This window comes from Gymnogyps californianus, chromosome 3 (assembly GCF_018139145.2).
Source record: "Gymnogyps californianus isolate 813 chromosome 3, ASM1813914v2, whole genome shotgun sequence".
NCBI classification, from domain to species: Eukaryota; Metazoa; Chordata; class Aves; order Accipitriformes; family Cathartidae; genus Gymnogyps; species Gymnogyps californianus.
Window position 1 is genome coordinate 32,585,785 of NC_059473.1, and position 72,089 is coordinate 32,657,873.

The window sequence follows — 72,089 nt, forward strand, 5'->3', positions numbered from 1 at the left end:
CAGGTTATGAACAGTTTGACAGAGGAATCATTTTGGCTCTAAGATGGCTTTGACACAGAGATGCAAGCTTTCTGTATTTGAGATAAAACATGCTGCAAATACTTTGGGCTTGTATGTCACTGCAGCGATGATGTACCCAGTTCCAGAGGCAGCAACCAAACTTGTTTTGTTCTCAGGGCCTCTTGTACTGGAAGGCAGTAAAGCAATTCACAGATATTCCTATAAGCTCCATTGCTGATTTAGGGTGTGCCTTTCTGTTTGCCAGTTTCCGCTGTGGCTCTCCTCTGTCATTTTTCATTGCAGTGTCTGATGGTGTTCTTCAGCATGAGCTGTGGTCAAATGGAAGATATGATACTTGAGGGAAATATTTCCATATATCTGGTTAGGTTCAGTCTGGTTTTTGAACATGTTTGTGTCATCTCTGTATTCTGTGGCTCTTTACATTGTGCCAAACATGCATCTGTATCTCTGGAGATGAAGCTTTTCTTTAAATGTTGGAATTTCTTAGATTGTATTCATAGGCATTTTATATTCAGCACTTTTTCTGGAAAGACATTAGTATGCACTATTGCAGATGATCTTTAGTCTTCACCTTTCGCCAGAGAAAATTTGCATGTTCAGGCAAGGCGCATTGCTGCAATGAACCACATGCACTGAACCATCAAGCCAGGAAAGTTGGGACAAGCCAGAGAAACTGAACTGCCTACGCTTCATTTGTCTCCATGCCATAACAAAGCCTACTTTATCACTGTTCTCACTTTCCCTCCTTAGAGTGATGAGCACAAGTCTCCTTTCCTCCTCCCCCACCACCCATTGCACTCCCACTCCTACAATAGGCTTAGGAAGAAGTGAGGTGATGACTTCAATTTCTGCCACAATTTAGCTAAACTGAAAAAAAAAGAAAGAAAAAAAAATTAAAAATTGTGTAATTTAAGTTGATTTCCAACGTGGGCAATAATCTCAAAAGAGGGAGTCTAGGACACTTGCTTCCCTGACCATCATTTGGTTGCAATCATTCTCAGTCATTTTAACAAAGGATTGATTTCTAGCAATGGATTTACCATAATTTATCAACCAGTGCAATCTGACCCCCCTTTGTGTCTGGAATATTGATCCATGAAAGTTGACTCTTCTCAGCTCTGCCTGGTACCTGAGCCAGGAATACAAAGTGTGATGGATGGGGGAAATTGTTAGTTTGTGTTCTGGAGAGAGGTATTTGCTATAATAAGAGCCAGTTTGACAGAATCATCTTCACTAGAAATTAATTTCCTTATGAATAGAGTTCATTATTGTAGAATTCACTGGTCTAGTTACTTGTCTCCATTATGTTCAAAGTTGTGTGTGAGAGAGGTAATGTTGCAGACAGCGCAAGGGCAGAAGCTGTTCTGGCTCTGCACTGGGATCAGGAATGCCCTTTAGATAAGTAGCATAAAAACATGCAACTAGTTTACATCACAGAATAGTTGAGTTTGAAAGGCACCTCTGGAGATCATTTACTCCACCTGCCTGCTCAAAGCAGGGTCAACTAGGACAGGTTGGCCAGGACCGTCTCCAGTCAGGTTTTGAACGTATCCTAGGATGGAGACTCCTCAACTTCTCTGGGAAACCCATTCTGGTGTTCAACCGCCCTCACGGTAAAAAAGTTTTTCCTTATGTTTAAGTGAAATTTACTGTGTTTCAATTTGTGCCTGTTTCCTCTTGTCCTGTCACTGGGTACCACTGAGAAGACTCTGGCTTCATCTTCTTTATTCCCCCTCACGAGGTATTTGTACACATTGATAAGATCCCCCCTGAGCTTTCCCTTCTCCAGGCTGAACAGTCCCAGCTATCTCAGCCTTTCCTCATAGTAGAGATGCTCCAGCCCCTTAATGATCTTTGTGGCCCTTCTCTGAACTTGCTCCAGTATGTCCATGTGTCTTTTGCCCTGGGGAGCCCAGGACTGGACCCAGCACTCCAGAAGTGTCTCACCAGCGCTGAGTAGAGGGGAAGGAACGCCTCCCTCACCCTGCTGGCAACACTCTGCCTAATGCAGCCCAGGAGGCTGTTGGTGTTCTTTGCCACAAAGGCACATTTCAGACTCATGTTCAACTTGGTGTCCACCAGGACTCCCAAGTCCTTTTCTGCAAATCTGCTTTCCAGATGGTTGGCCCTCCATCGGCACAGCTCGGGGTTCAGGCTGTTGTCCCTGCAGAGTCTTGGAGAAGATCCAGTTGATCTCTGTCTCATAATTTCTGATGCTGTGCAGTCTGCTCACCTTCTCCTGCAGCTCCATTACCTGGTGATGCAGACCCTTCACCAGTATACACCTGTGGGCAAAGAGCCCATTTAGCCCCAGTCCCACCATGAGGTCCCAGGCACCTCTGCAGTCCCAGACGTGCAGAGCTGCATCCTCCCTTGGGAGCTTGGCCTGAGGTGAGGTCTCTGATGTACTAGGGAGAGTTGCTCCAGTGGGTTCTGGGGACTGTGCGCTGCCATGTGTCACCACCATTGCAGACCCCTCAGCAGAGTTTCTGGTCTCACTCTGTGCACTAACTGCTGTGTCTACTGCCTGCTTATGTTTACTGTGCTTGTGGTACGCACCAGCAAAAATGTGGCTTGCAGTTGAATTAACCATGTGAACGCTGACATGTATTTAACACTTCCTATTGTGCTGTCTTTTTTCTAGGTCCCAATATGTCATCATCAAAGTGTTATTAATCCCTTACATTGAACATTATTTTTCGCGTCTCAGTACTGTATACTGGGCAACATAATTTGCCTCTTCAGTTGTTGCAGAAAATAAAGCATAGAGGGGGATAGCAGCCAAAGAGAAGTTACAGCCTAAATTATCAGCAAAGGACATCAAGCATCCTAACCCTTAGCTCAGTGTCTGCATTACATTTCACTTTTATTTGCTCCAGTTTAGTAACTGTTTGCTCTTACCAAGGAAATGAGACTCCTTGGCATCTAGCACGCCCACAGTGCATCCTTACTATTGATGAATAGGAAAGGGAGTATAAGTATACTCCAGTGCATGTCAGAGATCCAAGAAAAAGCAAGCTATTGAAAAGAGAGAAAGTAAACAAGATTAACTGAATGAAATCAAGAAATGCCTTCAGAGGAGGTTTCACTGTTGTGATCGTTTAGGGCTCTTCAGCCAACTTAGAGATTTATGATGATTCTTTGGGCAAATAAGTGTCAAAAACTCACTGATGTCCTGCCAATGACACCCTGCAGAGGGCCTGCCACAAATGCTGTATTCACCATCCCTATTACTATTGTCAGCAGACACCACTGAGTCCCTCTGTACTGGCACTGAGTCCCTCTGTACTGGGAGAACAGAGATGTCCTTGTGACATAGCTCCCAGTTAACATGATAGTGTACATTGGACAGGGTTTTTTTGCCATTTTTTGGTGCCTTTTTCAAGGAGTCTGTGACTCAGAGGTCCATGTCTTGAAATCCTTATTCACATTTTACTTGGGCAAACCTCCCACAGGTTTTGAGAATGGAGACTTCAGAACTTAGTCCAGAAAAAAGGAGGGGACAGATCATCTCCAGAATTCAGACGAACAGAACATCCTCCATGAGCCAACAGGTGTGAGGCAGCATGAGTGGGAAAATATCAAGCAGGAACTGATCCCTGCAGGATGGACACTTCCCTCCCCCTTCCCATTTTGAGTAGTCATTACAAGGATGCACGTCTGTTTGCAGACCTTGCTGTGAGTGAACTCAGAAGTGGGAGAATGAGTTGAGTGTGTGTTGGGTAGATAAGTTTCATCAGAAAACTAGGTTGGGCTGGGGTGTTATAAAATATTTCTGAGACTGAAAGGTGTTACAATGTGAGTTGCTTTGTTGAGGTAAGAGATGCGCTTCTTGAGTCATTTAAACATACGTGGGAAAATCAATGGGAACTGTGAGATAGTAGGACAGATAATCCAAGAGTTATTTTTTATTTATTTCTGAATTATGATTATCTGATTGTTTTAATCTCTTCTTTTATATGAACATCCATCTCCTGGGAACAATTTCTGTGATTTCTCACACCATGTGGTTATAAGTATACAGTTAGCATAAGAGAGGTGAGAGTACTTTTCTCCAATATTTAAAATTAAAAACTCAACTCAAGCAAAAAAATCTTCCATCAACATGAAAGGCAACATCTTGTGATGGTCGTGGTGAGGAAGGAGGGACTGTCAAGATCTCTCTGGTTTTCAGCACCTCTCACATTAAAGTCCAGGAAGCCAGCACCTCTTCTCTCATGGTAGCAGATATGCCATCCCAGTTTTAGCCTTCTGCTTTGGGGAATGGACACTGTGGTCCTGAAGCAGCTCTGGTTTTATCCGGAGGCTCAGTTACCTTGACACTTTTCGGTCAGGGTCAAGCATAACGGTTGTGCTGATCTTATTCAGGCTGTTAGCTTTTGGCAGCAGGCAAGGATAACATGTTTGTGCTGGTCTACTTAGATTTGACATCATCCTTGGGTAGAACTGGACAAAGTGGATTGAAGCATCTGTAGATCCTGTCAAGCACAGAGCTGTATTTAATTAGCTCAGTTTAATTCAGAGAGACCTTTGCCACACCTCGTGCTCACTGAACACACACAGATCAGTGGCACAGTGCCATTACTGTGCAGTTGTCACTTAGCTCTGCGTCCTTCTCGATCTCCACTAACTGCAGACTCTATGGAAGCAATGAATAGCAGCAATCACCATGGATGTTTTTTCCCCTTTTTTTGGCTGGTATATTGCAGTTTTCCCTCCCTAGGATAAAAAATTGTATTTCAGTCTTCCATAACTTTTTCTGCTGCAGATAGGAAGCTTGTACTGCTCTACTGAAGAATGCAGCTGTTTGCTTGCTTATATAGGGGAGTCTTTCATGTATATCAGACTGGTATTTTATAAAGAGAGCTAGCTTCTACCCACTCTGGGTGCCATCAAGACAGCATGATTTGTTTTCTAAATGTTCTACAGGACTCTTGTTCTTTCTTGAAACCATACATCTGCCTTTCCACCACACAGCTTGAAACATCTTTCTGATTATTTCCTAAACGGTGGATGACAGGAGGAGAATTTAAGAAGGGAAAGTCCGATAGTGTTGGATGTTGTTTTCATAATAGCCCAACAGAAATTAAATATACAGACCTTTGGGATGTGTTGCAGTTTGCTGAAAAATGCAATCTATTCTTTGAGGATGCTTATGAATAGTGAAGCAAGTGTGTCTGTTGTAGTATGAGAATACCTCTAATTGTTTCTCTTTGATTTTGTGTTAATGCATCTAGACCTAAGGGCAGGGAAGAGTGTATTGTATCCACTGCAAATAAATCAGTGCAATTAACTGCTGATATATGCAAACTGACCTTGAGAGCTGATACATGGCTGCTTCTAATATCAGGAATCTAGTTTAGAACAGGCAGTACAGGGATCTGGCCCTGGATCAATGAAGGAAATGTCTTGAACAAATTGGGACCACAGAGGTCAGTCTTCTGAAAAACATAATTAGATTGGGCCTGAACTGGAAGACTCACACATCAAAGACCTGTAGTGATCAAATGATTAGGGGATGAAGGAAGGGGGGGGGCAGCAGAAAGGGAGAAAGGAGCAGCAAAGAGTGTATGAGACAGCAGCTTTAGAGATGGTGTTTGAGAAGCAGAGAGTGTTTAGAGGCATAAAAAAGGAAATTAAGTCAAAGGCAGGTTAAGTAAAAAAGCCAAAATGTTTGAAACAGATACCAGGATGTGTTGGCACACTAGAAAGCAAAGAGCATGTAAGGAGATGAAGAACAATAAAGCATGCAGAAAGACAATATTAGGAATACAACAAGAAAATCCTTGGGTAATGGAGCCTGTTGTTTGCAATATAAATTTAAATGCAGTGTATAACAGCTGGCCGCTCTTATCTGATAAAACTGTCATTCTGTGAGTAGTTGGTAAGCAGAAACTGCGAAGTGAAGCAGAATATATATTTGAAATATCTGAGGCTTATATGTTTTATTTTATCGCATGTTTTCCCTTCATTTTAATTTTAAGAGACTTGTTCTTTTTTGCTGACTTCGTGCCAGTGAAAGGTGCTATATGGAGAGCCTTTGGGATTGAGAGCTTTTGTTTCCTCATAAATAAACATAGCAAGTGTAGCAGAAAAGCAGCTATCCTCTCCTTGCCTTCCACTCACCTTCCTCTAGCCTCACCTGGAGGACTTCCCATCTTTCCTGGGACAAAGTCTCTGCAGACCAGTCAGAGTTTGACAGGAAAATAGCAGTACCTTGTATGGTTTCACATTCAAAACCTTCAGCCTCATCAGCATGACTGAAATGTCAGGATACACTTGTACTACTGTTATTTATAAAGTAATAGAGTAGGGGTGCTTTTTGTTTACCTTCCATTTGCTTTCATGGTGCTGTTTCCCTGTGTACTTGTTTGCACTAGTCAAGTTTTCTCCATAACCAGGAGAGTTAGAAACATACTCCACTATATACGAACTTAGTACTGTTGAAAGCTGAGACTCTGAGCTGTGGTTAAGTCATTAAAGTAGAAGAATGTGAGATGTCAGGAAAGCAGGCAAAGCTTCTTTAAGGGGCTTCTGTGCTGCAGGTACTCAGGGCAGCAGATAGGGCACTGGGGACTAGATTCACTTCAGCCATGCACAGATGTCCACAGCCTCTGCCTTCTGTTGACAGCAAGCCTTGGGATGATAATGAATCAGTGACTGAGCAAGGGAAAAGGCTGTAAAAGCTGTCTCTTATCTGTGATCTCCCTTCCTGTGCCATGACAGCAGACTTCCCCATAAACTGTCTTTGCACACACACACCGTCTCCAGGTACCTTGCAAACTATTGATTAGTAGAAGTCAATAGGTATATTTATCTTTATCTTACGGAGGAGAAAGAAAAGCTAAATGAAACTCATACAAGGTTGTGTATCAAGACAGTGGTAAAGTCATGCAGGAGTTAGCGTTAAGGCTAGATTTCTTCCCCAGAGACACAGGCACCACAATCTCTTCTTTCAATGTAATTATGCAAACACTATCCATGACACTAGATTTGTATTAACAAAATGTACAGTGACATGCCTTACATGCGGAAACATCACTGTGCAAAGAGAAGGTATGAGAGTTGAGAGAGCTGGGTTTTCCAGGAGGGACTTGGTGAATAATCTTGGGTAAGATATTTGAGGCAGGTTGTGCCTCTTCTTACCTGTAAAAATGAGGTAATAGTGGTCTCTTCTGTAAGGTGCATTAAGAACTTGATATGAAAGAACAGGTATTACTACCAAAAGTCCATGCCTCCTTTCTCTTTCTCGTCCAGTAACACAGCAGTTTGGAAATATGTAACTGTATAACCAGATGCGACATAGTCTACAACTTTGAGAACCCGCTGTTCACATGGTAGAAATAATGGGAGAAACAGTGAATTATCCTCCTGCTTGGGAATCGGAAAGTGAGAGTGACTAGAAAGAGAAATTTAAATGACAAATCTAGTTCCATCCAAACTAAGTGAAAAGGAAGAAAATACAGTAAAAAGTTTACCAGGCTGACGAAAGAGCCCGGAGGCTGTGGAGGCCATGTGTTGTGTCATGCAATGGCATAGCAGGGATCTCAGGTTTCCTTCTCAGACCTCTGCTAATTTCTTACCAAACCGTGAGCCAACCACAATGACAAACCATTGGGGTTGTATTCCCTGTAACAGGGGACCTCTGCTACCGAATGCCCATGCTAACATGCTTAGGAGTCCTAATCTGGGGCATTCAGCAAAAGTGATTTTTTTTTTAGTGTGGACTTCAGTTTGCCTTGCCCATGTTTCAAAGCATTTCCAAATCTTTGCATGTGACTTTCTGTGCCCAATTAAATTTATGAGAAACATCAGAAAAAGATCTTTTTGTATGTATGCCTTGTTTTTCCTACCAGTGCCTCTTTGCATGTAAGTTGTACATGAAGGGAAAACTGCAATCTGTATTGCAAATAAAGAATGCTTCCTAAGGAATACTGGACAGAGTTTGACTCTAGGGCTAAATGAAGGGTCAATTAAAAAAAAAGGTAACAAGCGCAGATAAAGAAGAGAAACCCAATTTTAATTATCCCCCTTTTCCTTTGATGTGGAAGGAAATAAGAATATAGAAAGGCTTTTATAAGAATTAAAGTAAGCTAGGGATAAAGAGCTACCTAAGGAGTTGCTGTTATGGCTCAGAGCTGAGGGGAATTTGGATTCAGATGATGAGAACAGGCCTTCAATTGTATTTGCAGAAAGCAGTAGGGTCTGTTGATGGACATTTATATTTCACACCATAGGCAATATCTCTGAGAGAGCTGCTCCTTAGTACCTTTGCAGCTTCCTATGTGTTCAAAATGAGTAAGAGACGGAATAACTGGTAACTTCTCTATTGTGCTGATAAAGCAAAATGCAGGATTGCTATAAAGAACCAGATAAATAAATGAACTGGATGGCTAAAAATAGCAAAGAGGCTCAGCTTAGCTGACTCATGAGTTTGTAGATGAAATCTGATGGAGACTGGCACATAGCATTAAAATAGGAAGCCAAGATAAATGTTGGGGGGCATTAAATGAACAAACAAAAATGAATGGACCTGCAAATGATCTGGGGGAAAAAATCAAACCAGCTCAAGCCATTTCTAATTAGTGCTGTTCTGCATTTCCTGTGTCCCTTTCTTTGGGAAATCACCATCCTCCACAGATGTGACTGCACTGGAAAGCTCTAGGAAACAGGTCAAATAGACCTGTTGTTGATGCAACACACCCCCATGCCTGGGGGAATGGATTATTTCTTCCCCTGGCCAGGAGCCACCAGGTAACTGCTCAGCTGCTTCGGGGCTTCTCTTACCCCCCACCTGCAGGTTCTCATCAGTTGGCTCAGGCAATTCAGGGACAGTGTCTTGTGCCTAAAGAAAAGCAACATTGCATGCAGCTGAAGCAAATACAGATGCACATGCACATATCAAGTGGTGTTACCTAAGTCTCTCTGTTTACCAAACATCTACACTTCGATTTTCTAAATGGTCTCTTTCTCTTCAGTTTGTTTTTGTATGCTTACAAGTAACTGTCTGCATGTTTAAATTCTGTGCATATTCAAAAACCAAGCAGGCAGCTAAGCAGTTTTTTGTCCCAACAAATCAGGCGGTTAAAGCCTGTGCTTTCCAGTCAGTGAAGGTAGATTAATGCAAGTGCAGCTATTTTCACAGGTAAAATCACACTAGTCAACAAAATCTGGCTATGATTATTAAGGTTATAATGTGCCACTCAGAAGTGCTGGCTAGAGCTAGATAATTTTTTCTATTTGGCCAGAAGTTTTACACATTGATATGTATCAGTCCATATTGACAAAACCTATTTGTGAGATTGTTCAGGTTTCATGAGGCCACTTTAGGAAAGGTATTAAATGAAGCATTCAAAATATTTGTTTCTAGTGTTTCTGAGATGTAATGTTTTCATTTTGAAATGATGTGTTTTGTGTAGGTATTTGCCTAAAGTAGCATGATTTTTAATGAATGAGTAAATCAAACATGCCTATTGGATTCACACTACAGGACTGAATTAATTTAGTTACTACAATCAGCATTCAGGAATTAAAAATTGAACCATAAGCTTCAGGACAGATACAAATGAAACTGACCTTGGCATTGAAGGTAAACATCATTCTAGAGTAAAAATTTCCATCTTCTGCAGCACAAGAAATTTAGGCTAATTGCTAAGTGGAATTTTAAGCCCATGGTTCTTTTGCTCTGTTCTCTGTGTGTGCGTGAAGGCTTTTCAGTCCAAGCTTCAAGGGGCATGATGCCAGATCAGACAAGGTCTGATTAGTTATAATGAAGTAGTGGCACCTGTACCCTTTGGGTGGAAACTCTTATTTTGTTAACTAGATCACTAAATAATACTCAGATTTGCACAGTGTGTTTACAGAAACAGCAGCCCCCACTATAACAGCAGTGTAGCTATTTTCACAGAACGGTGTTATCGTCTAGTGTCAGTTTTTTAAAAAACATCTTAGGTACATGGACCTTCAAGGCCTATTGAAGTGAACTGAAATGGGGCATCCAGGTTCCCTGAAGAGTTTTCCAGGTCTGCATCCTCATCAGCATTTACATCCCTGAGCTGTCTGGAATGCACTTTTCTGTGGAAACTAGTAGCAAATCTGGCTTCCAAAGGATGTGTGTCCCTGACTGACCTGCTCCTGACTTATATTAGGACTGCAGAGTGCGCTTACCTCTTATTAGACACCGATGAACCCGTACAGCTCAGAGCACTTTAACAGCAGAGTGAACTGCTTGTTGTCTAAAAAGGCTGAACTCAGGTTAAAAACTTTTCAGCAGCCAGGATATTAATAATGTCTCTCTTCCATGTGGATTCTCTGATGCCCAACAAGAGGTGGACTCGGGATGCATTATTTCCTTTGCAAAAGTCTAATAAATCTAATGAAGTCTCTCTCCTCTGCTTTCATGAATCTTACTCTATATTCTTGAAATGTGCGAGTAGTAAATATTTCTGATGCTTCTGCACTTCAGATTTTATCTGAAGTGATGAAAATGTCCCAAATGTATTGTGGGGAAGTGCCAGACAGGCAGATGCTCAGAAGTACACAGAACGTGTTCACTAAATTTTATTTTCTCACAAAATGAATCTCAAAAGCTTGACTAATTTTGCACATTTCTTGAAACTGAATGGCTTATAATGATGTCTTCATTTCAGCATAGTGCTAGTAAAAGTGAGGTGGGATCTAACAGACTTACACCTGGTTTCCTCTTGACTTAAGATCTCTTGCTGCATTTCCTAGGAACTAGGATGTAAGCACATGCTAGGATGTAAGTGCTCTAGGGTCATTAAGGCCATTAGACATGCATGCTGTCCAGCAGCCAGGGGTCCATATCTTTGGCAGAGAAGCTACAAATATATTATGTTTCTCCTGAATCAAAACCACTGTGAAAAATGAAAATCCTCATGTACACACATATGTGAGCACATACACTTTTCCATTAGTGCTCAAAATGCCCTTTCCAGATGATGTCTATATGCTGCAAGAAAGTGACTCTAGGAAGGGAATTTGTACCCTGTATTTCAAAAGCTCACCTAAGCAGCACTTGCTAGTAGTTTAACTATGTCAAACAGAAACAAGGTGCTGATATTTTTGACTGACTCTGAAATTTGTCTGATTAGATTTGGAGTTACTGTTGTCTTTCAAGTATTACAGATGTTAAACCTTTATAGAAGAGTCCAAGGTTCTTTTTTTGGCCTAAGTAACCTGAAATGTGAAGAAGTGACTAACTGCAGGGGTTAACTGTGGTGAAAAATTAGCATATGGATTTGTTCTTTTAGAGTGTATGGAAAGTACTGCTTTTAATGGAAGAAATGAGATGCCTTAGTAAACTAGGAGACATGAAAGGATGAAAACATTTATCTGCGTTAAAGCTGTGAGCCTCCTGTGCCAGACACCATCAGTGTTATAGCCCTGTACTTCAGCAGAAAAGCTACTGTGAGGTCAGAGCTTCCCTTACCAAAATCCTGTAGTGAATAGAGGTTTGCGGTGTGTGAAGTAATGTATGTTCCACCATGTTCATAGCCTGGTGATGCAAGGATGCTCAGGTTGTAAGTGAATTACATCTGACCTAGCTTTGCACCTGACTAGCTACACTGATATTTCGGGCTTTTGATAGATGCATTGCTTCAGTCTTAGGAATGGTAAAGGAATTGGGTAAAGTTAGTACTTAAAAAAAGAAATAAGATGACTAGTGTCAGGGAAAGATCAGGAAAGCATTATGAAAAACAAAGAAAAGCTTCCCAAAAATGCACACAAATAGACACAAATTTTGCCAATGAAAGACTGAGAGAGACCAATATCTTCCTGTGTGAGACAGCCCTGCCTAAGAAAATATTGGGTTATTTCCTTGGGAATCTGTTGGATGGATTAAATCAGCCTTCACAGAGTGAGCCCTCTTGAAAATTGCCTTTTATGGATTATCCTTACCTCTGTTCTGGATCCAGCTACAACCAGTTCTTTGAAGACTGCAACCGTGACAGAAACATTCTTACATGTAAGACCATCCTATGATTCAATTTCATTTGGAGGCATACACCTCTTTAGCCTGGCTTTTCCTAAATACTACCAAACTAGGACTGCTTCCAGGGCTGAGGAGCACAGAGCAGTCAGGATGGACCCCTAAGTGCTTGGAAAGGTGAAAACAAAAGAACAGGACTCAAATGAAGCAAACCGCATAAATGAACCTCATGATGGTACAGAGGTAGTAAAATATTTTTGGTTGCAACCTTGTTATGGCTGCAGTATTTGAGAAAAAGTTGTACAAAGGGCAATGAATTTGTAACATTTCACCTAGAGTTCCTTTTTTTCTGTTACTGTGGAAGCAATATCAGCCAAATTAATATGGGTGGAGCTTAGTAAAGACAGCCACAAATACCTGGAGAAATGTGTGCTTGTAAATGTTCCCCCTCTATGATTTATAAAATGTAAGGTGGCTGGAGAAAGCAAGCACTTCACATGTTAGAACTATTAATTCTTTTCAACAAAACTAGCTCCTAAAAAGGCCTAGCCAAAGTCCAAAATCTGAGTTGCACTGTACACATGCACACCTGATGACGAGCAGCTTTACCCCCAAGGAGTGCAGAAGCCTAGGCGAACACAAAAGACAAGAGCTAAACAGAAGTAATGTCAGTCATCCTGAGTTTAAGCCTGTAAGCACATAGGTACATAACTGACTTTAAACATCTGAATAGTCTCACAGATGCTCACAAACTTAGCAGTGGCTTAACACCCAACACATGTTTCAATGTATGTAGTACTGAGGACAGATTCAGATACAGAGACATTTACTTTCCTTACGGCCACTGTCATCGCTTGGTGAGTTAGGCATAAACTACCTGCATGGATCAGGGAAAGTACAAAACCTACCTTTCCCACAGTTTTTGGCAATGCAAAGGGATTAACGAGTAATTTTTGTCCTGACGTAGTCCCATCCGGTTTTACGTATTGTAGATTAAACTGCTTCAGAGAATATGCATGAAACTTCACCCACCACTGCAGTCCTTCAAGCTTTGCAGCTGGGGGGTAGATTTCCTGGTCACAGAGGTTCACTGAAAACAGACATAAGAGAAGGTTAAGAAAAAGAAAAAGGGCAGCTCCCAGAAAAGAAAATCCAATTCCTCCATAGCACCTACAAAGCTGAAGAAAAGCGTATTAACTCACCCACACAGTCCCTGGAAGTTGAGTCCCAGGGCACCTGGAGACAGTGGAATCAGAGCCACTATCCATCCACCTCTCCTTTCTTTTTGTCTTTCTTTTTTTTACCAGCCAGTATGCTGCAGCTATAGCTTATTTGTCTGACAGTTACCTTGTACTTGGTGCTGTGGTACGCAAAGGTTATTGGAATTTATATGCAAAGCTCAATGAATATAGAATTAAAAAATGCCTCAGAGACGTTCCTGAAATGAGATGCCAAATCTCAGAAGTTGTATCTTTATGAGGAGAATTTGAATACAAAACACCAAGGTTTATGACTCTTGCACATATTAATTCATACCAATCCATATTATAAGAGGACTAAAGGGGCTATTTTTCAACTTGGGCTGAGACAGGAACTCTGCCAGATTTACTGACTTGCTGTGAGAAATCTACTTTATCTGGCTGATAGATACCTTTAAAATGTAAATCAGAATGGTGAGCTTATCACAAAGCTACCATTAGCAGCCCATAAAATGCTTGGTGTTGCAGGTCACAAGAGATTTTGGGAACAAGGTGAGCAAACTGGTCAGCAAAAACAGACCCTAAATTTTAACACTTTATTTTCTGTCTTATATGAAAGTTATCAGAACTGAAATCAAAACAGTTTTTATTATACATCCATTCCCTTGGCAACTAGCAATTACCATGACTTTGTGGGAGAGTCCAGACTTTAGAAGATACTATTATAATTGTGCAGACTCAAGAATTCTTACTTCATCTGTGGCCCAGGTGCTTTGTCTGTCTGGAGAGAAAAAGGAAAACCAGCTGCCCTATGGAAACCTCAGATGTTCTCCTTAAGGAGCCCTGTCAACCTCTATTCTCTCCAATGTCCTATAGGTAGCCTTTTGGTTTTGTACCTTATTTGCTGTGTCGTGAACTGGTCACTTCAGGATTACATTGTAGAGAAACCCAAGGCTCAGAAGCTTGAAATACCAATGCTGGCAAAAGATCACAAAGGCTAGAAATTTCCTCTGCAGACGAACAATGTTTACATTAATACTTTCAAATGCATTCAATAACTAGAATGACAGCAGCCATGATATTTCCATCCTAGTATGGTTGTTACTGATTTGTCCTCCTGCTGGTAAAAGCACATATTGCACTCTCTGCGTCTTTTTCATGCACACATGCAAGCACACACAGGCAGATGATGCGCTTTCAAGCCATCCGCAGATGGTTCCCCCATCAGGGTTTACTTTGCCATTTAGACCTCCTGCTTCACAGCCTCCTCTCGGTGTTGCAGTCCCTATTTTCTGTAATTAACTTCTGTTCCTCCCCCCCTTTTTTTTTTTACAAATGCTTTTCATTCTGATGCTTAGAGTCAACCGTCTCCCCAAAGCACTGTAATATTTAACAGCATCCGGAAAAAATGTGGTTAGAGAATTGGGAGACTTAAAGGAGACACTGCTCTTGTGAGTGTGCATTCACATTTTTGAATAGATATTCAGAGGGTGGGAATGTAGATGAGGGAGAAGCTATGAAAGGGCTTATTACTAATTAACTGTATCTATTTCTCCTCCTTTTAAACTGCTTTTTGTTTATCATTTCAGCTGGTAGGGTAATACACTAAATTAAAGCTGCAGAACACAATTATAATTAAGATTCAAAAAGCCAATTGCCTGTTAGTAAACTACCAATTGATAATAATGTAAGGGATATTTATAGCTCTTTGCTAAGTATGCCACAGATTTGCATCAATAACATACTTGCTAATCTCCAAACATTTTATTCAGTGGCCTTTTATTTACTATTGAAGGTAAGATTACTCTTCTCAAGCCATCCTTTCTAAAAGTATCTCGCTTTCATCTTGTTTACAGAGTTCAGCAAACACAGATGCTTCAGTCCTTTCCTCTCCTATGAAATAGTAATAACAGTATATAGTTACTAACATCACACCATACAGAAAACATTGCCATAAAGAACATACTATATGTAATTCAGCACTTATAACATCTTGCATTTCTACAGTTCCTTCTTTCTGAGTCATCTCATATTCTATAGAGGAGAAACCAAACCACCTTACCCAGGAGAGGAATCGGCCACCTTTGAGCAGAGCCCCAAACACAGGGCTCTGGTTTTCATTCCTTTCACAGGGAGGTGGAGCAAGACCTGTTTAAAGAGTTAAAAAAAAAAGTTACTCAATTGATAGATTTTGGTTTGTGTTTGGTGTGTGTTACTGGGAGATTAATAACTAACTTTTATAATTTCTTTTAATTATAAAACATCTGCGTAACTGTCATTTCAGCTGTGTGATGAAGTGTAAATAATTGTGACATGCCTTTTTTGTGAAATGTGTTTCTTGCATCATATGTTTGCTAAAGTTTGAGTGGCCTCGTAGTACTAATTATTGGAGTCATTATGAGACACTGTGTATTATCCCATCATGTGTACAGCAGTAAGAGAACCAGCTTAGGCACAGGTGACTGCCATCCACTGCTTAGGCACTGGAGGGGCAATTGATGAAGCATGAGAGTGTCTCATCTCTTATTGTGCCATGACTGCTCTTGAAACACAAGTGCCAAAAAACTGCTAAGCGTATAAACATCTGTGTGATTGAGAAGTGATATGGCGTATACCATAGACCGAGGACAGTGATGCAAGGTTATATGGTGGGGTGATGTAGGTTAAATAGAGGCAAGATGGCCACGTTGGAAATTATAGCCTGAATTGTGCCTGTAGCTACTGCCACAAGTAGCAACAAGTGAGGGGCTTGGAGACTAGAGCACACCATCTTGGCAAAAAAGCCTGGGAGATCCCTTACAAAAAAATAGCTCTTTGTCAACCTGCCTCTTTCTTCAGAGGGAGAATGAGGGTTAGAAATGAATGATCTGCCCATTCCTCAGCCCTCCCTGATAGCAGGGTCTGGGCAAGGGAGAGACAGAAAGAAAACAAGTTTACCTACGTCCTGCACATGTGGGAAAAATGTCAGCAAATGTATGTAAGAAGATATTCCCAAACCTGAAGCAGGGCTACAACTTCTCCCAGCCACAACTGGCCCTCTGAGTCAGCCTGTAGATACATTTTGTTTATTCTTCAAAGCCACATACCTTACAGCTTAAGCTGGAAAAGCATGTGAAAGCTGAAAAAAAAAAAAGCGAGATAATGGTGCAAAGAGAAATGGGCAGGATGCAAGGGAGGGCCATGGATGCAGGCAAGAGCTTCGCTGTCACTACAACAGAAAGGGCTGCAGCGTGAGAGCATGAGGTCGTCAGAAAGCTTGCCAGGAACCTAAGGTAGCACAAGTTTCCCCTGCATCTCTTCTCTTCGGAGCCAGATGATGTCATCCTTCCCATAGGTTGGCTGAGCACAGGGTGAATCCAGGTGATGATTGTGCAAGTGATTTCTGCTTCCTATGCTGCCTATCATGAATTTTATTATGGGTGGGCAAGTGAACTGACTTGCCCCAGGACTGGCCAGATAATTACATGGTCATTACTAACCACATTACTGAAGGGTAAATATGCAGTTATTTTTATCCATAAAATCAGCTCTTTCAACCCTAAGACTAATTCCACATTATTATGCAGCAGTATGTAATTACTATAAGACAGCTTCTACCCTCAAAGAAGCAGGCACTATTCCAAATGAAATTTTTCAGGGTTTTAAGTTAGCCATGCAATCTGACGGCAGGATTTGTGCTCTACCAGCTACCCAATAAAAATTATAAAACTGTAACCAGAAAATAAGTAGTCACAAGACCCTATTACCAGGCATAAGCACTAACAATTCCTATCCTATTCAGATTTGTAACCAAAACCACTTTTTTTTTAGAAAGAAATGCATTATGTGGAGAATCATGTTGCTATAACACTTAATCTTCCCATCGCAGAGTGCTGATCGCTTTAGGTGTGACTCCTGAGAGGAGGCACTGCGAAGTCTCTCCGGAGGTAGATGTTACGTAAAACATAAGAGGAAAGGTAGTTATATCATAACTGCTGATGTTCCTTGTAACTCTTTTCATTTCTTGCAGGTACTGTTGCATGATTTACCATGGAAAAATTGCTCTGCAGCATCCTGGTGTTTGGAATGGCTGTCATGGTCAACGCTTGTCCCAAATATTGTGTCTGTCAGAACCTGTCTGAGTCACTGGGGACTTTGTGTCCCTCCAAGGGTCTCCTGTTTGTACCACTAGACATAGATCGAAGGACTGTTGAACTCCGACTTGGGGGCAACTTTATTATTAATATCAGCCGACAGGATTTTGCCAATATGTCTGGACTTGTTGACCTTACTTTGTCCAGAAACACCATCAGTTACATACAGCCCTACTCTTTCACTGACTTGGAGAGCCTTCGGTCTTTACATCTGGACAGCAACAGACTGCCTGATATTGGAGAGGATATTTTGAGAGGCTTAATTAACCTTCAGCATTTGATTTTAAACAACAACCAGCTAAACAGCATCTCTGATGAAGCCTTTGAGGATTTTTTGCTGACATTGGAAGACTTAGACCTTTCCTACAATAACCTCCGAAGCATTCCCTGGGAATCTATAAGGAAGATGATAAACTTGCACCAGCTCAGTTTAGATCATAATCTGATAGATTATATTACAGAGGGGACGTTTGCAGATCTTCAGAAATTGGCCAGATTGGATCTAACATCCAACAGACTTCAGAAGCTCCCCCCCGACCCTATATTTGCCAGATCTCAAGTAATTCCATTAGCCGTTACCCCCTTTTCTCCACCTTTATCTCTCAGCTTTGGGGGCAACCCGCTGCATTGCAACTGCGAGCTACTGTGGTTAAGGCGACTTGACAGAGATGATGATATGGAAACTTGTGCTTCTCCTCCAGGTCTAAAGGGAAGGTACTTCTGGTATGTACGGGAGGAAGAATTTGTTTGTGAGCCTCCTCTTATTACACAACATACTCACAAGTTGCTGGTTTTAGAAGGGCAAACTGCCACACTAAAATGCAAAGCCATTGGGGATCCCACCCCCATCATTCATTGGGTGGCCCCTGATGACCGTCTCATTGGGAACTCTTCAAGGACAGCTGTCTATGACAATGGTACCTTAGATATCCTCATCACCACCTCCAAGGATTACGGGACTTTCACATGCATAGCAGCCAACGCTGCTGGAGAGTCCACTGCAACGATTGAGCTCTCAATTGTTCAGCTCCCCCATCTCAGCAATGGCACAGGCCGAGCAGCCCCACCAAAATCCAGGCTCTCGGACATCACCAGCTCCAGCAAGTCAAATCGCGGGGAAACAAAAGGCCCACCAGAAAGGGCTGTCCTGGTGTCAGATGTGACCACTACCTCAGCTTTGGTCAAGTGGACGGTGAGCAAGTCAGCCCCTCGGGTAAAAATGTATCAGCTGCAGTATAATTGCTCGGATGATGAAGTCCTGATCTACAGGTAAATGTGATTGCTGTTTGGTCCTCTGATGATGGCAGGGGGCAGAAAGCAGGATACGAAGTCTTTTACTATTAGGTCACTGATTTGACTTTGAACTGAGGTAACACTGTGTTGTGGTTTAACCCCAGCCAGCAACTAAGTACCACGCAGCCACTTGCTCACTCCTCCCCGCTCCCAGTGGGATGGGGAGGAGAATAAAAAAAAATAAAACTCATGGGTTGAGATAAGAACAGTTTAATAACTAAACTAAAATAAAATGTAATAATAATAAAATATAATAACAATAATAATAATTGTAATGAAAAGGAACATAACAAGAAAAGAGAGAAATTAGACCCAAGAAAAGACAAGTGATGCACAATGCAGTTGCTCACCACCCGCTGACCGATGCCTGAGCAACAATCCGCCCCTCCTGGCCAACTCCCCCCAGTTTATATATTGGGCATGATGTTCTATGGTATGGAATATCCCTTTGGCTAGTTCGGGTCAGCTGCCCCGGCTATGCTCCCTCCCAGCTTCTTGTCCACCTGCTTGCTGGCAGAGCATGGGAAACTGAAAAGTCCTTAGCTTAAGATAAGCGCTACTTAGCAACAACTAAAACATCAGCGTGTTATCAACATTATTCTCACACGAAATCCAAAACACAGCACTGTACCAGCTACCAGGAAGAAAATTAACTCTATTCCAGCCGAAACCAGGACACACTGCACCAGTAGCATTAACGGCGTCTGATAAATTTGCATTGTGTCTGTCGGTTTATCTATTGGTCTGTTCATCGCTTTTCTGTCTAAGTCATACATTACAAATCTCTCTAGTATTTATTCTCTAACAACAGCTATTTTCAGTAAAATTTCCAATTTAGGAAATAATAGTACTGCAGTTGGTAGCCTCCTTACTAGGCTTAATAAAAAAAGAAAATCTTGACAGGCTAGAAGTCAGAAGTTTCCCTTTCCACCTCCTGTAGGTGGGATTGAAACATACTACTGAGAGAGGAAGCAACGTGGGAGGAAGTTTGTGCTGTCTACCCATAACACAGGCTCTAATTATTCTGGGATTCAAGATTCGGGGTTGTTAGCAAGAGATTTTTCACCTGTATGAGAGAGCTCGTTTCTTACTTCACTAACATCTGTTTTACACAACTGTAATGGCTGACAACTTTGGAGCATTTAATGTTTCATACCATATTAAATGCGAGAAGAGATAGAGATAATTTCAAAAGCAAGCCCTGAACGTTCATTATGCTCCTCCAGTTCTACAACTCCTCTGACTTTTAATGATGTAAAGCAAGAGTCACTCTTGCAGTGAAGAAGCAATAAATTTTAGGGATTAAAAACGGGTAGGAAGAGTACAGGAAAACAGTGTTACTGTTTTTCCTTATGTCTTGGAAGAATGATTGACATAGTATGTTCATGCTAGTGATGAATCCCTAGAAACCACGCTTTCCTGCCTTTTTATTGCAAAGGCAGCAATATCAGATGCATTGAGCTGAAGTCTCTCTGGCTATATGTGAGTTACCAGCAGAAGTCAGAATCTCATGGCAAAGTAGAACCAAACACATAAACTCCTGTAGCTTTATAAGCATCCTGAAGCCAGTGGAGAAAAATTGGATCTGGTAGAGGAATAATGGGATTTGGGTTTTGACTCTAATTTGTGAACAAACTCTGGCCAAAACATAGTCAAAGCCATTGATTTCCTCAGTAGGCTTGGGATGATTATCTGCTGGCCTGCAGACTACTCTGTCCTTCTACTGCCTGCAGTGAGAGCTGAGGCACTAGTCAAGTCACGGTACTTAGCCTCCAGATCCCAGAACAGACCTTGCTATTTTCTTCTTTACCATAGCGTAGTTTTCTTTAGACTGAGAAATTCAAAACTAGAGGTAGTAAATGTTCATGTGATGTTTTTCACTCACCTTTCTCCTACAAAGAAATCTAATTTTAAAGTTTTTTCAGAACTGAATGTTAAGTTGACATGGACAAAAGTTTGTGCCAGCAATACTTTTATCTCAATCAGTTGTAGAACAGAAATAATAAATTAATTTATTTAGCTACTCCAAACTCACTCTTTGCCAAAAGTAGGAATATTGACCAGCAAGTCCAAAGAACATTTTTTTTTAAAAAGAATATTTATTCAAATACTGAAATAACCTGAGGAAATTCAGTTCTGTTCACTTCCATTCCTCAATTATAAAAATATGTTGAAATAATCAAATCAATTAGCAGGTGGAAATTATTTGCCTTGCCCTGGCTAATGTACGGTGGAACTGGTGTGTTAGCTTTGGGACTTGCAACTATGTGGAGTTAAGTAGAATGAAACGATAAGATAAAACTAAGTAATGATAGAGTATTAGGAATAGAATGAAAGAAAATATGCTAGTGTCAGTTTTTCCTGAGGCAAAGCTTTTGGCAAAAACTCAGCAGTATTTAAGGTCTTGAGCCCTGTGGAAGTCTGAAAAACACTCTGAAGGATGTGTATAGTTATATGACACTGTATAGTGAATTTGGCCCAGTGAATAGGAATATCCCTGCAACCAGAAAGAGAAGTTTGCAGTTTGTCAGGTGTTGGAAGTGGTTGGATGTGTCGATTTGCTGAGGAGGAGGATGGGCAGGTGTTGTGGTTTAACCCCAGCCGGCAACTAAGCACCATGCAGCCTCTCACTCACTCCCCCCACCCAGTGGGATGGGGGAGAGAATCGGAAAAAAAAAACCCTCGTGGGTTGAGATAAAGACAGTTTAATAGGACAGAAAGGAATGAAAAATAATGATAATGATAATAATAGAATGACAATAGTAATACTAAAAGAATTAGACTATACAAAACAAGTGATGTACAATGCAATTGCTCACCACTCACCAACCGATGCCCAGTTAGTTCCCAAACCAAGATCCGCCCCTCCCAGCCAGCTCCCCCAGTTTATATACTGGGCATGACGTCATATGGTATGGAATATCCCTTTGGCCAGTTTGGGTCAGCTGTCCTGGCGGTGTCCCCTCCCAACTTCTTGTGCCCCTCCAGCCTTCTTGCTGGCTGGGCATGAGAAGCTGAAAAATCCTTGACTTAGTATAAAGACTACTTAGCAGCAACTAAAAACATCAGTGTGTTATCAACATTATTTTCCTACTAAATCCAAAACACTGCACTATACCAGCTACTAGGAAGAAAATTAACTCTGTCCTAGCCAAAACCAGGACACCAGGGTAAATAAAACAAACAATGCAGAAGCAAAGACATGCGATCTAGTAGCTGGAGGGGTGAGAATCAGGTGCCGTGGGCAGAAATGAGAGTAAGATGCCATCTTGCCAGCCTGGTCTGGAGGAACAAGTGGCTGTCAAGGTGTCAGGCAACCCTAAATTCTTATCCTGTCCCCACTGCTGCCTCTCAGTGAGGTTTTGGCCCTTTTTTGTTTTACTTGGTTGTGGCTCAGTTTTCCAGAAGCACAGTGAGGACAGTGCTATTCCCATAAATCCCCCATTGGGCCTTTTTGAGGATTCATTCATGATGCATAGCTCTTTTCATTTACAGCTCTCAAAAGCACTTCACCAAAGAAAACAAATCTTATTTCTACATTTTGCACCAGGGAAAAACGAAGCACAGAAAGATATAGTGAATTGTCCAGCATCTGAGAGTTAATCAGTGGCACTCATAATATCAAAACCAGCTCTTACGACTTTCAGTCAGGGAACCACTCAGTCCCTTAGAGTTAATTAACTAAAGCTGTTTTGCTTTAATTGGTCAGATGCATATCACTGCAATGAGCGTGTAGAAAAACCTAAGGGAAAAGGATTTCTACAGCACTCTGCTCTATAAAATGCTGTGTATGTGCTAAATGGGATGTGATACTGCTTAGCTGCTAAAATGATGGGCACTTAATATATGTTAAGATACGTCAGTATGCCAGGACTGAGGCACACTGGCTGTGCCCAGCTTGAAGGAATCCTGCCTCACTAGTAAGAAATGTATGCATAAAAGACAAAAGTTTGCTGCATTCTCTGCTAAGAATTTTTCATGAACATTGTACTTATAGCGAAAGAGTGAAAGCAGAAGTTTTTCCCTCCCCATTGATATTAACAACTCTCCCGATGCTTACGCAGGACACCAGTCCCATTCCCACTTCCATCCCAGCTGTGGTCTTCCACTTGCAGGAGCTGCAGATGGTGCAAAGGGGACCATGATGGGGTGCAATGGCCCCATGAAAATTCAAAGGTGTGGGAGATAGTGGCAAGTGTTGTCTGTTGGGCCTCCTGATTTCACTGAGCTGAAAAGGTATCAGAATCTGAAGTCTGGCTCTGGATACACCGGTGCCATCATAATGAGGATTAGCAGCAGGAGCACTGTTTGCCTGCTTCCCCCATCTGACCTTCCGTTGTATTTGCTGTCTGAGGGCCACTGCTGAAGCTAGCAGCAGGTTTTTATCCTTTTCAGTGGACTCAGGATGCATGTTTCTGATACTGATCTAATGAGCACGGTCCTGGATCGGCACTCTGTTCCACATGGCTTCCCAGAGAGAGAAGGAGAAGCTGGAGGGAAGGGAGTGATAGCTTGTGCAAACGTCTCAAAGAGGCAGCCTGGTCAATGTCAACTTGCAAAGACCACTGCTCTTAACATTGGCACAAAATCAATAACCTGAGGCTGCTCAGAGGTGACATGCTATATTATCTTTTCCACATCATTGGCAAAAGGGAAAGTTCCCTCTTTAATGGAGCGTGCACTTAACCCTTAATGGTAACTCAGAGCTTCCTTTTTGTACCTTGACCTATGCTCATATTGAAAAAGATCCTACAACAGGGGCTTGTGCTGGAGTTTGGTGTCACACACAGGTGAACACCATTGCTTTACTGATCTATGTGTGCTCTCAATGAGCCCTTTCTGTCTTTCTGACTTGTCCTTGCACTGGTTTTAGTAGTCCTGCTGTCAAGATAATGATATTGTTTCACCTGGAACAGAACTAGGATTCCTCTCTTTCTAGGCAGAGTGAGAGGAAAGCTTGTTTTGCTTTTTGGTTTGTTTTTTTTTTTTAACTTGCTTTTCATGGGTTTTTTTCTTGTTTTGTATTTTTTCCCTTTTCTGATTTATGTTGCTTATTCATTCTAACTTTTATTTCCTCTTCACTCTCCTTAACTGTCCTGTTCATCTTTGTGCCGTTCAAACTCGTGCTGCCCTGGATGGAGAAAATAAAAATTGTTGGTAACGTTATGAAGCCACATCATGGCCAGCAGGTGCCCCAGAGAGAATATAATAGATTGCTATCTGTGTCTTCTGTTCATATACACAGGTTATGAGAGCAGGCCCTTTTAAAGTGGAAATTAAAATTTCTCTGAGAACTGCAAGTAATTTTTTTAAACTACTGTCACATAATAAGGTCCCTCGGCTGGCACATGTAGCCATGTCATGTAGCCATGAACATGCTGCTCTGATCCAGCAAACTGGATATACATGGGCACTGATGGGATGCACCCACAAGTTGCTGAGGGATCTGGTTTAATGTCAGTGCGAGGCCATTAAGTTTGAACAATCATGGCACTTGGGAAGGATACCTGAGGACTGGAGGAAAGCAAATATCACTCCTAACTTCAAAACAGGTGAAAAGGGGGACCAAGGGAACCACAGGCCAGTCAGCCTCACGTCAATCCCTGGGAAGGTGATGGAGCAACTAGTCCTGGGAACCATTTCCATGAACATGATGGACAAGAAGGTGATTGGGAGTCATCAGCATGGATTCACAAAGTCATGTTTGACAAACCTGATAACCTTTTACAATGAAATAACTAGGTTGGTAGACAAGGCGAGAGCAGTAGATGACTACCTGGACCTCACTAAGGCTTTTGACACTGTCTCATAAGATCCTTGTAGAGAAGCTGATGAAGTATGGGCTGGATGAGCAGTGAGGTGGACTTAAAACTAGCCAAATGGCTGAGCCAGGAGGGTTGTGATCATGAAGTGGCATGAAGTCTAGTTGGAGACCAGTAACTAGCAGTATACCCCGAGAGTCAATACTGGTCCACAACCTATTTAACATCCAATCCTATTTAATATCTTGACCTGTATGATGGTGCAGAGTGTACCCTCAGCAATTTTGCTGATGACACAAAACTGTGAGGAGTGGCTGATAGACCAGTGTCATGCTGTCATCCAGAGGGACCTCAACAGGCTGGACAAATGGGCTGAGAGGAACCCCATGATATTCAACAAAAGGAAATCCCAAGTCCTGCCCCTGAGGAGGAATAATCCCAAGCACCAGATATACTGGGGCCACCTGGCTAGAAAGCAGCTTTGCAGAAAAGGACCTTGGAATCCTGGTGGACACAAGATTGAACATGAGCCAGCAATGTGCCCTTGCTATAGAGAAGGCTAATGGTATCCTGGGCTGCATTAGGAGGAGTGTTGCCAGAAGGTCAGGGAAGGTGATCCTTCCCCTCTACTCAGCACTGGTGAGGCCACACCTGAAGTACTGTGTCCAGTTCTGGCTTCTCAGTACAAGAGAGACATGGGCATACTGGAGAGAGTCCAGCAAAGAGCCACTAAGATGATTAAGGAACTGGAGCACCTCACATATGAGGAAAGGCTAAGGCACCTGTAACTGTTCAGCCTGTGGAAGAGAAAGCTCAGGGCGGAACTCATCAATGCATACAAATATCTGAAGGGAGGGTGTAAGAAGATAGAGTCAAGCTTTTTTCAGTGGTGCCCAGTGCCAGGACAAGAGGCACCATCTGAAGGTGCACAGGAGGTTCCATCTGAACATCAGGAAATTCTTTTTTACTGTGATGGTGAGTGAGCACTGGCAGAGGTGGTCCAGACAGGTGGTGGAGTCTCCATTCTGGGAGATATTCAAAACCCATCTGGACATGGTCCTGGGCAACTGGGTCTAGGTGGCCCTTCTTTAGCAGGGAGATTAGAAAAGATGACCTCTGGAGGTTCCTTATAACCTCAGCCATTTTGTGGTTCTGTAATCCTGAGTGCCACAGTGTCACTTCCTTTGACACTGTGAGCTAACCACTGAAGAAAAGTTATTTGAAACTGTCCCTCTAGAAGAATACAATACAATTTACAAAGGCCAGAGCCAAGTGAATTTGGATATCCTTAGACAGTTATGTGGGTTTTAATGCAGCAGTTTTTCCATTCTTTCATCCTTTTCTGTAATATAAATCACCCTTAAACACACACCAATGATAGTAAATGTGTATTGTACCCATCACTTTTAGCCAAGACAAGAAGTTTGTTACAAAATGTACAACTGAAAATCACTTCTTATTTGAAGGAAAAACATGCAGGAATAATAACCAATGTCCAACAGAGAAAGGGATGGAAGAAGACCAGAGGTCTGCAAAGCAATGTCTGTCCTTAGACTCAGGGTGAAAGGAGCAAACACTAGGAGACCTGCTCTATCATAGAAATCCTACCTGCTCCTTTGGAACGTTAAGAGTACATTTTTCTCAGTCTAGACTCTCCTTTCAAAAGTGTTTTAGACATTTAAGAACATCAGACTTATGATCAGTGCAACTTAGGCACTGGCATACTTAATTCATTTTGAATAAGAGATTGAACTGAAATATTAAAATTTGGAAAATAGTATCTTTGGGCCTCAGTTTCCCATCTGTAACCCGAGGTGACAGCACTGCCTTGCCTTATAGGGGTAAACACATTAGAAAATTTTGTGGAACGAGGAGCCCGCATAAATGAATAGGGATACTGTTGCTTTGAAGTCATTGTGTGGTCTGCAGCAACAGGGATAGTCATGAATGATTAAGATGGAGCATTACATAACTGCAACACTTGAATTCAAGTAAGGCATCTGGGGACAGAGGTTGTGTCTTTTTTATGTGTAGAGCACCCTACAAGATGTGGGACCGAATCTCAGTTTTGGCCATCGGGCATTGGTGTAATATATAAATTCACCACTATTTCAAAAGATGAATAAATCTGCAAGTGTTTTGTAGAACTTCCCAGGTCATACTGAGCCTGCTGGCTGTGTTTTGAATTAAAGCAATGATGCAGCCACTTAAAAATGTGCATCTGAAGTGCAACACTGCCATTAGATTTATGAGAGATTTAGATCTGTTTTATTTTGTGGTATTTCATACTAAGAGTGATAAAAACAACTGTACAAATCAAGAATTACTGTAGCACTATTGTCTCCCTAGCTTATAAATTCAGCATTGGAAAAAAAAGTATTTTATATATTTCTGAAAGCTATTTTTTCCATATATATTTTATGTAGCAGGCAGTCTAAACATTAAAATATGAATAAATGGCTCCACATCTCCAGTCTATTTAAACAATGGTGCCGTGGATTTGATTACTTGAACAATATAATAATGATTTACATTTACACAGCTCCTTTTGCTGCAAGTGCTCTACAGACTGACTGAAGAGAGATCACTCCACCAACCACTGCCATCCTGTCACCTCTCAGTTAAATATTAGCTGCAGTTTGGCAGTCAGGTGATAGTGCAGCTCCATTTTATGAGCAAAAAATAACTTCAGCATTTGCACTTATGGATACTTCAACCTAGGTGGGAAGTAATTAACTGAGTTTGAATTTCCCACAGCATAGTGGGATAAATATACCCATGTACTCTTCTAGTCAATTGCATGTCAATAAGAAAATGTTTTATGACTAAGGTGCTGTAAACTTCAGAAGTATCTAAGTTGTGTAAGGATGTTCTCTCAAACCGCAGTGCCACACTGAACACCAGGTCATGCATCAGAGAGGATGCTGCTGTCTAGATAGCTAATGTTTCTTGCAATGAAAGCCTGTTGTGTGGAGGTCTACCAGCTAAAGACTGAAAACAGAGGAAGCCCTGCCCTGTTGCTGTTAGGGCAAATATTCTCAACAGCCTGATGCTGTAGTAAAGCGTGATTACATTATTTTCTCTCTGAGGAAAGTTAGAAATACATAGTTCTGGTAATTTTAGAAAAGGCAGAGGATTAATTTATTCTGAAAGGCCCGAACATGTATCCTTACTCGTGATTTGGACAGTGGGTTCATACAAATGAAGACTTGCAGGTAAATGCCTGCCACTCTTCTACCCCTTTTTCAGTTCCACCCGTCTCCAACCTCACTAGGCACTGATCTTCTTCCATGGCTCACAGCTGGCACAAAACCCCCTCCTCAGCCTCAACACGTGAGCTGAGCTATTCCAGTTGCATTGTATCCAGGATACAAAACTTGATTTGGTCAAAGCATTTAATATTTAAACACTGAATAAAACAACTATTGGGAGGAAGGACATCACATGAAGACATTAATCATCATGTATTAATCATTTGTATTTGACAGGTTGAGGCAGCAACTGTATAAAAATAAAAATGTGAAGTCACAGTCCCAAAGGGAAGCAAAATTTAGATAAGCAGAGCAGGGGAACGTTTGACATGGACATTTGGTACTTCAGGTCATTTGAGAGTGGTTTGCAGCAGTAGTGTGCATTGACTCCTAGAAGACCCTCAGCAAGTACAGGCTTGCTGAAAGGCATCAGACATAATGAAGAAGCTGCTTCACAGAAGCATGTATTCTGAGACTGTGGGGTTTTATTTGCAGCTGCTGAAAAAAATTTCATCTAGCATTTTCTTTTTATTTTGTCTCTCTTGCTGGGAGAAGTATAGGGACAAGGGGTTTTTTAGGGTTGTTTTTTGTTTGTTTGTTTGCTTGTGTTTGGTTTTCTCTTCTCCCCCCTTGCAATCTGAGAAATCTTTGAAGAATAAGAAAGAAAATGCGGTGAAAATGAGAAAAATTACATGTATTGCCAGATGATGAAATGGAAAATAGAAATATAAAATATGAAATAAATATAAATATTTATTATAATTATAAATATATATATTTATAAATAACAGAAATAAAAACATGAAAATAAGCAAGAATTAAAGAAAAGTAGATGGACATCTTAGTATTGTCACTAAAGTCATCCTAGATTGGTGTGACAAACTATCATCCACCTGATGCTTGTACAGAAACTGATGAGAAATCCATTGATCAGAGCCAGTCTGGTTCATGGTGAGCAGAGGCAGACCATGCAGATGCTACCCAGACCAATATTTTCTTGCTTGATAACCGCCACAGAAAGGCAAAATATTAAATGGCCACTTATCCCTACAGGAGATATGTCCCTTTATGCGAGAGTATGTGAGACGTATGTGAGGGCATGTGAGAGAGTGCTTGTGTTACTGCTGCCCACACTGCAGTGCCCCAGCAGAGCAGAGAAGGGCAAGCAGAGAAGAGCAGGACAGCACCTTTCACCGACTTGGAGGCATTCCCATTTCCTTCAGAGTTTAACAACTGTCAAATAACATTTAGTGAAGTACGTGGAGAGGTTGTATGCTACAGCTCTACCCCCAAGCTCAGCCTCAGGAGCTGAATACAAAGGCAAAGAGCCTGATTCTCATCTCAGCCCCTGTTGTGCTGCTGGGAAGTAACCCCACCACAGCCAGGGGTGTTGCACAGGATGGAAAGGAAATCAGAATTGGTTTTTGGCGTAAGACAGCAGTACTCACATTTTATCTCTGCTGCTGATTATTTATTTAGCTCATCGAAGGCTCAGTATTTTTACTTGAGGGGAATCTGGGATGAGCTAATGCTTGACCATAACATCTGCCACATCCCCTCTCTCAGCTGCTCCGAACCCAAATGCCAGGAGCTGTCCCCACCCGTCATTGCAATAACAAGCTACACATCTAATGCCAAAATGAACTATTGAAATAAGATTTTGATTAAGCTTCAGGTGAGTCAACAATTTGATCTCTAAATGAAAAGTTTTAGCATATTCAGACTCCTACCATTCCTGAATATTAAGAAGCCAGCACACAGCCGCACAGTTACCACTATCTTTCCTATTTCAGATCTAGGGCAGATTTATAGCAGTTCATGTGCTGCTCTGTGCTGAAAAACTGTTGCCACTTGCTGACTGCTTAACAGTGACAACCTCCCATGTCATTTGTAGTCATGTAAAGTAATAATAGTTAGCACTGATAGTTACAACAGTTAACTGATCAAATGCTTGATTGAAGGCTTGACTCGGGTGGACTTTGGTTCAGCCTGAAAATCTTGCATTTTAGGGATTACCATTATTTTCTGGAGAGGCAGATGGAGGAAGAAGGAGGTTAAATAGTTTGCTCAAGGTAATTCGGTAAGCCAGTGGAAGAAACAACATCCCTACAGAATCATAGCTGGGAGTAGTCCTGATTTAGTTTTCAATGTGTTCCTAATAAAGTTCTTCCTCACATTTCAAATCTGATAATTTCCCCTCATAATGTCACGATTTGGGGAGAAAATATAGCATTCTTAGTGTTGTTACTGTTGTTACATATAGGTTATAAATCTGTTTGACTTGGGAAAGGCATTTTCAATACTATCAAACTTGGATCAGGGCTTCACTGTAAGCATGTACCTATACAACAGAGGTGTGTCATCTCCTTAAAGGAATAGTGAAAACAATGAGGCTTGATTTCCTCCATAGTTTGTATATTTAATGCACATTTAAGCACTCAAGATGCTTCACTTGTCTGAGTTTTCACTACTTCAGGTAGTGCCTGCAGCAGGTTCCCAATACTCCTTGTCTCTCCAGTGCTGATCCATTGAGTTCCAGGTGGTGTCAGAGATCCACTCTAATCCCTTCCTCATTTTGGGTCACAACTACTGACATCTGGGTCCTTTTAAGAGACATGGAAAAAGTATCAGTGACCACAGAGCATGACAACTAGTCCTAGCCTTTCTAAATCTGTATCTGAGAACTTCCTCCCTCCCTTCACTTCACCCTTCATTTTAACTGGGACACCAGCAATCCAGGTAGTCTACAGACTACTAAGAAATCTTCTTCAAGAGTGATGACCCTGTAGTAGAAGTAGTGACTGAAAACTACCTGCTTGAAGGAGAGGGTGATTTATTTTTATCCACAGGTGTTTTGCAAGAGAGTTATAAATAAAAAAGAAAAGCTTAAAAGCATGTTGTATTCCTAAAACAGATTGAGCTCCTAAAATTTGCCTTGCCAGTTTGAGATCATTCTGCTTATCTTAGCTCCCACTTGCTCACATGCAGGCTCCAGGCTGTGGGTAGGTGAAACAGGGTGCCTTGACAGCTCCTGCCTCCCCAGCCATCTGACACCCTACCCTGTACAGCTCCCCTCGGAAGTCACAGGAAGCCTTTTTACCCATTTCAAAGCCATCTTTGTTTTAGATTTTTGGTAGGAGGGACTCTTCCTGCAGCAGGTTCCTGATACTCCTTGTCTCTGCAGCGCTGACCAGTTGAGTTCTGACTGTGGGCATTGTTTGGGGGTTCGTGCAAGAAATTATGTTTAATTTTTTACGTAGGACTATTTTATCTATCAAATACATGAGACAGGACAAGGAGGATGGCAGGGGGAGAATAACTCAGAGTTACAAACACAGCCAAAACCTAGTGCCTTATTTCACTGGTGTAGCTGTAGACTCCCCTATCTAGTTGCTTGTTCTGAATTTCCTATTATACCCTCTCTCTTTCATACCAGGCTTTCTGCTTGTATGCTCAGATTATTTTCAGAAAAACTGTACTTTTTTGTACAATGATTGCACTGGTTAACCCTAACATATGAGAGCAATGATACAGCTTGTTTCCTTAGAGAAATTACTTAAGACTTATCATTTGAAAAATATAGAACTGAAAAAGACACAGCACTGGAAAAATAAAAAAGAAGAATGCACTGGACTAAATAAATTATATTATAAAGTCTTCATTACCTTTAGCTCTCACAAGTCTGGTTATTTTTGGATTTGCCTGTAATAGGCAGATTTTCTAAGCAAAGTATGTGCACTCAGAGTGAGCAAAAATCATTCTTTTCAGGTGATCCAGTACCAGGTGAATGCAACATTTGTTTCTCATTTAAACCTATTTTGAGGCTTTAATTGAGATGTTGATGGTGAGTAGTCTTTGTGTTAATGCTCTGGTCAGGGAAGGATGAAAGAGGAGGATTTCAGACAAGCTGAAGAACTTAAAACTTGAGGCAGAAATCAGAGTCATTCTCCATGTAATTTTTTGAGTGTTGTACTTGTAAGTTTTCAATGAAGGCTTGTACTACAAGGAAGTCATTTATCCTTTCTTTGTTCGTAAAAGGGCACAGGAGAAATGTAGCTCGAATTTTCAATGGTAAGGAAAGAAAATGTGAGGTAATGGATGTCTTTGAAAACATGATATGGGTTATTTCATTGTCGTATTACCCTTTTCCCCCAAACGTGTCTTATTTTACAGTCTAATATGAGGGCAGTACAGACATGTACCCTGTAATCCATAATAATCTGTTATAGGGCCAAGCACAAAGGTAATCCAGTCCCAGCTGAGGATAATAGGCTAGTACTGCAATCTAATGAAACCTTGAAACTATAATGCCATTGAGAAATTTCTATGTTTAAAATGAAATATTCTGATTTTCATAGCACAGAAAAAGCAGCCCAGCTGGCATGCTGATCTGCCCTATTGCCACAGCCCTGCTGATGTCTCAGAGTCACAGCGTGATCATATTAGGTCCCAGAGCATTTGACAAGAATCCCACAAAGTGACGCTGCCCAGAAAGGAAATGGGAATTGGCTTCAGCCTTTGGCAGAGGGCACTGTAGAGTGGAAGTAAAATCACCTGTGTGCCACAGCAACAGAGAGGGATGCACTGGTGCTAGGCAAGAGAGAGGAGATACCTAGCCTGGCATCCTTGGATGGGAAAGAGCTCATCCACTGGAGGCTACAGCCGTGCTTTAGGGTGGCTAAGAAATCCCTGTAGACAGCAAGGTAAGGCTGTAATGTAACCCCCTTCTGTTCATCTGCTCCTGGTTTACAGATTAGTTTATTTGCAGAGAAGAACAGTTTGAGACAGCCAGCACTAGGTGTGAATTCGTGCTGAATTTGCCCATCTGTCCTCCTTCCCTTTCCTCTTGCATCACACTGAATTTGCCTAGGTTTAAATTTTGTAATATATTTATTACCTCATAATTTACTTCATTTTGACAAAAAAACAAATAAAAGAGCTGTTTGCTCAACCCAAAACTTTTTTTTTTTAATTATCTATTTGTTTATTTAATCAGCTTGGGTTGTGGAATTGGTTCTTATGTAGATATCCCAAACCGTGCTCTGAATTTTTCTCAGAGTGGGGATTGCACAGGCAGTAGCTGCCCGATAGACATATGGGCAGCTGACAGCATCAAGGCACCCCACCAGCAGCTCTGTCGTCTGGCAGATTGCCGCAGAGAGTCAGGCTTGATGAATCAGTCCTTCTGCCAGTGCTGGGAGGGTGGGGGACACCTGCGCCTCTTCTCCAGAAGGCTGCTGCAGAATGAGAAAGATACATGGCAGTGATTACTGAGCCTGCCTGCGTGTTGTGCTGCAGAGTTGGGATGGCAGCATCCAAGTGAACTTGAATCTTACTAATTTGGGTATGTAGAGGAAGACTTTCAGCTTGGTTACTCTGGGGCAAGGATACGTCACTAGCCTCATGCCTGCTCTTCTCTCTGCTGTGTGCAGAGATTCATGGCCTGGGAGTGCCATGGGGAGGAATTTGACAGCGCTGCCAAGGTTGGGCAATGGGAGAGGGGAGGAGAAATGAAGGTAATTGGCTTGAAACCGTCCTGTCTCTCTGTGCCTCTTCCCTTTCATCCCTAAAAGGGAGCCAGATGTTCACGTAAGCTGAGAAGGCAATAGAGCCAAGAGGACCCCTGCTTCTGTCCTCCACCCCTTGATCCTTGCAGCCTCCTCTGGTTGCCGTTTCAGTTGATGACGTGACAGTGCCTTGCTCTCTGAGCAGGCAGAAGGAGGAACAGCCACCATGGAAGAAGTCACCTTCAGAACCTGGCTCCTCCCGTCCAAGGCCTCGTAGCACCCAGGGTGGCTGCTGTCACAGGCTGCTGGCAGAGCAGAGGGCAGTGACAGCCCCATCTACTCTGGGTAGTGCCAAACAAACCTCCTGCACCCTCAGTGGTGCTAATGATGCTGCAATCTCTCTGCTAGAAAAATAGTGCAGAAGTATCTCTGATAGATGCTCGGCTCTTGCATGATTTGCTCAGGGAGATGAGCCACGTTGAGGACACAAGGCTGTATGTATGGCTAGTAGTTTAAATTCTATTTTCTTTCTCTGGGGACACTAACACCTTTTATGAGGTGAAGGACTATTTGCAAGGGGAAGGATGAAATAAACACTGGGAGCAGAACTCATGCCTGTGAAGAGTGTTAACAAAAGCCTGAGGGACTGCAACAGTCCAGTTTCAGGGCTCAGTACTTCACCCTTGTACAATACCAGGTTGGAGTGGGATGAAGAAGTGGTGAGACCTTGTGCTATACAAACTCTGCCTAACGGAAGCATACAAGGTTTTAGCTGTTTGGGTTTTTTTCCCCACTAAAACATAATGTTGTTTGTTTCACCTTTTCTCTTTGTTTTCCCCATCCAGGCTCTCTCATCGTAGATAATTATATTGGCTGTGGTTTAATTAGCTAATTATGCCAAGCTGGACTATTTTTCAGAGTAAATCTTTTTATTTAGTTGTTCTTAAGCAGCTTCCATTTGGGTTTTCTCCTAGAATTTTCTTTGTATTTCATTGTGTGGTAGCACAGGTGTTTATAACTGGTTTCATTGGGGTTTATGGATATGTTGGTTATCCAAGTGGAGTGAAAGGAATAGCACTTTGGAGGTCAGAAGTGGCATACTCCTGGGAGTAGCACACTGACATAAAACTTCCTGCAAAATTTAGTTGATATTTTGGTTTAGAGTAGAAAATAATAATAATGATACAGCTTTACTCCAGAAAAAGTGATTTTAACCTTCATATTAACACCTTTAAAGGACATATTTTATCTAGCAAGCATAAGGCTTTTCGAATTTGGCCCTTGCATCTCCAAAAAAAAAAAAAATTCCCTTTTCCTTAGCAGGCTTAGTTTGTCAGTATATAAATCTTGTTCCTGTTGCTAGATGTACTGTAGGCAAAGATTTAGGTGCTCACTGAGGTGCTGAACTAGAGGTTACAGGTGGATGGAATCAAAGCTGTCTGGTCTTTCTTCAAAAAACCCAAAGAAGACAAGGAGTATCACAGAGAAGCAGGCAAGGAGAGCTGCTCCTTGGCCTGATTAGCACACGTAGTGGTAAGGTTTATGTTGCTGCAACGTGGAGTTGTAACGTGTTTTTTCCAGTGGTGCCTAACTCTGGCAAAGTCCTACAACTTCCTGTCCAAATCCATATAACCATGTAGTGGTGATGGCTGATAACGCTTTTCCATTCCTTGCTATTTCGTAGCTCTCCATTTAGAGTCACTAGATGTTGTTCAACTATCGAAGGCAGTATTAAGCAAAGTCTTAGTAAGACTTTTTGCTGTCTCACTGCTTTCACTGTGTGTATGGGGGATTGTGCTGTAGACAATTTTCTTCTTTCTTCTTTCTTGGCACCCCTTGGATGTAGCTAGTCACAGTAACATGGCCAGGGCTTTGATGAAACATTTGGGAACCTGCATTTACTATGAACTTAGGCAGGATCATGCTCTAGCTCAAGGTAGCTAAGCTGTGACCTTACAGCTGCATGGTGCTGAGAAGTTTCCAGCTTTGCTAGTCATGGGGACCCACCTCCTGACAGTTTGCTGGTCCCCATACCTCCCCAGTTAAGACTGCATTAACATGCTTGCCGAGCTTCACATCCATCAGTTAGTGAAACTGTATATGTCTGCACTAGGTTAAAACCTGTTTTCTAACCTTCTTTACGTGATTTCAGTCCAGAAACTTGCCATGTTTTTAGGGTAGCAAAGGGAGTCCAGGAAAAGCCATAGAAGCAGAGTCCTTCTTCCTACTTAGAGAAAGTCCCTGAGGACATGATCTGCAAGTGTTTTCCTGGCTTCTGCCATTTTCCTCTCTTCTGCTTAACCCTGATTAAGCTTGTTGATGACAGGGAGGCCTATACACAAGAGCTTCAGGCTGCTTTTCAAATCAGGTCACATTTACTAGTTCCCAAACAAGAGATGTTATCTTGGGGAAATTTTGAAGCTAGTGCCTCAGTTTATCCAAAGCAAATCTTAATCTGCAGTATAATGGGACAGAACCACAAAGTAATTGATTGCTCCTTACATTGAACAAGGAGCAGATTTAAAAACTAATTAAAAAAAAAAAAGATCCACACTAGTTGATCTCACAGTCATTGCAGCAGCGTGCAACATCTGTCTAGCACACCCTCCAACCACCTGCCTCTGCAATGGCTATGAAGAAGCAAACCGTATATCAACCCAGTTTTATTTTCTAGCCCTGTTTAAAATTGAACAAACCCTGGAATATCTGTCCCATGGGAAATTCCAATATTGCAACATCTGTTTCTGTCAAGAATCAGGCTGAAAATTCTCCATAACAGTTGCTTTGTTTGCTTATGGAAAGAAAACTTTAAAAGCATTTCATTTGGAAATGTGGAAATGTTGCTATCAATCTCTTTGTGGATGTTACAGCTTTGGGAGTGACAGCCTCATCCTCACCATACATCATGCCCCTTGGGGACTTTTTCTCCTCCTGGAAGCAAAGCTCCCTAAATTAATCACATTCACTTTGCTCTCTCTCCCCTCACCACAGAGGTCTTCCTTCCCCACATATTGTCCCTGCTTTCAGCCCCTGCAGTGGTGAAGGGATGGTTGGGGTGTACAAGGAGAAGACGTGGCTGTCTGTGGGGGAGTGGGAAAGGAGCAGAGGATGTGGTGGAGGAGCAGAGCAAGGGCTGGAAGCAGAGCACCCCTCACAGGTGCCAGGGAGAAGAGCAGCATTGTGGCTCCCCACAGCTATAGCTTTCATTTTAATTTTCCTGACAAGAGACAAGAAAAAACTGGATCTAGCAGAAACCTCTATTTTTACACTAAAATTGTGTTTCATTTGAGGTATCCGACCAGCTTTGCCGTCAGAATACCAAGGTTTTTCTACATGCATCTAGTGTTAATGCCTGTAAGAGCTTTGAACACGTGGTCCGAGAGACATCCAACTAATGCAAAATACTTGTGCACTTTACACAAGCTCCCTCAGGGAGGGTATGATTTGATGTGAGTAATGAATCCCTCCGCCAGACAGAAACCAAACGGCTCTGCCTTACACAGCCGCAGCTGCAGGAGCCAAAAACCTCCGGCTGAAGTTCGTGTCCTGGGAGCCATCACATTTTTCAGTCTTTCTCTGACACTAGCAATAGATACCACGCTTGTCCCATCCCAGCTGCACCCTTGCCGCTAAGGTTTGCACTTAGGTGAAACAATAAGCCCCTCTTACATTTTCAGATGTTTTGCTCAATTTTGAGTGCGTGATGTTTTGTCTTTTTCCTTGCAATGACAGCACAACTTACCAGGTGACATGCATTGCTGTTTATCTGCAGTGCTGTCTCTTACATGTTGTTTTAATGACAGTTCAAAGAGGCAGAGAGCTGCACAACATTTAGCTAAAGGCAGAGGAATAAAGATGGAAGATACAATATGAAAAGAGTGACATATGTGAACACATAAAAAGGCACATGAAGGCAGAGGAATCAATTTGGGGGAAAAAAATTTTTATCTTTCCTCCCCCTTTCAATTCCCAAGTATGAATTACATGTAACTTTGCTTAATGCAATCCTTATTTCTTTTCATTTTGTTCCTCTATGGATTTTTCTACAAATCAAGAGATGAGCAGAGCAAAGTCACAACAGACCACTTGTCAGGACTGGATCCTCTTTTTCCACTTGTGATTTAATCCATGACCAGAATGAGATTTCTTCAGCTTTGTTTTCTATTCAGAATTATCAAGATGGAGGTTTTGTGAGACTTTTTGCTAACTAGTGTAATTATGAGACCTATGACTTTTGACTTTTCTGTGCAGAGTTTTTTTGTTTAAATGTTTCTGCTAGATAAATCATTTGGGACTGTGTTTTATGATTTGACTGGCTGTTTATCCTTATGCTCTCTCTTCTCACCCCACTATTTTGAGATACCTTTTATGCTAACCTTTATTTTACTGAGCACAAGTAGATGAATATATACTTAGGACACAGTTTCGTCAGTCAACATAGGATGTTCCTGATATATGTATCTATCATATACATAATAGCAACTACACTTGAGATAATCACAGGTGAAAGCAACCTGCCATGAGGACTCAGAGATAAGAAATGCAATATTGCTTCCAAGGATGGGTTAACACACACTGTTCTCTAAAAATTGAGTATTTTCTCTACTCCAGCACAGGGGTAACATGAGGTGCTTTCTTTTGCTGTAGAGCAGGCCAGGAATGGAAGCAGAACAGCCTTTTCTGTGGGTTCCAGTCCTATTTTGCATCCTCAGAAGCTATGGAAATTTCACTGCTGTTCAGTCAGATTTGGATAAGAACCAAAACTTTGCAGAGACTGACTATTCAAAGAAATATTCAAGCTTTTCTTAATTAGGCCATTGCTAATTCTAAATATCTATAGGTAGAACAACTCAGAAAATTGTAGATCTTTTTGCCCCAAAATTAAAACTGAAATTATACAACATGTAAGAAAAATATGTAGGAAATAATATTCTGTTCCATTAAAATTTTAAAGGTTTTCACTGAAAAACAAGCAGTAAAAAAGAGCTTCCTCAGTTCTGCTTTTGAAAATGGATAGCTGGAAAGGCTAAATTTTTTTTTCTTGAATCTGTCAACACTCAACACTCTTATTAAAAATAACAGATTCAAATAAAACTACTTCATTTTAACATTATTATTTTTTTTAATATAAACCACAGCTTCTGAGAACTATGGGAGACTTTTCTGTTATGAGCCCAGAAAAGCTCTGTTAAACTTCAAAGCAAAACTTTATGCTGTGTAGCTGAGAGTTCCTACAGTTCGCATTTTGTCAATATCTCACATGCCTTCTGTTTTGTTTATGAAAAAGTTGAGTGTAGTTGACAACCTACACAAACAGACTGCCTGGCTCCCCGGGAGAGGTTTCTGTACCACCTAGCTTCAGCATCTAGTTTAGACAGTGATTGCAGAGGCAGCTCAAGGAGGGTTGCCCTTCCTCCTCTTGCCAGCTCCAGCATGCAGTCAGAGTGGAATGACAGCCGCTCTCCCTTTCCCTGGGGCTCACGTCTCAGATGGACCCATGAGCTGGACTCACCACAACCCCAGGCAGCAGGACTGGCCCCCCCCGTGTTGCCAGGATGCAGGCAAGACTCTTGTCTCTCTCTAGTGGTAGATTTTGAGCTCTGGCCAGTCAAGAAGGTGAAGCTTTTAGTGGCTGAGCCATTTGTAGATGATGCACTAGACTAAACGTAGTCCAGCTCTCTCTGATAGATGAATTTGTTCTACAGACCTATCAGAAATAAAAACTTTTGGTGGCTAAAATCAGCAGATATATCTCCGAATGACGTGACTGACACACTACTCCCACAGGCAGTCCTTTTGAAGGCTGGTTCGTGATGTTATTATACAGCTGCCTTTAGGGTAAGTCATGTGCTTCAGAATGTGCTTCCCAGCACAACTGCAAATGAAATGACTGCCACAGATGCAGATACTGTGGACAATAAGTGGTGTCTGCCTGTCTGACATTTTCTTCCTGCAAAGTGAACAACAGTGAACAGAGTATAGAAAGTGACAATAACCAGCCTTAAATTACTTCTCTGATTTCTCATATCAGTGATCTGGTTTCCCCCCTCTTGTGTTATGTGCACATATTAATCTGAAAACTATAGCCTGACTTGTGAAGAAACTCCTAGAGAGCTGGCAATTTTTTGTTGGCTTGGAAGGATTTATGGATTTATCTGTTCCAGGAATGTTCCATCATTCTCAAATGCTGAAGCTTTGAGTGAGTTATGGCCCTGAGGAGAGTGAAATGCAACTATTAATCATTGGCAGCAATGGGATATCCTCCATGGGCATCATGTGCCATTGTCAGTAGATCACAGAACTGCTGTTGACCTTGAATGGAGAAAAGTAAAGGATAAAGGTCATCTTTATTTCATCTACACAACAAAAGTTTTGAAAATGGCTTGTCATGAAAGCATTAAAGATCTGCTGCACAAAACCCTTGGGCTGAATGATACTGGCTTCCCCCACAGACTTTCTGATGATCAAAGTAATACTAGAGGCACCTTAGAACTGAGTAGTACTGTAGAAACTGTAGCTAATGTGCTAGGCTGAAAAGACACTGGTTTTATGTTCTTCTGTGTTCATGTGGTCTTGTGACCTTCAGAAAAAGCTACTAAATGTTTGGAGTTTTTTTCTGTGTCTCTTTTAATAGTGATAATAACACACAGAAGTACCTCACAGTCACAGGCACGTTTCAAGTAGAAATGGCTGGATACAAAACAAATGACCTATCTCTGGACGCTCCAGAGCTGGCTTTAAATACCTGGGACTACCTTCTTTTTCCTTTTACACATGAAATGTCATAGTCTTCCTTTTTCCATGGTGTCTTTGCATCCCCTTCAATTTCAACCAGTTGTCCTAGGTCTTTTCCCGTAAATAAACTCTGGATACTTGTCTTCATGTTTACCATGGCCTTGGGCAGATTGCCTGTGGCTACCTGGGCCTTCTCAAGCCTATCCCTCAACCATTTGACGAGGAGCCTTTGACTATTTAGCCAGTCATCTTGGCCAATAACAAACCATCCATCACCCATGACATTATTCTTTATATTCCAAATCTCCACAACCCCTGCTCTCCTCCCCCAAGTATAGAAGCTCATACCATCCTCTGACTCTTCCAAAAGCAAAATTCACAACTTTAATAATTCACAACTTTAATAATTCACAACAGCTTTAAATAGGCTTTGTCTCCATCCTGCCTCAAAGTCTGTTGTTTGCTTATTGGTTTGTCTTTATATGCAGATGTATAAACCACTCTTTATATTTCTCAGGCTGAAGTGAAGACCTATACATTCAAATTGGAAATGAGCTGCAACATTTTAACTTTGTGGTATGAACCAGTAGGAGGAGGTGGAGTGGCCAACTCCTCATCCCCTGAGAAATCCTTAAGACTGTATGTCCAGTATACCACTGTGCTGGGGCTCACTGGAAGAATCCCTGGATAAACTCCTCAGCCTATACTGGACTATGCTGTCCAGAAGGTCAGACTAGATGATCATGACTACCCATACTGCTCTTAACATTTGGGAACCAGCCCTCTACAAAGGCAAGAATGTAAAAGCAGTCAAACTGTCAATCAAAGTCTTCTAGTAAAGTCAGCAGGTTCAATAAAACTGAACATCTCTGGGTACGCTAATGCTACAATTGTATGCATTAAGATTTCAATTGCCTTAACTTTTGTGAGTGTGAATACTCATTACTTTAACTGGCAGTCATGTCATAGCAGTCGTATGCTGAATGTATCTTCTTACGCTGTATCAAAAATAGGTATTACATGGCCTCATCTTCGTTGAGAACTAAGAAAAGCCTTTTTAACTGACATGGTAGAAGGCTGTCAAGCTTTCAGTCAGTGCTTGTCTCTAAGTACCAACCCTCCCCTTACAGTCCTGAAAGTAAGGCTGATGGAAACAACAGATACTGATTATTTCAGAGACTCCTGGTCTAGAACTCTGGTAGGAAAAGATCCTACCAAACCTTAAGCAAGGTCCGCAGGTGCAGAAAGCACATGGCAGGATCAAAGTCTCTCTCTATCATTGTTTATTCCCTGGGTAAGCTATTAAGCTATGATCCATTAAGTCTCTCCTATCCTGTTCCTCTGGAATCTTTTCAATGGATTTTATCTCAGCAAGATCCAGCTTGCAAGAAACATTTGCACTTGTGGGTAAACTGAGAAGAGGGTATTATGATACTTTGCACTGGGCTGCAACTGAGAGGGAAAAACATGAAAATGTATACTGCTTTCTTGCTTGACTGTAGGGATGCTCTTTGCTAGCCAGTCCCTTGGACAGTTGTGTCCAAGGATATTTTTAGCACTGCAGACACATATCTCTGCCTTTCAGCCTGCCTTCTGTGCTGTTAGTCATTGTGGAAGAGGTTTGGTCTAGATCTGTCTTTTTGGATGTATTGTTGTCTGGGATGGTTAGTGGTCACCAGAGTCATTCATCACTGTTTTCCTTTTTGCTGCTTCTACTGGTGTTATTCATATGCCTGTGTCAAGGTCTCGAGTACCACAATGCCAGCAGGGCTGCAGCTGAGAGATTGCAGTATCAGGTTTCTCTTAAGAAATAATCACAGACTCAGTGCAGTGGCGCAGGTTCGGCCAGGTTTAGTGAGCACAAACACAGCCTTAAAACACTTTTGCTGATACTCACTGAAGGAAGTGTTAAGGCATAGTGTGCTTGTGGCTGGGTGAATAGTCTCAGTATCAAAAGGCTCCCTAGGACCACTGTGCTCATCCCCGTGACTCTGCTCTGATTTAAAGCAAGATGAAACCAGCTGATGCATTTGCATTTTTGCTGTATCATTTTTTATGGCTGTACTGCCCCATATACTTCCAATTCACCTTTATCTGAGTCATTCTGCATCCATGATAAAATTTTCTTCCTCCCATCCTTAAAGGTGTGCACTCCTGACACCAGCCATCATCAAACTTGCAATTTCTGCTTAGGGAAGGGGTTTGTGTTTCAGTCAGGTTTCCTAGCTAGGTCCGCTTTTGTCATGCCTTACTAAACTTTTGTGTGGGCAACTGCAGTAGCCATTGCTCTACCAAACCTTAAATCTATTTTAGCCAATGCACAGAAACATTGGAGGAGCCAACTCCACCTGTATAGGATTGTCTTATAGCCAAGAATAGAGCCAGGTGTTCCTTCAACTCAGGGTAGCTGTCTCTTGAGTTTTATAAAGGATTTCCATTAGAGACTATTCTAGTTAGATACTTTTGGATATTGGTTAAAGCATTCTGATGTCCTCAAAGTATTTGCCTAAAACTGTAGTGAATTCCTGTGAAATAATGACCCTTTGCTTTCATCACATGGGTCTCTCTGAAGATATTTATAGGTTCTTGAGGCAGACAAACTTTGTAATCTGAGAAGATTGCTTTGGGATAAAATATTATGCTAACATCTTCTCTCTCAAACTGAGAGCAGCATAGAAATTTGTAACTTTGAAAATATGTCTTTTCACGTGATTACAGGTTGCTTTCTTCAGAGACAAAAAATTGTGGCATAATGTCACACAGAAATGATGAACACAGAAAGGAGGATAACTTTCATATGTTTGCTTTTGCATCTTATACAACTAGTCCCTGGCAGTAGAGTGAATCCAAGTTTGCTGAGCAATATGTAAAAGGCCAGTTGTAATGGGAGTGGGCTTTCCTCTCTCGAGGAATCATGAGCATGTTGGAAAGCAGTAGACAGAAAAATGCTGAACATGAGCAGTTTGAGAAAGAAAAAGTGATGCTATCTCCTAAATCCTCCTTTGGGGACTGTGTGATAAGTGATCCATACAGATACACTCCTACAAGATAACCCTTTTTTTAGTCCGTACCATATGTTCAGGAGCAGCAATCACATTTGTCTTCGTGCTGGAGGGAGGGTGAAATGATTCATTCCATAGCAAGGTAAAAAAAAAAAAAAAAATCCACATAGCAGTGGATTCAGAAATATGTCTATGAAAGTTCTGGGACACTTCAGAGAATAAATACTGCCAGTATCTGCAGACAAACCCAGAGTGCACATGAGAAAAAAAGACCTAGGTGAAACCTGTGGCAGGTCACCATGTATTTACACTATGGAGCGAGAAATTGCACTGGTGGTTACAAAAGCATTTCCATCCATTCACCTTTTCTGTGGCACTGCAAAAGGTTGCCAGCATGGTCATTAAAACCCAGCTAATTTTCTGAAACATAGTTATGAAGTTTAGTCATGACAGAATAAATTCTTTTCTGCTGCTGAGGTGTTAAAACCAATTAAGCATTCTTCAATATTTCATTGAAATTTAATCCCCATGAGTCAGATTTATACCTTCATTAGGTGCATAGCCACATGAATTTAGGACCAGACTCATCTTTGACTTGTGGCTTATAGTCAGGCTAATGTGGAAGAGAGAAACACATGCATTGTGGGGAATCATTTGGATCTGTCTGTAGTTTCTGTTGGCTGAGATAAATTAATTTTAATCTGCTTACAAGGCACATTAGATTGTAACTTATCTAAGTTATGTAAAAGGCAGCAGCTCGCAGAAGTTTTCTGCAGTGCCACAGCTATCTCCGCTTCATCCCCGAATGCAGCACCTTCCAACCACCAAATAATGATTTGTGGCACTGTCACAGTAGGGCCAATATTTCCCAAGTCAGGTCTAGGAAGAAGATTCGCACTGCACATGGGGGGATAGTACAAATACACACCTGCAAAGACGGTGTGCACATGGTCAGGAAAGGACTACACCCTAAATGTCTCTTCTGAAAGCAATCCTGAATCTTAAAGTGGATAAAAAGCCCTTGAGGTGCTTGGACACAGGATTTTTCTTACCTTTACGATCTGCTGGGAAAGGCATGAGGAACAAAACAGGGGTGTGTTCTGCTTGAGATGTCTCCAGGGACTGTGGAAACAAAGGCAGACTTTAAGGACGAAAGATGGCTTTTGTTAGACTGTTCCTATTTTGCTTCTTTTGCTACATCTTTTGGGGGAAATGTGGGGATTCCTTTTACAGACACCTGGATATAGGTCACATCCTCCCCTCTTGTTTAGTCAGACATACTGTTCAGCAGGTTTGCAGATTCGTTTCTTCTGTTGGTGACTGTCCCTCCTTCTGTCATTTTGGTGAGGCAGAGAAATAAGGAAGGAAATTAGACTTTAAAAAAAATATAGATCCCTTCTCTCCAAAGCTGACTGACTTCCCCAGCAAGAAAGTAGGAAAGGTCATCTCATCAGTCAAGATGCTCAAGCCTACCCCTCATTCTCTCCTCAAGCAAAAAGACACACTGTGCCTTGCTGAAGTCCTGCCAGACTGATGATAGTGCCTACCCAAATTCCACATGTCACATGGACAGCACTGTCTTGGCGTGACCTAGAAAGGGCACTCAATCATCATTTAGAGAAGGGAACTTGCAGCCCAGCAGCTGTGTATCAAGTGGCGCAGAGGCAAGTTTAGGACTCCTCCCAACCCAGCCCACTGCAGAGAAACCAAAATCAGCAGTTCTGCTAGTGGAGCACAGCTTTGCAGGGCTACATAAGGGAGTAAAATTCTTGTCTACTTTATTCCCTTGCTCATACACTCTGAGCTGCACTCCAGTGCTTCTGGGGTGATCATTTATTGAGAAAAGAAGGGAAAATGCTTTACTGAGGGCAACTGATTTTGTTCTTTCTTGACTGTAGATTTAAGGAACTCTCCCAGCCCATATAGTGGTTAAGAAGGGACATGCCTAAATTTTCTCTGAAGGATTACATTGGCTGTTAGAAATGTTGAGTCAAATGCCCTTATTGATAATACTCATGATAAATATATGTATGGGAAAACAGAGTCATAGAACTAACGTACCCTAGAATGCAGTGCTGGCTGTGCTCTCCAAGAAGCCTGGAATCTTATATGTCTATGTAATGATTGTTTTTAGCATATTTATTTTACCTTCCTTTCTAGGAATGATAGAGTCTGGCTTTTTACTCCTTAGTCTTTTTGGAGGGGTCACACTGAGGTTTTGATGCTGCTTGATGTTATGAATCAATGTTCAGCTCATCTTTTTTGCTCTTAAATATCAATGAACATTTGGCAAATTTCTACTACTGCTCATTTTGACAGGATGAGGACAGCATTCCCTTGTCTGGTAGTAGAGGTGACAAATGACTCTGTATTCTCCAAGCAGGCAAAAATTGTGGATTTAGTATCATTGTGTATTTGATTTGCATTTTATTCCATGCTCTCCTTTTTTAGCTCTCAGGGTCATTTTTGCATGTCCTACTTACTTATGCTATCTGGAGTTACGGCAGGAAAGCTCAGAGAAGATTTTTCAGAGTGAAGAAGAGAGAGTTCTGCAGGCTTTAAACTGGAAACTCTGCAGAGCAGAGCAATCTACCAGTCTCTTCCTTCATTACTCACTGCTTTGAAAGTTTTTCAAGCAAAGATAAAGAAAAATCCATTCTTTAATTTCTCTTTCAACAGTACAGGGTGCTCTTACACATGTGATTCCACAGTATTTATAGAATTTTTCAATGAAAGTGTTCACAAGCTCTTTTCCGTTATCTGTAATGACCTCATATGGATGCCTATAACATGCAGAAGCTTTTGTTCTACTGGTGGACAATGAAATATCCATGACTGCACAAACCTTCAGGTATGATGACTAATAATTAATCATGGTAAAAAAGTAATAAACCTAGCAGATCTAGATGGAGCGATATCAACAGACTGATGGGATACCTAGCATTTGTTGTAGTTGGTTTTCATGTGAAAGCTTATTAACTTGCTGATCAGCTGCTCATTGTCTGAGCCTATTTGATCCTGAAACCATATTCAGCAAAACTGTGTAACTTAAGCTGTAAGTGGGTAAATCTCAGGAGCCAGGTAAAACTTTAATCAATTGGAGAAGTTGAAACATGAGACAAAATTCTAGTCTCTTCTTAATGTTACACCATCAGACCTAAACAGATCAGTTGTGGTTCTCTGAAATAATAGAGAGACAGCAAATTTGAGCAGTCTTATATTTGTAAACTCATTTAATAGGTAACCTTGCTTAAAAGTAGGATTTAATTCCCTTTCAAGTCCTTCCAAAACTTCTGTGTACTTTCCATGGGTGAGAAGTAACATGAGGAGGGCCAAATACATCTTTGCAAAGTATATGGCTAGTACCTGGAAGAAGAAAATCCAATAAACCCTGCTCATGCTTTCCTCTTTGCAATGGGTTCACTATTGGGATGCACAGCCTGGGATTCTGGACTGCTTACATTCAGTTTTTGGGTCATGCCATTAGCCTATCAGATGACTCATGTCAGCTTCCTTCAGTTTTCTGGGTCTCATTTGTAACATGTAAGGAACTAGTAGACTACTTTTTAGTGCACTTCGTTCATGTACTAGAAATCTGTGGCACTTGCCTAAGATCCTTTATCAGAGAAACATATTTCTAGGCGATAACATCATGCTACTATTGGAATCTATCATTGACTACTTCTTTTCTTCCTCTTGCGGTCATTATAAATTAAAACTTGTTTTCTTACTGGATGGATTTTACTTTCCTTTTTAGTCGTGTATTTGTCAGTCTTCACACAGTATGGTTTCGGTCCAGGCTCAGCGTTGAAAGAAGCAGGATGTCTCTGGTTGCTGAGAAATGCTTTTATCTAATTTTGGTATCACAAACTGAAAGGATGCAACTGTGTTCTGGCGTTTTGTAGAGCATTCCAGAATTCAAAGTCTCCATGTCTTTCTAGCCTATCTAGTCCTTCTAGCCTTCCTTTTCCTTTGCTTTATATGCAATACACAGAAAGTGGCAAAATGTCAAACCTCTGCTTTAGGAAATGCCTTTATTACATATCCATGATGCTTTTTTTTTTCCTGCTTTTTTTTTTTCCCCCTAAGAGACAATGCTTTTGACCATTAGTGATTTTTGCACCCTATGTTCTCATTCTGCAACTGAAAAAAACATTTTTTCCCCCAATGTTATTGTAAAAGTCACCCTCAATCATCCTGGTTCTCTTTACCTTGTGCATTGTTGTGCATGTTTCACAGAGATTTTTGTTGCAAAAGATTTTCTCCCTCTTCTAACTCAGAAACTAAAAGCTTGATGGTTGATACTGAAAGTTTATTATTCAAACTTTCCTGTATTGTTTTTCAATAAGTTTTCTTAATTCACAAGAAGCAAGCAATCCTACTGTATGCATTTTAGATAGTAAAAGGTATTTCCAGTGTTTGCTGAGAGGCTAGAGGGTTGGGTCCTCAATCTTACAGTTTTCCTGCTTGCTTTTCAACCTGCCTGTGATGGTAAAAATCTCTCCAAATAAACACCTTTTCATGTTTCTAAATCGTGGCGATGTTCTTCTCTGAATATAGCTATAGTCTGGCTGTATCTTTGGTGAGTTCATATCTCTCTAGCTCATTTTTGGAGAATTGGCAAATGCAGTTCTCTCTTCCTCTCCACTGGGAATTAAACTCATTTTTTCAAGTTCATGATGAGAGAGATGCTTTAGATTCTGGCAGATAACCATTCCCAATCTCTTGAGACTATCCACAACAAGTTCAATCACTGAGGTGGGGGAATATTTACATGATATGTGATTAAACTTTTTAATAATGAGTAAATTGTGTCTTAAACTGATGTTGAAACACTTTTTTATACAGACTGATGTATCAGTGTATACAGTTTCTGTGGGCAGTGAGACCTCCGATTCACTCGATAAGACTCTTTCTTTTGGTTGGAATAGTTAGAAAAGTCCTGTCAGCTGGCACCACACTTCTCCCACCAGTGCACAAAGATTTTGTGACAGAAGAACCTGAAACAGCATGCTCGAGTTTGCTCTGATCAGTCAATTACAAAACAGAGGCGAACATAACTTCAAGCGGTGCCTGGAGTTTTTGTCATTCCAGTACAACCTTCCAGAGATAAAATTAGCCTGTGCGATAGGACACAGAGTTTCTGCAGGACATATGAGTTGCAACCTAGCATAAGTGCTCTGCGTAGTAAGCATGAACAAAATTGCTAGTAAGTCACTGAAGATCCTCCTCTTCACCTCAGCTCACACGAGCTCTTACAGAAAAAGGGGGTGGGCAGCTGTTAACCACTATAGGATCCCAGTCAGCTCTCTTTGATCCTATCATTATAATTTGCACAGATTTCACTGCCTGGAAATAAGTGGAAAGCCCCACTTGTAACTCTCAAGAAAGGACAGCATATAGCTGAATCTCACAGCTGTGTTCTGCCAGGAAAATAGCAGAATCCCTTTTGCAGATTAATTTCCTCTGAGCTTCTAAATGTGCTCATTACTTTTAATGTTGCTTCTCTTCTGGGAACCTCTGTTGGTATGGTAGGATGACCTTTGCTGGTGTAACTGTCCAACTCTGCATAAAAGAGTTCAGAATTACTTGAGTCAGAGAGAATAAGCATGACACTTCAGCCAAGTGCATGGGCCGTTTGTCTATAAAAACGTGGGAAAAGTGTCCCAGGTCCCACACTCTGCTTGATGACTTGAACACACCTTTCATGGATAACTTTTATCTCTTCCCATCTTTAGAAATGGGGTAGTTGTAACGTGTTTTTGTGACTATCAGTAGAATAACTTACTGACTTTAGATATTTTTTGATTAATCTCAAATTTACAGTCTGGTGTTTTGAAACGTTGTGAATTATGATAGCTTTCTAACTCTACATTAACATGATACAGAGTGAATTTATTAGTGTGGCTACGCATTGTTTCCATAAATACTTCAGCTTCACATTTACTAACAGAAATATTGTGTGGGCTTTCAATTACTCTGCTAATGAGCTTAAATGTGTTTTAGTTGGATTTGAATTAATGTGAGGATTTTTTTTCTGTGGCAGTTAGTATCTCAGATATATTGAGGTGAAAGGTGTTCTGTGTGTAGCTGAATAGCTTGGGTGTGACTGCATTTATCTTTTGTGCTGTCAAATGTTCCTAGGGTATGTCTGCATTCCCTTTAAAGATAAAATTTAATGATCAGGGCACTAAATTCCTGCTGCTGTCATATCCACGTGAAAGAAATGATAGCATGGATCAGGGAGCTTGATAGTCTAATTTTGTGTTGTCATACCAACATCAACCAAAATGAAGTTGTCCCAGTGCAGTAGCTTGCACCTGGACAGCTGAACTGAGCACCTTCATTGAGTCAGGGCATTACGGGATGGTTCTTGTGGTCTTCATTCATCCAGAAGTACCTCACCAGTTCTGCCTGCCTGCGGCTCCCTGTTGTTTGCAGGAATCTGGTTGGGAATAATAGAGAAAGGAGCGTTTCCTCTTAGAGCAATGGCTAATGGAGGGGAGCAGAATAACTTTTACCATGGTTCCCCTTTCTCAGCCTTGTGCAGTAATGTCCCCTAGAAGCCTACGCTTTGTTCTGTCACCTGCTGAATGACTTCAGTGCATCCCCAGGGGACACCATTCAGCAGCCTATCAGATATCACCAGAAATTTATATTCTCTGAGCTAGTAGTTTAATGTTTGGGTTTTTTTTTTTTAACTTTCCCCTGTAGCACAGGGGATATACTCATTATCAGTATCTCCCTGGCTCACCACCTTGTGACAGACATATCAATTGCTTCTGGCTCTGTCTTCTCTTCCCCACCTCCCACTCCACTTTTCCAAATGAGCAGAAAAGAGCATAAGCAAATTAGAAAATAATAATGAAATTATATGTACTATGTGTTTCATTTGACAAGACAGATTCTCTGAAGGGCAGCTGCATGCATGAGTGATGAGGAGACAAGATTCAGAAAAGCAGGAAGGGATTTGTGTTTAATAATAAATGTTCCATCTGAAGGCAAAATTATGATAGGATGTCATAAAACCCCCCAAAACTAATAAAATAAAAAATGCAGGAAATTATTCATGCTGGGTTGAGTTAGTGTTTACTGAACAAGTCTGGCTACCTCCTGGTATTATCTGACATTTCCTTATGTTGACATGACTGACAGAGGAATTACGCCCTGTTGCTAATACTAACAACTATCTTTTTTCCCAGGACACCAGAAATACAATTGTCATTTTTTCAAGATGTAGATCACAGTAGGTCTCTCTCTTTCTCAGATTCTTAGATTAAAAAAACTTGAATCAGGCGCCAAAAGACTGTGAGATCTCACACAGCAATATACTTGGTACTTTGTTTTTTGATTCCTGAGGCTTTAGGATGATCTGAAGATATATATTCAAGGGCTTTTTTTTTAAATTTGAAGGGTCAGAAATTAATCTCCATTGTTAGCTTACTTAATTTTTAATAATATTTTAGATTCTACTTTCATTCCATGACTGCAGAAACTGGGGCTTTTGGGGATAAAAACACAGCAAAAAATTACACCGGTATACACCACAAAACCTTCAAGGAAATTACAAAATTTGGCAGCAGAGAAGACTGCCAAGTGTGCAGTTCACCTTTGTCAATTACTTGCTCTTTCTCCCAGGCAATACATCACGTGTGACATTTTCACTTCAATTTAGATCCTTCTAGTCTTCCTCTGATCTTTTTTTGCTCTTTTCTCCAGCCTTCTTAATATCTGTCCACCATCTGAACTCTTTCCACTCCCTTGATTCACTTCACTATCTTTCTAATTGTCTTGGTTTTGCTGAAAGATCTTCACCTATGTTTGATTGTACTCAACCGTATACTGAGCTCTTTTTTGTGATCTTGGTCCCCGTTCAGTGGCCACCTGGACTTCTTCCATCATTTCAATGGTAGCCACATGCCTGATAGTGCCTTGCCGATGGCTGCTTTGAACCTGTTTGTCTTTCTGTCATTTTCTGCTGCTCTGACACTGCCAGAGCCACCAATGTTCATTATCCTCTTTTCTTCTTGCATTCTTTCTCACTTCAACCTTCTCTTCCTGCTTCTTTCCTTACCTGTCCTCAATGAAATAACACCTCGTCATTATTGTCTCTGTCTGATAAGAAGCAAGATCTGTGTGCCATTGAGCTACATTCACCAGGCTTTAAAGGATACTTTATGTGGTCCTTCTTCAGGCAATGAACTCCATCCTCTGATTACCCACTCTTTTTATGTGCTCTTTAGCCAGTCTTTCTCCAGTATGTCACCATTGATACTTTTCCTCTCCCCTTTGTCTACCATCCTACTTTAATCCCACTGGGACTGAAGGTGGACACTCCATCTCAAAAGTAGGACTCTATCAGACCCTTCTACAATACTTTAAAGGAAGATTAGCTGGAGTCATCTTTTTTTTCAGAATTACCTGTGAAACTGGAATGAAGGAAAAAAACCAAAGATTTTAAAATAGGGGACAAACTTATTGATTAAATAAATTAACATTTTTGGCTTGAGATTTTTACTGAAAAATGAAAATTTGTCAGATTCTAGTGTTAACCTTTTCTGGATCAATTTCTAGTTCTGAGAGCAATCAGGGTAATATTTTGCACTTATGTGATTTCAACTTTGTGTAAGAGGAAGTTTAAGAATAGGAATGTACAACGAGATTGGTATTTTCACACTAAGGCATTACTATACAGGAAAATTAGTGTGCTAACTAATTGGAATATGATTTTACAGAACACTAGCTATTTCACCCTGGCACCTCTCTTCCTCTTCCTTTTCCACTCTTCATTACAAACTATAGGGCATAGTGACAACGGTTAGCACTACTGTTTAGCAGTTGCTTCATAATTAGCGTATAGGCTACAGCTGCACTGGTAAACTAATGAGGGCCCCGAAACATTCCCATGACCCAGAATCCCATCATCTATACTGCTAATGTCTCGGTACAGTTCCTTGCATGCTTTTTCCAGCATGGTTCAGGAGTTAATATCCCAAAGCCTATTTTTGATATACAGCTTTCTGAAGTCACTCTGGAAGAAAAGAGAATTTACCAGCAGAGACATGGACCATTTCTTGTGAAGTGTGTGCCCTCGGACATGGCATGTAGACATAGAATCTTACAGGAAGAGTGTGGGTTGAGCAGCTTAGGCACAGAAAATTCACACCCAAGCAATTAGGCTTCCCCCCCCCCCCCCCCCGATACAAGCATTTAATAAATTAGCATGACTTTCCATTTAAAACTCCTAGCATTCACTTGAAAAGGAGAAATCATATTGCAATATAGATAGTGTGTAGCCCTGGTTAATACAAAAAAAGGACCATGAGAAAAGCAACATAGTCTAGCAGGTCAGTATAAAACTGAGTCTTGGGAGTTGCAAGTGCCTTCCCAAAGGAATTGCCTTTACAGCTCCCTGCAAGTTCTGTGATTAAAGCAGTTTCAGGCTAAAACTAGATAGTATCATACCTCTCTTGCAACGGAGAAAAGGAACAGAATTGCCTAGCCAATTAGCCTAATCTGTCTTCTCTCTAATTTGTCTGGTTTGCATAACCACAGTATTAACCAGCAGTTCACTCCTGCTAATCCCCAGTGCTACAAAGAAGAAAAGAACCCATTTGTATATTACAGTGTAATCATAATATCTACTAATTTCCTTCCATACACTACAGGCCTCTTTTGAAAGGAGATTGCTGGCATTATCCCCATTTTATAAATGAGAAGACTTACAGTACAGCAAAATGATTTCTCAGGAACTGAGAGTTACTGATAAAGTAGAGCCTGATATCAGTGTAACTGATAAAGTAGAGAATAAAACTCAGGTCTCCTAAATTCTCAGCACAGTTCACTCCCTGCAAGCTTCAGTGCTCACTTGCATCTGGGATTACGAGTGAAGTCTGCAGCAAACCTTTTTCTCCTGCATTTCTAAGTAATTTATTTTCTAATTTTCTTAATATCACCACACACTAGAGGGAGTAATTACAAAATTGCTTGCTTTCCGTATGTTGTGTCTACAAGGACATAACAAGGACTTTTTAGCAGTGGTGGTAGAAAATAAGGTTGACTTCAATGCAGAGTGCTAGCACTATCTGTCTTTTTTTTAAAAAGGGTCTTACGGTGTCATTTTGGTACTTTCACAAAATGAAACGTAAATCTCCATGGATTGAAGGGAATGTATTGTTTGCAAAAGCCCTGCAAACTTTCATCTCAGCTTCATAGCTCTTCATCACACATAAACTCTCATAGGAGCATCTGTCTACTGCTGTTCTATTTCAGATGCTTATGCCATGCCCCAATCCTGGCCATAGGTCTCCTCCTCTTCCAATAAGTGATACTATTGTGCCAAAGGGTGAGAGAAGAGAGCTTTTTTGTAAATTAAGAAGATAGGTTGTAAGATGCTTATGCTCGTTTCATTCTTAGAGGCAAGATTTTCAGAGAGGTCAGAACCATGTTCTTATATGAAGAGTTTTCCTTGGGGTATTTTGACCTTCAGATAGGATTCAGAAACTAGCTTAAGAATCAGGTAACAAAATCCTGACACCAGTGTGGAGGAGATTTGCCTACTCCTCCTACCCCAAGGAAAATAAACCAAGGGAGAAGGACAGAAATTACAGTTTCTTATGTGTCTGGACAGTGAAATTTCTGTAAGGAGATTTTCAAATTTCTTGTTGTCCTAGCTAGGACTACATTTATACTTACACTGTTAACATATTTGAGTATTCTTTTGCTTTCCCAGTCCTCAGTGTTCCCGGGCTCCTTAAACTGTACACATTAAAACCTATCATAACCTATCGTTAGTTTAAAAATAAGCAAGTGTTTTGCTAGTTGATCTCCTCTTGCAGTTAGTCAACTGTTACTCTTTTTTCCCCTAAAGAAAGGCCAGTATCAAATTTAGATCTCTATTCCTCTTCTGTGATAAGAAGCATCTCTGCAAGATCACACTGCCCTGAACAGCAGGTGGATGATACCAGGCTCCTTGCCTCAAGACATTGCTGTGATTAAGTACGTTTGCTATCTGAGGGCTAACAAGTGAGCACTAGGATCTTCTGAGTTTCAAAAGCTAACAACTTTCAAAAGCTGTTTTTGATCTCCAATGAACCAGGTTATAGATTCTTGCTACCTGAAACCAACTTTCTGTGTTTAGCTGATGAGTTGACTGAACAAAGCCTTACAGGATCTCTGCCTAGACACAGTTTTAATGACCCCTTTTAGTTTTGTGGCAGCTCCTAGCTATTGAGTCCCAATGGCAAGGCATGGTGGTCCGTGATTAATAGTGCGAGACGTACAGAGCAGCCACAAGGATACTCCCCCTGTTAAGCAGCAAAGCAAAGATTGAAGTGGCATCTTGCAGCTACCCGTGTTGGCGACAATCAAAGAGTCGTCAATATCCCAGAGTGAAAGTGTGTCTGCATTGATTTTAGGTGTGGAGAACGTTAAGAGATGTCATCCATCATAGCTGACTGGCAGTATGTTTGGGGAGAGTGGGCTAAAGCATGGAGGAATGCCAAAACACTGTTACAACTTGGCAACTTCATGCAAACAAGATCGTCTTCCCTGCAAGCTAGAGAACTGAGTCTGAGATAGTTACTTAACTCCTAGTACTCTTGAACTTGGTGCTTATTCCTATGCTCAGCTGTTCTTTAACAATAACATTAATTTGAATATTTTACAAGAATATTTGAAGTTTATTTATGGAAACATCCAAAATTCTTCATTTTAGATGTATATGGAGAGTTGATTGCTTTTTCCATAATTGGGATTGCAACTGTGATCTTTTATAAAGCTATTATTAGTCCCAATATTATCACAGCTGTAACTTCCAGGACTGATTGAGTTTAGAAATGACTCAGTGTCTTTTAAAGGCTAAGATGAGCTTTTATAGCAAGTTTCAATACAGTTAACCTGGCCAAGCTTTAGGACTGGTTATGGCCTCACAGCTGTACATTTAAAAATGGACTGGCTTTACATTTTGTGACACTACCACTACCTGCCGGTCCTTGAAATATTCCAGGCAGTAACATTTCCTTGGAAGCTTGTGTGTAATCATATTTGAAGAAAACAAGTTGTAAATGACTGAAGTTATCAGTGTTCACTCTATATAAATTAGCATAGTGTGTTAGGCTGAAAGACTGTATTTCTATATGTGTTAGATATGTGCAAAGCCATATACTATGTAAACCCAGTTGTTTGCTGTTCGCTTGGAGAGAATATAGAGGTCTCTGTGTTTCATCAGTGCAAAGCAAAAGAAACCACTCTAACAGATGGTGCTATAGCTCTGTTTTTCGAGAGTTATGACCCAAGTCCAAGACTCAGTTTATTGGGCCGACTGTTCTTTCTGCTAACAGTGCTACTTGTTTGTAATGAGGTTTCATAGTGAAATAATTTCTGAATGACTTATGCGCTGCAGAATTTTTTAAGCATGTGGCTGGGAATGACAGTGGAAAGTGGAGTATAGCACTAGGTGATACAGAAGGAGATATGAAGCAATTGGTGAAACTGTTCGAGAGTTTGAAGATCATACATTTGAAGATCAATAGTATTCTGTTATTCCATATATCATCCTTGGTGCGTGCATATGAAATTCCTTGAACAATTCAACAGAGTGCAGGCATTGCCCTAGCTGCTGTGGCCAGTGGTGTGTTGTTCTCAGAGCCACAGGGAGAGGAGAACAATTAGAAATAGCTTGAGACCAACTATTTTGACTATTAGAAATCATTTTAGCAACTGTATCTGGAGTCTTCCAGGAAGGCTGCTTTATGACCTCTCAGCTCATTCTGAATAGCTCATCTATGTCTGTGCAGAACATCTCCATTAGGATGATAAATGTGCCAAGAATCTCAAATATAACATTGAGTAAACCTGCCAGGTGATGTTTATATTCCAGGTGTCTCTCCCTGATATTTCTTTTCCTTACAGAATTTTTGTGTGTGTGTGTGTTTGCTTTTTAAAAAGGAGGCACATCCTCGCCTGTGACCAGACTGAAGGGTTGTGTAAGTGGCGTGAAGGCATAAATGCAAAGATGATCAGAAGCTCATCTTTGCAGTGCCTTGATGTTGCTGCTTCTCTGTGGAGGCCTGTTCCCTCCCACTGCACAGAAGGGCCTCTGCAGAGCTGCAATTTATGCTAGCTGTGATGACGATTTGAGGCTAAGAAAGCCTGGCACTCCCACAAGGAGTATGCCTTTTTCCTCTGGCCAGGCCTTACTGTTCCAATTACAGTCACACCAGGTTGCTGTGGGGTGTAAGTGCCTGTAGGGCTCCCTTGTTGCTGGGGTTAAAGATCTGCAGCTCTAAGTCAGAATGGGCTGTTTTTAATTTCAGCTTTTTTCTCTCACTCAGGTGTGTTATGTGGAAGTATAGAGAAACATGCATGGAGTATCTCTTTGGTTTTATTCTTGGCTACCCACTAGGCACCGAATCTGGGATTCTCCACTGTATTCCACTAATGCGCTGCAATTTTCACCACTTTGAAGTGGGGGTAGACCATGGTCATTCCTATCTGCTAATTTTGAATGCTAGTGATGCTCTAATATTGCATGAGTTCAAATGACTGCCTAAGTTGAGTGGCAGCAAAGAATAATATCCGTAAATGACTAAACTTGGAGCACAGCTTGGGCCTAACTATTTGGTTTTTGAAAATGGATTTGTATTTGAGTACAATTTTTTATTTTAAAGAAACCTTCTTGTTTCCATCCCTGTATCTTCCTACCTCTCCTCACACTTCCACAGCCCATACTGCCAATGCCAGTATTTCTTTTTCACTCACACAGAGGAAGGTGGTTGCAGGGAGAAATTTTTGGCAAAGAAGATGATAGCTGCATTTCTAGGAGATATTTTCCACAGTGAGGAGTAGGAGGATGGGGAAAGTAGGTGGGAGAGTGGGGAAAGAGAGAGAAGTGGTTGCCTGCCTTGCATTCTCAGAGAAAGAGAAAACTAAATGTAGCCCCTTGTCTTCACAAGGTAAGCAACCTGCTGATGTTAGACAGTAAATGTTCAGGCACCCATGAAGCGATGTGACAACTGCCAGGTTCAGACTCAGCAAGTGCAAGGGCCATTTGCACACTCAGAAAGAACTGCTCTTTGTAAGCACATATTTTTCTTCTGAGTTATTTGTTCAGGTTTGAATATATTTAAGATTAGGACAGATGCAAGTGAGGAGATAAAAACCCAGACTAGTTTGGTCTGCTTTTTCTTGTTCCCTTTATTGCACATTTGAGAGAAGGCCCTCAAAACTTGTACGTTACTGAATGCTGGGATGTTAGACCCAGAGGAGCTGGGAAGCTTGAATGCTTGTTTGAATTTTATGGCTCTGACTCCTCTCTGCCAGTACCCAGAACAGTAAACACCATACTGTTCTTATGTCTGTTCTCCTCTCTTTTCCCTTAGTGTCAAGAGTAACCAATTTTTTTCTCTTTTTTTTTCTTTTTTTAAAGGATGATTCCAGCTACAAACAAAGCCTTTGTTGTAAACAACCTTGTTTCTGGAACAGGCTATGACCTCTGTGTCCTGGCAATGTGGGATGACACGGCCACGACCCTTACTGCCACCAATATTGTGGGATGCGCCCAGTTCTTCACCAAAGAAGACTACCCTCAGTGCCAGTCGATGCACAGTCAGTTCCTGGGTGGGACCATGATTCTGATCATTGGAGGCATTATTGTGGCAACTCTGTTGGTATTCATTGTAATACTCATGGTCCGCTATAAGTTCTGCAACAATTCCCAGGGGAAGATGTCTAACGTCAGCAATGTCTACTCACAGACAAATGGAGCACAACCAGTTCAGAATGGAGTCTTGCCCCAAGTCAACCCCAAAGTGGTGGTGAGAAATGAACTCATGGAGTTTAACTGTCAGTCTGCGCGGAGCAGCATCTCCTCTTCCTCCAGCTCTGCAAATAGCCGTGACTGTGATGACTATAGCCTCCAAAGTGAACAGGGCACATTGTCCAGTAAGTGGAGGCCTCCTTCCAGGTCAAAACACAATATTGACCGGCTAATGGGAGCTTTTGCCTCCCTGGAACTGAAATGTCAGAAAAAGGAGGAGATGACAGACTCCAGAACTTCCACGGTGGCCCGCCACTCGGACAAAGAGCCACTGCTGGGCCAGCCGGAGTCCAAATTTCGCAGCCTCCTCATGTTGCCTCTGGAGGGCAAAACTAAACGCAGCCATTCTTTTGACATGGGGGACTTTGCCACATCTCAGTGTTGCACCTACCCAAAAAAGATAACAAACATTTGGACAAAGAGGAGCCTCTCTGTGAACGGCATGCTTTTGCAGTATGATGACAATGACCTAACAGGGGCAAAAGGGACTTTCGGGAGCTCAGAGTGGGTAATGGAAAGCACAGTGTAAATATCAGTGTCTCCCCCCTCCTCTTCTCCCCTCATGTGTTATAAAGTGTGGTTTGCTGCAGGGCCATGCATTTGGAAAGAGAGGGGAGGAAACGTTTTCAGTTGTACTGGCCAAAAAGATAAGTAAACAAATAAGTAACAGGGATACTAAAAGAGAAAGAAGGTCATGAAATGTGAACAGGCACGTATGGCACCATTCTTGTCTGGCCCCAACTAAACCACGCGTGAATGTTTCAAGGAATTTGCTAGTTGTATTTAGCATTGCTTTCCAGAAGTTGCTCAGACTCTTGGTGAACCATCACACAGGATTAAACAAGGAGGATGAAAAGGGGTTTAACAGTACAAATGTAATTTTACAGGGTTGGTTTTTTTTTTAAAGGACACCTCTTTCTTTACTTTTAACCATAGAAATACACTTCTGCGAATATAAGACTGGTGCTAGGATATATCTGGTTGTCTTTGCAAGTGACGTTCTCAAAAATGCAGGCAGGGCATCCACAGGACAGATCAGAGCAAATTGTTCAGCATAATCTCATGGTGTTAACTGTGACATCTGGGAAAACAATACTTTTTGTTGAGTTGGCTTTTGGTTGGGATTTAATGATTTCTGTTCTGTTTTGCCTTGTTACTGCTTTTGAGTTGTTTTTTCCCCACAGCAGAAAGTATGTTTCCATGCATTTTTTGGTTTTGTTTTCAGTCTCATCAAATCCCCCAGATAAAAAGGAGGATACGTACAAAGGTCAAATTTCTGATGTTGTATAGCCCACCTCCAATATCACCCCTTTATGTCCTAGGAAAAATTAAATATAGGGGCTAATAAATTAAAAAAAAATAATCCTCTTTCTTCCATCTTCTTCATAGTCTCTGCTTGTTAATGCTTAAGGCAGATTGCAGCAGCTATTGATATCTGTAGGGGTGTTGCTATCAAAGATGGGAAAAACAGTAATCAAGATTTCCTATTAAAGGGTAAAGAAAGGGAAAACAAAAGTAGCTCCCATGAACTCTCTGCATTATGAATACCAATGGCTTCTGGCAAAGGTCACACTGTCACTCTGTTCAACCGACAAAGAAAACACAGACTTTCACCCTATTGTGGCAAAAGCACTTTGTCTGTACAGTCACCACGACACGGCTTGACTGTATCAGTAGCATCACAGGAAATGTAAGTTTTTTGTGTATTTCAGGGGATTGGGTATGTTCTCCATTAGCCAAGGAAGCCGAGTTAAATTTGTGTCTCTCAGAGCAGGGGGTCTCCCATGAGTGCCCGGCATTACAGATAGCCCTTCCCCAGTCCCCAGTGTACTCCTGCCCCCCTGTCTCTCACCCTCACTAAGGTAGTTGCTAACTAAGAACAGGAGCTCTTTAGGGCTTGTAAACTGATTCTCAAATTCGTTTTTGGGGAGCATTGCTGTGGTTGTGGAAATGCACATGGCCCACTCAGCTGACTTCATTGTCCTTAACGACTTTACTGTGATTTCCAGCATTCTGGTGGCTACTGCAACAGTCCTTTCATTTGTTTATTTATTTGTTGGATCCCAAAGATCAGCTGCTGGGAACCATTCTGAAATTGCACATTGTTACTATGATTTTGTAAAAGACATGTGGAGAAAGGGTGCAAGGCACAGAGAAAATAACACATAAAAAAACTCTATGTATATTTTTTTTAAAGGTGCAGAGATATATTGTGACATGGCTGTGTACTTGATCTTGTATTTGTCACGTTTCCTACTTGGAGTTTTAGAAAATGACATCCCTGTGATCAGAATATTTTTTCCTTTATTTTCTTTTTTTTTTTGCTACAAAATGTACAGTAAAAAACATTCTTGGGGAAAAGAAAAATACCTGTTTTTCATTTATTTGCTGTTCTGTGGTCTGCTTTGAAACCTAAGTAAGGAGCAGTAATTATTTTTTAAATTACCTTGAAAATTTAGATGTTTGCCTTCTCTTTCCCTCAAATTATCTTTGACTTCAGGATTTTAGGTATAAAGTGGGAATCAAGAAATACATACCTTCTTGGAATGCATGAGAAAAGATCTTGTAAAAAGGCATTTCACCTCTTTTTCCGTGGTTGTATTTATACAGACCTATATCACTAATGTATTTTAAACCCTGATCCAAAATCTCCAGAAATAAGAGGAAGCCTTTTAGGCTTAGGACCTGACTTTGTAGGTTTTTGCTCAGATCATTGCTCATCGCCGACATTAATATATTTAGAAGAGATCCAGTCAAACTTTGTTTGTAGCATCTTTCAAAGTCTCTGGTTTTCTCGTGCTTTCCAAGAGGAATGACACCTCTACTGCCAGAATCTACATCATCCAACTGTCCAGATGGCACCTTCATATTAACCATTAATGACATTTACATTTATATTGTACTGAAGACTCTTAAAGACGTTCATGTAATTATTTTCTTTTCCTTGTTACACTGTGGTGCGGTTGGACTTTTTATTACATTGCTACTTTGCTTTGAACACGATATCTGGGTTGTTTTTAATTTAGCTGTTGAGTTCATCGTCAATATTAGTAGCATATGCAGCCCTGAATTTTCAAAAGCAATATCCTATACTATTTTCTTTATTAAAAAGGAAAACGTCCCTTTCACTTTCTCATACAAGATTAGAGGAAGTAAGCCAACAGATGCTGTTTTAAAATAATGGATAGTTGCCAAAGAACCCAGGTAATAAAGTCCACAATCTAACAGCTGCATTTATTACTGTTAATCATGATTTTAATTCATTTAGGTTTAATGAATGAGGCTCAATCCACATCAGCAAATTTGCAAATACTGAGCAAAATGAAACGAGTGCCCAGCAATTACCTTTGGTGCTCACAGCATTTGGGAGGAAGAGGACTCAGGGACTCATAAGTGAGGCAGAGCGCCCCACGGCAAGTCAGCAAGTGGCCGGCACTGAGAGGGATGGAGCCAGCCTGGCGTGGTGGTGCCAGTGCCTGGGCACCTGCTGGGTTGTGATCATCCTTCAGGTGCCACCAGCCACTGCCCTGCTTACACAGCTGGCCAAGCAGACTTCTGAAATTATCCTGTGGCTTCCCCTTTACCACTCTGAGAGCTGCTGAAGACAGCTCTGTGTTTTGGGTTACATCCTGAATCCATGCCCTAATTGCTAATGCACAAGTGTGACCCCAGGGTCCTCCACACACAATCTGACCAATCTCTACCTTGCCTTTGTTTTGACTCCATTTTCATGTGTGCACCTCACTCAGCATCTCTGGATTTGATTATTTTTCTGTAATGCTGCTGCGTGGTAGGGATACTTCCTTGCTCCACTTCTGAGTGCAACTGTATGTCAGTGGCTGGTGAAATGATATATAGATATCCACTTACCTGGGTGTAATAAATATTTTCACACATCATTGAGGAGCTGAGCTAGCTCCAATGGCCTAGTCCCCTGGTCTCACAACCCTACACTGAGATATTTATACAGGCCTCAAGTAACTGCGCTGTCTCACAAATTAACATGTGGGTAGTGCAACGTGCAGCTGCACCAACTGTGCTTCAGATGGAAGTGTCAGGTAGAGCAGACAGTAAGGAGGACAACAAAGATCAACAAGAGCCTTCTGAAAGAGAAGCTTGGGAAATTAAAGGTGCTACAGACTTGTGAAGGCTGTGGGAATAATTAGACAACTGCGTATGCGTATGTAACCCCTGTAAGTTAATTTTTTTGACATGTTTTATAATAGTGGAATAAGCTTTTTTTCTAAAAATATATGCTATTTACTTGAAAGAACAGGATATGATTCCACTGTGAAATTCTGCACACAGTTAGTCCTGCTAAAAACACCAACCCAAATCCCCAAAATATCATCGTGGAGACTATTAAACAAGATGACAAAATGGAAATTTCTGAAATTAGTGATGATGTGGATTTCATTTGATGTCTGCTAGGAACCAAATGGTTGTATGAAATGAAAATAAAAGTGTGTGTGCGAGTGTTTGTCTGTGTATGTATATATGTGTAGTAAAGCAAACCATACTATTTGCTTACAGTTTATATCATCCTTACAGATTTCATGAATTGGAAAATATTTCTGGTTTCAAATGTCTTTTCTGAGTTTGCCAGCTCTAGAGAACAGCAACCAATTTGCTTTCCCCTTATCCTTAGAGGAAGATAACCTTTTATTTGTCTCCAAACTACACCCAGTACTTGGTTACAATTTGGGTTAATTCATTTGTAAAGCAATGCATAACAACAAAGCAATGAAAGGTGCCTCTGCCCTGCATGATGCAAGACTGAAAAGGTGGTAGCTTTTCCTTTGCTGAACATGTTTATATCCCACACCATGGGACTGATCTGCTCTGGAAACAGAAGAAAATAATATTCCAAAAGACTGCTTGTTTCATTCCCACTCTTCACCCAGCAAAGGGTTGCAAAGACAGATGACCAAAAAGAGCCCTTGGAGGTCCCTGAGAGAGTGCAATAAATGCAGCAATTTAAACACTTTCTAACCTGGAGGCCAATGAATAATTCCACCTGATAACAAGAAAATATTTTAGTCTTTGAATAGCTTGAACGTCACAGCTGTTTGCAATGCTTTCTACCCATTAACCCGTGGGTAACCCACAGCACGCCATATGGTGCATGCAGCACCCCCTTCTACCCCTTGCAGCCTATTTGTCTGGAACCTTTTCTCAGTGACTCTCTCCCCTATGTGTTCAGTGTTTGTAATACAATACTTGGGCAATTCTGGATGTGTAATAATATTCTGGATGTGGAATTAACAAGTGATGTTACTAACGTCTTATATGTTTCACCTTTAAATTCCCCTAAACATGATGAGGGAATCCCTCCGAAAACATTAAATTAGGTTTGGTTTTAGGCTGTAGGCCAGATGAAAACTAGATCAAAGAGTACATTGAAACTCTTGCTTTCAATACAGGAATTTTATGTTCTGCAGTATGTTTTCCTTGTCCTACTTAATTACTGCTTAATCCCCAAAGGTACAACATTCCCTAGCATCAGCTGTCAAAAGGCCCTAGTATACGAAACAGTGCCAGATGCTTATTCCCGGTATTACACTCCCAACAGATGGCAAATGCCAGAGATATAAATATACATCCAGCTATAGATATATCAGCAAGTGTGTGCATTTGCATTCATGCATACATGTTCATGTGAACACATGCACACATGTACATGTTGTGCTCTTTAACTGGTTTGTGATGTATAGATTTCCTAGTTTGGTAATAAAGGAACATTTACATTTTTTATGAAATACTAATGGGAGAAATAGAGAACAGAAACGTTCTCTTTCTAGGAAGCAGATTGGTTGATAATCTGCATCTCATCGCAGCTGAGAAAGTTCAGTTCTTCAAATGAACTTAACTGGAGGTGAAAGGATTCATTTGTTTCATATGACAACAGCAAAGGATCAACTTCTATGTTAGGGCATTTATTCACCTGATTCTCCCATCACATTCTGCAGATAAGTCTCCTGTCAATGAGAAGTCATGTTTTGCAGGGAGGCAAGCAGCCGTAGGGAGCTACTGTTCTGCATTCACTGCCCCTGTTTGTGCTCTTAAATGTGCTGACAATGTTGTGCTTTAGTCTGTTAGTTGGTGTGTTTTTTGGGAGAGGGCGGCATCACATGTTATACTCAGTCACATGAGGAACCTGGACACAAGGCTAGAGAAACTAGTGGGAAACAGAAACATTGAAAATCAATGGCCTGTGCTAGGAGAAAGTAAATCCTGACTTTAAAATCCATAAATCTTAGTTCGGAAATAGGAGAGGAAAATGCTCCATTAGTTACCTGTACAGTTACACAGGTGGGCATCAACTTACGGTTAAAGTTGCTCAGCCATGTTTGCCCATAATATTTTTCATGCAGTGAGAAATCGAATGGATGTCTTTTGTGACACTTTTCAAGTTCCTTCTGTGGGACTAGTTTATTTTAAAAGTATTAATACTCCTATCCTCTTCCCTGCAATAAACAATGCAGGAATATTTTAATACTGAGCAGTTAATTACCACTTGTACCATTTATGAGCCAAATCACAAGATGGGTGTCTGCACAGGAAAAAAAGAGGCTGTTGTTTCAGGGAGTTGGTCCTCTTTGCCAATGTTATTGGTACACCAGTATGAAATGTAGGATCTGAGAAGGCATAGGCAGGGCTACATGCGGTGAAATGTCTACTTTTTACCTTGTGGTAGTGAGGCTTAAACAGAAATCCAGAGAGTGGATGTGTTAATCTTCCTTGCTTTGAACATGACTCAGAGATGTGAAACTTCAAATAATTAGGCTCATAAATCTGATGTACCATAGACAGAAAAATGGCACTCATTGGACTGATGTGATCCAAGTGTTCTTGCAGCAGAGTTGCGTGCTGGTCACCGGTGGAACTGGTGTCACGCACAAAGGCTGGGCCTGGTGAAGCGGGATCCCCAGGATGGGTTCGCTGCACAGGTCACAGCACGGACAGGAGGCATGGCGATGTAGGAACATGTTAGACCTGGCTAGTCCAATAAATTGTTCTTATCCTAGTATCCTGTGATAGTGTTCAACACTAGTTACTTCAGAGAAAGTACCTTCAGGAAAACTTCAGAAAGCTCTGTCCCAAAGCCTGGTGGGCTGGGAGTCCTTATCTTATTCTGCATAAGGAAGCAAAAAATTTCTTCCAAAATTCACAACCCGACAAAGCACAACTCAGAACTAAAACTGGGGAAAGAACGAGCTCTGAATGACTCCTCCTGTTTTGGAGTTTCTGCCTCTGAGACAGTCAAGCCTGACTTAAAAAAAAAGACAGTCCTTGTCATGTGAGACTGGGTTACCTGAGGAGCTTGGAAATGGACAGGTGAGCATTTACACAGATGATGAGAACATTCCTCATTTGCAAGAAGGCCAGAGTGCACCTCCTGTGTGTCTCATTGTCCCTAAACGCAGACCAAAGTGCACAGCAACAGCAACAACATTAAAACCAGTAGCAACTTCATCAAATATGAAACTCTGCCATATGCAAAAAAAAACCCACCATCACCTCAAAAAGTGCCTTTCGCACGTGGTTTTGAGAAACAAAAGACCAGATATTTTCTTTTCCATTCAAATACCCCTCTGGGTATGCATATAATACAAAATTTGTATAGAAAAAAGTTCCCATCTTCCAAGAGACCACTGCACCGTATCAGGTTGTGTAGTAATATTTGGAGATGAAACAGGAAACACTTGGTATAGCACCAATTTGATCCTATGAAACTAAATGTCTCTAGATTTAAGGTCAGTAGAAGATATTATCTTATCTGTCTTCCTGTTTAATACAAGCCATAAGATGATGGCTTTCTGTTGAAGAAACCCCAGCGGGATTGTGGACCTTTAAAGTCAGATTGTGAGGCCAGTGCAAAGCTCAGTAGGTGCATGAAAATGCAAACAGTCCTGGGGCCATGAGTACAAATAGTTTTAACAGCTGCCAGAGAGCCTCAGCTTGCTGTACGGTTGGGCTGCTACACAAACACATCCAAAACAGCTACACAGACTCAAATGATTGAACTGTAACTGTCGATAATATGCTGAGTGTTGGCTAATGGTTAGCATTGGTTAGAAGTCACGAATACAAATGAGAGCAACACAGCTTTGGCTGCAACTTCTGGGCTACAGTTATCTGTGTGCCACTGGGTGCCCAAATCACAGCGCTGCTGCTGGCCTTGGTCACGCAGAGTCTGAGGGTCAGAGCCACCTGGGTTGGACTTGTCCACAAAGACCACCAAGCATGACCTTGAATGAGGTTCAGGAACTTGTCCCACCTTGGGGAATGTAGGTTACAGATCCCTCCAGGACCTCAGTCCAGAAGGAGGCCCCCCACTTCTGCCATCTAGATCAGCCTGTGACAGCTTGAGTTTATTTGAGAGGAAAGGACCATACATCTCTAGCCTGGCCTTCCGGGACCCATCACCTTTCCCCCCCAAGTTTCATTCCTCCTCCGTTCCCTTTCTTCACTGATTTATCATTTGATTTCAGGCAAGAGGCTATTTTTTATCTACCATACACCTCAGCCCAGCTGGTGCTGTGAAGTAACTGCACACCACAGGAGAATGGGCAGGCTGAATATGGCTGATGTGCTTTCTGGCCATACTCCTTTCTCAGTTACCCTGCTGCAACTTTGCTGTTGACTACAGTGACTGATGATTACAATTACAGTTGTTTGAATTATTCAGTGTAACAAGACGATCAGATAAACTGAGCTCCTTCATCACTCACAAACTGAGGACCCGAATTTCCTGAAAGGTATCTGTCATCCTTCAGTGTTCTCCCAATAGGTGGCATGAACACAGTTCAATACTGGGGGACCTTGCTACCTTTTCACTCCTGATTAGTAGTTCGGGGATGGCCATTTCGGGATGATTTCTTCAGAACAACCACAAAACAAACAAATTAATTGACCATAAATACATTGACTAAACAGACCCATTGGTTTGTCACTGTTCCAGCAGGAGACAAAGTATAGCCCTTAGGAATATCAAACTGGTGACCCAGTTTTCAAACAGCTAAAAGGTATTACTATGTCAGGTATGTTAGATTTACTGTTAATGCCACTGTGTTTAAATTGTATCTGGCATTAATATGGATGACATCTGGTGAAGAGCTTCAGAATTAATCTCTAGGACAGGTGACCTGGATCTCATTTTAGTGAGGAGAGGATCTCATATCCTTCAGGTGCCTCATCCTCTCCTGGATATTTTTGAGAATCTGCTCTATCTGTTTAATGAGCTAATTACTGTTTATATTTATTGTATATATCTATATAACTTCATCCCTATAAATGTAAAAAGAGTGCAGCGTGGCATGTTCCCATTATCCGTACTACTTGTGGTGGGTGTAGATGGACCGTACTGCTGTTCAGAAAGAAATCCTGTACATTAGACCAAATATCCTCCAAAATCCACCAGGGTAAATCTCCAGTCTTTCAAGAATGGATTCATTTTGAGTTTATACCCCAAGCACAAACTGGAGTGGGACAATATTAGAGCTAAATATGAAATAACTCGATAGAAATATTCACATATGCTTTCTGCACAAAACTTCAACCCCAAATGTGCTGAACAGAGGTTGATCTGCACTCTTCTTGTCTTAACCTGCCTCATAACCCCCAGTATAATCCAGCCAGTGCTAGAGACCTGTAAAATTATAGCAGTTCTACAGGTCTAAATTTTTTTCTCCTTTTCTATCATCCTCAGCTCACCCAGTAGGATTTGTTTAGCAGCCCTTCCCAAAACAGCTGGGGGATAGTCTTTTCCTGCACTGGTAAGAGTCTCTCTTAGCTGTTTTGTTCCCTGTCATTTTTTACCTGGTACAAAGCAGCTGATGAGGGAATGAGGCTCTCTTTACCACCCCTGTTGGTGAAAATCCAGCCAGACTCAAAATGTGTTTGGGACCAGTGTGGTTTGTCTATCCCATGTTATCTTCAACTCATAAATATTTATGTCAGTTATTTTTCATTCATATGACTACATGGGGAATGGTCTTTCTACCACTGCCTGTATTAGCATACAGTACTCCCACATGAGTACAAGTATTCTTCATTCGTTATTTGCTGTTCATCATGTCTTCTTCATTACTTGGCCATAGCAAGGGACTAGAAGTAATAACATTTGATCTACCACAAATAGCTACATAGCTGAAATTAGCAATATAATCACAAATCCTAGAATAAAATGTCTTTCATCAAAATTATGTGCAAATGAGACTAAGATTTGCTAATATTAGGGTAGGTCAGAAGCAATTCATGAATGAAAACACAACAACAACAAAACAAATCAAATTCATTAGATGATTTATTTGGAAAATGTAAGTCTAAGAGCTTTAATGGTGAGTTAAAGTGGAAATGATGATGTTTCCTGAACTGCACAGCATCTACTCCATATACAGTCAGAGCAAAAAAGTCAGCTGTGAGGCTGACATAGAGTTATAGCATGCAGTTTGCAACCCAACACTGTATTATTTCTAAAAGGGTTGTGAAATTCCTGAAGGAGGAATGCAATTGCCAGAACAGGGATTAACTAATAATAATTAATCACATTTGAATCCTAATTGGAAAGGCATTTCCTTAATGTCCGTTATGGAAGGGAAAAGGAAGGTACTGTATTTAAAAGAGTTTTGAAACAAATAAATAAATAAAAAAAGCTGAGAGCGGATTTGCAATCCAGGCCTAATGCTCAGTTTGCTCCTAGTCTCCAGATTATAGGAGATTATCACGGATCAAACCCCTTTAACAGAAAAGAACCTTTTAAATCCGCCTCAGCATTGCCCTTATTAGGAACGAAGGAGAGAGGCTCCTTCCACTGGGAGGAAAGAAGCCCTTAATTCATGGCTTGTTAGAAGAAAGGCGCTTGCTTCAGCACCGAACCAGGTTAGTTATGGCCCTAATTTACCCAGCAGCATGTCGTCCTGGTGGAAAGGACGACACCTTTAAGTAATAATGAACAAGTGTGCGTCGACAGAATAATAATCATGGATTGAAAAGGTTACAGCAGAGAAGGTGGTAAAGCTAAGTGCCTGCTTTTATTCCACTGGGTGCCATAATATCAGGAGTCGGGAGCTGCACTTACAATATAAAATAACATTAGTGTGGTAATTAGGACTTAATGGTTTGTGGAGAGAACTCTGCAAGACTTTATAAAAACATCCAAATTAGTCGGTATTCAAGTTTTACTTCACTCTCTTTCTTTTCTGGCTGTATTGTCATCTCCCTCAGAGGCAGAGTTCTCTTAAAACATAGTGAAGAAATGCTAGAGGCATCAAGGCAACTTCTCAGTTTGTATATATGGGTACAATTTCAAGGACACTTCTGCCAATTTATCCCAACTGAAGAATCTGGCCTAGGGTGCCTAAGAATAAAATTGCTGACCTAGAAAAACTCATTGTCTCAAGTGAGCAGACAAAAACAAATCACTAGGTATATATTGACCTGGTCTCCTATTCACAACATTTTGACCTCTCTTAAGCTGCATGAGACATCTAGCCTCAGTGTTTAAAAATCACTACAGACAGCCTACAACACTTAGAAAAGCATGACTCAAATGGGAGGCTTTTGAGTGAATTCAAACCACACAAATTTTGTTAGGACCTTCCCTTGGCCCAAGAAGTAGGAGATCACCCAGATTTGTGGGAGATAATCTGCATTTTTTACAGTTCTCCTGGTTTCTTGGGGGTCCTTGCCACAATGATAGCAGGGTGCCAATGGCCTGGCAGTGCTAGGCTTGGCAGGAAAATGTGGAGTAAGAGCACATGGAAATTTCTCCATATGTGCGGGATAGGAGGCAGGCAAAAAGGGGGCTTGGTTTTTTGCAGTCAACTGCATGGCACAAGATTTTTACCTTCTGTGAAAATATGTTTCTTCAATAGTCTTCATGTATGGTATGCATTCAGCACATCAAACAAACAGTGCCCTACAGAGTGCTTAAATCTCAGGCACCAAAGCGAAAGTAAACCAGCACTGTCTCCATTCCTGCCTGACCATTGCACAGTTCTGATGCTGTCTGGAGACTGGATTTACACATAGTCCTCAGATCACCGGTAGCAACAGAAAGACTCCAGCTGATTTGCTTGGGCATTTCCTTAAACTTACAGTAAGAGCTGACAGAAATGAAGTATGGCATCGCCTCTTCATTGATCTCTCTTCCCTTTTCTTTCACACACATACAAAGTTTCTGTTTCAATTTATTATGCTTCTTACCTCTGGTAGATATATTTATAAGACTATATATTTTCTGTCTGAGACTGAAAGCTCAGAGACCAAACAGGTCTGTATCGATCCACGTACTGACAGTGCAACTGTTCTATTAGTTCCAAGGAAGATTTCAAACCACTCCTTTCCTTTTAGGATACCTTTTATGTAGGTTTAGTGCAAAACAAAAATCGATACATATGTGCAGGTTTTTGTTTGCTTTCTTGCACTATGCCTATGAAAATATACAGGTGATTTGGAAATGTCTGGAATAAAACCAACCTTGATAAATAAAACTATGCGTGCATTCATATGTACATATATACATACATACACACACACATATATAATAATTCTGTCAGTCTCCACTGCCAGTGTGTTGAAGTATTTCCATGGCATTTTCATTTTTCTGCACCAAAGAAAAGTAAAATGGTCAAGGTCACAGAAGGGGACAGTGTCAGATGTGAGAGACTGACTGCAGATGCACTGCACTAAAAGCTGTCTCTCTCCAGTGCTGATTGCGCTGATCCTTCCTTACTAAATATCAGGGACTGTATTCATCACTGCTTCTTTATTACCCATACACTTCATTCCCATTAGATGCATGCCTCTTTTTAAAAGAAACAAGAACTTCAGACACTACCCCTAACAACCCTTTAGGTATATTTTCCTTCTTCATTTCAGTGGTGACTGGGTACCTAAAAAGATTCAGGGATCAGGATCCTAGTTTTGCTGCAATACCAGCGTGAGTCAGGTCAGTATGAGACAGGAAAACGAGAATACAGCAAGATGGGGCAGGAGAAGCCAGCTTATCGACTCGTGGGTGCAGCAGTGGCACTTTGCATAGGTCTCCTCACCTTCACATCTCACACATCCCTGTTACCACATGTCATCACATATCTGCAGTTGGCAGTGCTTCTGGCAGGCTCCTCACTGCAGCTCCCTCCACTGCATATCCAAGATGCTGAAGGGAGGGAATGGGAAATTCTGCTATATTCAACTAAAATGGAGTGACTTGAGAATCAGGGGTGCCTTTTAGGACAGCTGCTCCCTAATAGCTCTCCTGCTATGCAGCCATGAAGAACCTACCCAGGTTACATTCTTTTCAGATTTAGAGAGTGTTTTACAGAGGTACAAGTAAGAGTTTGCTTGTGTGTTAGGCTTGGTTTACATGATTTTCCCATGACTTTCTTCCCTTCCACACTGTGGGGCAGAAGAGTGAAATTAAACTCAACAGCAATAAACGCATTGCATTAGTGTTGGATCTCTGAGTTCATCCCCACCTGGTGCATTAGAATTTGAATATTTAATTACTGAGTTTATCCTTTTCTCAGATACACCTTTTAACGTGGTATTCTGCTCTTCATTCTGTTTGCTGTGTGGGAAACGTAATCTCTTAAATTGATATATACTTACACATATATATGGCCAATATATGCTTTTGAGTGGATGCCTCTGAAGTGGGAGGGATTTATGTGTTAAATACCAAAGAATTGTGCTCCTGACTGATCTCTGAATCAAGGAAAACAAAGTAGGTTTGTCCAACACAATCACTTGCAAATTATCTCACAGGGGAGCGGTGGGGGTCGACTCCTAGAGCAGAGAAAGGTAGATTTGTTGAGTCTCCGGGAATTTGAATGTGTCTTCTTGTTAATACCTTAGGCACAAACTCCCTTTGTCATTGCTGGGATAGCAGTTGAACAGAGTGATATTTGGGTAACCCATAGGGAGGGGGACCTGGTAGAGGGGACAGAAGATGCACTTAGTTTCCCTCCTTCAGTCCATAACATTGTGAGAGCGGTTAGCTGAGGAAAGAGAACAAACACAGTCTGGTGGCCCATGCTCAGCACTGCAGCATGCTAGTGACAGAGGATATACATTTACAGCTTGTATTTAATGCAGCAATAGCCATTCATGCAGAAATATCAAGATTTCGTTGTCCAGTGTATCACAAAACACTGATTACCCAGAAAACTGTCTCCCATCCTTTGGGTTAATGACCATGTTATCATGTCATATTTGTGGTCCCATAGTACTGAATCCAGTATATTTAGACCTATTGGAAAAGCTGGACCTGGTGCATGAATCAAGAAGCCCACTGTCCTAACAGGAGGGACTCTCTAATCAAACCTTATTCATGTTTTTTCAATTTTGCATTATGATCACTTTCTTGTTAGGACAGAGAGGGCCTTTAAAAATGTATCTAGGCCACCT

At 41.2% G+C, this 72,089-nt stretch overlaps 1 protein-coding gene across 1 annotated transcript; it reads left to right on the forward strand.

The window, feature by feature from the left end:
- Positions 1–17,202: 17,202 nt before the first annotated feature.
- On the forward strand, positions 17,203–58,732 carry LRFN2 (leucine rich repeat and fibronectin type III domain containing 2). The gene is made up of 2 exons (XM_050894161.1): positions 17,203–18,575; positions 57,285–58,732. The coding sequence occupies exons 1-2, from the start codon at positions 17,203–17,205 to the stop codon at positions 58,201–58,203; spliced, it is 2,292 nt and encodes a 763-aa protein (XP_050750118.1). The 3' UTR covers positions 58,204–58,732.
- Positions 58,733–72,089: the final 13,357 nt, after the last annotated feature.

Excerpts from the sequence above, each read along its gene's own strand:
- LRFN2 (XM_050894161.1), top strand. The coding sequence starts at position 17,203 with ATGGAAAAATTGCTCTGCAGCATCCTGGTGTTTGGAATGGCTGTCATG. Across the intron at positions 18,576-57,284 it reads GATGAAGTCCTGATCTACAG|GATGATTCCAGCTACAAACA; the intron begins GTAAATGTGATT and ends CTTTTTTTAAAG.